This window comes from Lactuca sativa, chromosome 3 (genome assembly GCF_002870075.4).
Source record: "Lactuca sativa cultivar Salinas chromosome 3, Lsat_Salinas_v11, whole genome shotgun sequence".
NCBI classification, from domain to species: Eukaryota; Viridiplantae; Streptophyta; class Magnoliopsida; order Asterales; family Asteraceae; genus Lactuca; species Lactuca sativa.
Window position 1 is genome coordinate 264,385,664 of NC_056625.2, and position 72,089 is coordinate 264,457,752.

At 37.9% G+C, this 72,089-nt stretch overlaps 2 protein-coding genes across 11 annotated transcripts; one reads left to right on the plus strand and one right to left on the minus strand.

The window, feature by feature from the left end:
* The first annotated feature begins 19,686 nt into the window (after positions 1-19,686).
* LOC111888098 (1-aminocyclopropane-1-carboxylate oxidase homolog 1) lies at positions 19,687-33,820 on the plus strand. Its single transcript, XM_023884208.1, has 2 exons — positions 19,687-20,213; positions 33,247-33,820. Exons 1-2 carry the CDS (start codon positions 19,687-19,689, stop codon positions 33,818-33,820), a joined length of 1,101 nt encoding a protein of 366 aa, XP_023739976.1.
* LOC111888097 (uncharacterized) lies at positions 30,362-32,656 on the minus strand. 10 transcript variants are annotated; one of them, XR_006189630.2, is made up of 7 exons: positions 31,979-32,653; positions 31,852-31,908; positions 31,484-31,733; positions 31,254-31,347; positions 31,102-31,167; positions 30,922-30,999; positions 30,362-30,653 (listed from the first exon to the last, which is right to left on the minus strand). XR_006189630.2 is itself a non-coding variant. In XM_023884205.3 (4 exons), the coding sequence occupies exons 1-3, from the start codon at positions 32,441-32,443 to the stop codon at positions 31,676-31,678; spliced, it is 558 nt and encodes a 185-aa protein (XP_023739973.1). In that variant the 5' UTR covers positions 32,444-32,646; the 3' UTR covers positions 30,362-30,653; positions 31,254-31,675. The 10 variants fall into 10 exon arrangements, 1 of the variants encoding a protein (XP_023739973.1); XR_006189631.2 differs by having other exon boundaries at positions 31,484-31,886; positions 31,979-32,654; XR_006189629.2 differs by having other exon boundaries at positions 31,852-32,653.
* Positions 33,821-72,089: the final 38,269 nt, after the last annotated feature.

Sequence of the window (72,089 nt, forward strand, 5' to 3'; positions counted from 1 at the left end):
ATTCTGGATAAAGCTGTCTATGGCCTTAAACAAGCTCCGAGAGCCTGGTATGAAACGCTGACTAAATTCTTAAAGATGTCTAAATTCAAACAAGGTTCGGTTGATCCAACCTTCTTTCGCAAAAAGGAAGGTAACCACCTTATGATAGTTCAAATTTATGTCGATGACATCATCTTTGGCTCTACGAATCCCAGCTTAACAGCTGAATTCAGAAAGTTGATGGAGACTAAATTTGAAATGAGCTCAATGGGTCCTATTAACTTTTTCCTTGGTTTAAATATTAGACAGGGACCTGAAGGCATCTTTATCAATCAGGAAGCTTACACGAAGACTCTCCTAGCAAAGTTTGGTATGATGGGAGACTCCAAAGTCAAAGTCCCAATGGCATTCGGCACCAAGCTAACTCCATCCCTAGACAAACCTGCTGTTGATATCACGCTCTATCGTCAAATGATTGGCTCACTAATGTATCTTACTGCTAGCAGGCCTGACATCATGTTTTCTGTCTGTTATTCTGCTCGATTTCAGGCAAACCCACGCGAACCTCACATGCTTGCAGTGAAGAACATTTTACGCTATCTCAAGCGAACCACCTCCTTAGGTCTATGGTATCCATCCAACTCAGGCTTCTTCGTTCAAGCCTATTCTGATGCTGACCTTGGAGGATGTGGACTCGACCGAAAAAGCACTACTGGTGGCTGTCAATTCCTTGACGGGAAGTTGGTCAGCTGGCAATCCAAGAAACAAACGTGTGTGTCGTTGTCTACTGCCGAAGCGGAATACATAGCCGCTGCTTCCTGCACCTCACAAGTGATTTGGATCCAGAGTCAACTTCGAGACTATGGACTCAATATGAAGAAGATCCCACTATATTGTGACTCTGAAAGTGCAATTAGGATCTGTCATAACCCAGTGCAACACTCTAAAACCAAACACATAGCACTGAGGTATCACTTCATCAAAGATCACGTGGAAGATGGAAACGTCGAAGTTCACTTCGTAAGAACCACTGATCAACTGGCTGACGTCTTTACCAAAGCTCTTCCTGAAGCATCATTCAATAGAATATTGCAAGGGCTAGGTATGATGGAATCAGAGTCAGTACCTCACACTACCTCTCAACCTCAAACATAAGAAGCGAAACCAACCGAACGTTCGGGTTCGGTTAAACCATCTGACTCGCTCATCACTTCAAAGGTAGTTTTCCTTGGTTGTATATTACTTGTACAAAATTGTTTCTCTTAGTGTTGAAAATATTTTCCAATTGCATGTCTAAAATCCTTGGTTTCTTAAAATTTTCCAAAACCGAAACCTACCGAAGGTTCGGGTTCGGTTTCTTAAAATTTTCCAAAACCAAACCCTACCGAAGGTTCGGGTTCGGTTTCTTAAAATTTTCCAAAACCGAAACCTACCGAAGGTTCGGGTTCGGTTTTTCAAAATTTTGTTGAACCGAAACCAACCGAACGCTCGGGTTCGGTTTTTCAAAATTTTGTTGAACCGACACCAACCGAACGCTCGGGTTCGGTTTTTCAAAATTTTCTTGAACCGACACCAACCGAACGCTCGGGTTCGGTTTTTCAAAATTTTCTGGAACCGAAACCAACCGAACGCTCGGGTTCGGTTTTTCCAAATTTTCTGGAACCGAAACCAACCGAACGCTCGGGTTCGGTTATTCAAAACTTTTTCCAACCGAAACCAACCGAACGTTCGGGTTCGGTTTTTAAATTTTATTAAATTTTTTTTCTTTTCTTCTTTTATTTCTTTATTATTTCTTTAATAAATCTCAAAAACTCCAAAAATATTTTTTATTTTTCTTGATGTGTGTTCGTTCGTTTATGGGGGTATAATTGATGAATTACTTAAGTGTCCCTAGAAGCATGCTGATGTATGTGTCCTAAGCCTCATAAGATTTTGAATAACAGCCTTCATGACCTGGTATACACAAACCTTGTCTTCCCAATAAGGCTACCTCATTTATTCTAATCATGAGCTACCTCACTCTCTTCTCACATGAGTTAAGAGTTTTTCTGCTTGGTCCTTATTTTCGCAGCAGAGGTACTTTATTTTCTTACACCATCTCCATTACACTTCTCCATTACATTCGTTTCATCAACATAACTCTTGAGACTCTCAGAAATTACCACTGAGGTTTATGGTTACACAACATCTGTGTTTATGATCTTAGTTTCGTGTCACTACGAGCTGAGTGAAACCCAAAATTCAACACCAAATCTGAATTGACGGTGATCAATTACTTTGCTCAAGTTTTCACCAAAGAATTGACGGATAACCTTTCCTGAAATCTCAAATTTTATTTTGTGTGATTCCTATGAAATTGTTAAACGCCATAACATTTCTTCCCTTGGGATCCAGTTTTTAATTTTTTTTTTGAGATTTTATATTTTCCAAGCCAATTTCAAATAAATACCTACCTACTTGTTCAACAGACTACACCGGTCTCACAAGTACTTTGATCACTTTCTTTCTTATTTCAAGATTAGAATTGTTGCATCAAAGCGAAACCCACCATAAAGTAGCCTAATTAAAAGAAGCCTTTCAACATTTCTTAAAAAGTGTTTGATCGTAATTCAACGGGAATCCACATTAACACTTTAAGGTCTCTCTTGACCTTGAAGGAAGAGATTCGTGCCTGGGATCATCAGTTTCGTGTCATTATTGACATCACCGTTAATCCTAAAAAGAGTTGTTATATTTCTTTTCATTTTACACTCTTTGCACGAAAATCATTGATTTTCAAAAATTCTGTTACTAATTAATTTCAGGCTGATTTATTGAATTGGTGGTTAATAATTAAGACGTGGTCAACAATCCTCCACGTGGGCAGTTAATTCAAAAGATGCGATTCAATAAGATAAGACGAAGCGTTGCTGACTCAGGCGGGAAATAAAAGGATTGAATTTCAACCGGTGGTAAAAATTCAAAAGGGGCGCATGTGAATTTGAAACGGTCATACCTTTACTGACAAAGTGGACGCGTGTGCGACATCCAAGCGTCATCTCTCTAGCAATTAAAGGCGCGTGAGGAATTGAAACGGTTTTCTCCCTGAAACGGCGCTTGTTGGGCGGCGTGATCCTAGGAATCTGACACTCTCTCTCCTACGTGATCATCGCACGCCTCAACTGTCATCCATCTGTCACTCAGCAAACCTTTTCGTATTTCCATAGCAGATTTGAAACGATTTTTCTCTCTCCTATCATCCACTATAAAAGGCAGTCTTCACCACCATTTACCTCTTTACTGCCTCCGAAATTTCAAGAGAACAAATACTCCCAAAAAGCTTTCCTGTTCATCATCTTCTTCATACCTTCAACAATGGCAGAATCTTCTTCCGTCCATGCTACCTCACAAATCCTTCCCATTCGTCCACAACAATGTCTGGTGATTGATCTCAACCCTCTGGCGTACGCCTCCTACATGTCGCCGATCATTGAGTGCTTGAAGTACTCTCAAATAGCTCCAGCTCTCTCAAGGATTGAGTCTGTGCCAATGGTGGCTCTCTCACAGGTGTATGCGACTGCGTATTACGACAAAGCAGTTGAGCGGGTGTTCTTTGAGGTTGCTGATCACAAGACCTCGATTTCAAGGCAGCGATTCGGCACTCTGCTAGGGTTTGCTGCTGACTCTTCAAGAATCCATCCGGAATCGATTCCGGTGGGCCATCTTTACAATATGTTTTATAACATGGGGTACACGTAGGCGCTCGTCTCCATTGCGAAGTTCAAGAAGTCATGCTTGCCGCCGCAGTGGAATGGCATGTTCACAGTCCTCTTCAAGGGCTTGTCGGAACGGAGTTCAGGATCCGATGGTGCCAGTCGACTTTTCTTGTCGATCATGTATGCCGTCTACAACGGGATCAACTTGGACTTTGGGTTGGTCCTCTGGCAACAGCTCATCCAGAGCCTTTCTTCTTCATCAAGGCATTCGGAGGTGTCGCTTGCACGATTCTGGATCCTTATCACCAAGTGGGCGATGGATAAACTGGATATCCCTACTTCTGCTGGTGCGGTGATGTCTTCGGTCGGTACTTTTCATACCACCAAGATTATCGTATCTGATGCGTCCAAATTTTCCTTCATTGGCTATATTCCGGAGACAATGTACGGCGATGTTCCTTCTGACAGCAGGATCATCAGGACGATCAAGGAGTTCAAACAGTCAGGTCCAAGGGAACTCACACTGGAAATGCTCAAGTCCATCCACGATGCTGACAAACCGGTGCCAAGGGGCAAAAAGGCGGACAAAGGGAAGCAAGCGACCAAAGCTACTAAGGGTCCTTCTCCCAAGAAGAGGAAACAGACAAAGGCTGCCCAGTCCCCACAGCCGAAGAGGAGGAAGACTCAACCGAAGCGCAAGCTTGTCATCCCTTCCTCTTCAAGTGAATCGGAAGGTGAGAGTTCGGGTTTGGACGGCTCTCAAGGAGGCGAAACCCCTCAAAGAGGCAACACCCCACCCCGATCTCCTACTCCAGACATGGACATCCACAACTCACCCATCCCTTCACCCACACAAACTATCCCTACTTCCATTCCGACCATAAACCCCACTACCACTATTCCCCCAACCTCTTTCCCTATACCACCACCCATTTTCACTAATACAACAACAACCACAACAAAGGTAACAACCAACGTATCTGATACGGGGGTTCATACCAGTGCAACCGAAACCCCACCCGTAACCGAACCACCACAAACCGAAACCCATACAACTGAACATACCCACACTCAACCACCACCCGAAACTACCCCACCCCATACTCAACCTGAATCCTCAAAACCCACAACACCCCCAGCTTCACCACCCCCTCCATCTCCAGAAAATGCCTCTGATGGAGAAAACCCTTTTCTTGGCGGTGATCACATGACCTTTGATTCGGTCTATTTCAGTCCGTTTCAGGTTCAGAGTGATGAAGAGGATGATGCTCCAGTGACAAAGAAGCATCTTAAGGAGCTCAACGAGAAGGTTGACTTACTTCTCGCCTCCTCTTCCAACCCACAGTCCTCCTTATCTGAAGCTGCTCTTCAGAAGATTGTTGATGCCTTCTCCAGGGCTCAGCATGATTCGGTAGCCTCCGCAACTGCCGCCATCGACGCCTCTACCAAAGCCTGTGAGGCTGCGACCGCAAAAGTCGATAAACTATTCTCAGACGCCTCTTCTCTACTAAAGTCATTGCAGGAGAGTGCGGATTCTACCAAGACAACTTTGGAACCGATTGTTCAGCAATTGGCAAAGTTCGTCTCAACGGAGTTGACTTCGTTCGCTGCCCTTCGCCAAACCATAAGCGACGACAACTCGGCCCTTCGTGCCTCCATCGATCAGCGTCTTGCTAAGCTACAATAGGATCTTGCGGCTGAAAACTCTTTGATGGACGTTCTCGCAAGCAAAACCACCGCCCTAAAGGTCAAGAGCACTCAGCTATCCAACTCTCAACAACAGCTGGAAGCTCTTCGATCCGAAAGGGAGGTCATCAAGACATGTGTTTCGGATGTACACGCTGCCTTATCCAACATCCTAGAAGCACATGATCCGATTCTAAACCATTCGGTAAGGCGAACCCTTGCTGAAAAGCTCTCTCCGGCCATGGACCTTCTCAGCAATATAGAAGGCTTACCTAGTTTCGTGTCCATTCCGAAACAAGGGGGAGAAGAGAAGAAGACCGGATCGAAACCACCTCCTTCCTCCAAAGCTACTCACACAACCGAACCACCTCCGACTGGTCAAGCATCGGGTTCGGGTGTGAAGGACAAAGGGAAAAATATAGCTGAGGAAGAAGATGAAGATGAAGACAAGGAGACCATTGCGGACATGTTGAAACAAAAGAACAGTCGCAATGTGGATGAAGACGTAAATCGTGTGGCGCGAGAGGCTGAAGAAGCCGAACGCAAGCAGAAGGAAGCCCACGATCTCCTCGAGAGCAGGAAGACTCTCTTCCCTGCATGGACTCGGGAGAGAATGATCAAAGAGGCCATAGACACTCCCAGCATACTATGGCTCGAGCCGGTGATTTCGTTCGACTGCGATAATTCTGTCGATTCGCAGTTTGACATTCCGTTGACTCGAAAGGCATTCATCTTCCATGCCTTCTCAAATATCTTTGAAGTCCCTCATCCGAACGCTGAGCTTGATAGGGAGCTCATCGACTTCTATCTGAAGGCTGCTCGTCCTCAATATCTAACTTGGAGCGCCCAGAAGATAGTAAGCGTTCGGGTACTGAAGCCTTACACCGAAGGTAGATTCATAAACGTTCGGTTCAAGGTGATTCAGGGATCTGCAAGAACTGCACATCATATCTCCCTGGCGGATCTACCGAACTTAAATCCTCATGATTGGATTGTTCTGCACAACATCCTCTTGATAAATGAAGTTGAATATGGTCCGATTATAGACCATATCAAGAGGATGATTGTCTATTATATCATGGAGGTTGCCCTGATGGATCAGGAGGTTGCTATTGTCTTCAAGAAGAAACCGAAGATAACTCCTGTGGGATCGGCCAGTGATCTCAATCATATGAAGATGGGCAAGATCGACCCAAGACGCAATTCGGTCATGTTCACTAGAGCAAAAGGACAGAAATGTCTCTTTGCTTTAGTTGACAAACATCTCTACACCACTGCTTGTCTAGAGCATGTACTATCGATCATTCGAAGGTGTAAAGAGAATACAGCGGATGATGTTAAGTAATTCAATGACATGATCCAGTGGTACATCAGGTTTAGGCAGACGATTCTGGCACTGATCTCTCGTCTGTTTAACACTGTGAAGAAGAAGGTACCTGGCTCCGCTGCTGGCCCAAGTAACAAATGAAGGTCTCGCTCCAATTGACGCAAAGGGGGAGATTGTTGGGTTGAAGATTTGCTCAAGTGTTGCGTCTTTGGGCTCGAATGTTTATTTATTTTATTTGTATTCCGGTTTGGGCCTATCCAACCGAGAGCCCGTTATGTTTAATATATAAGTATATGCTTGCATGCATATTAGGTTAACGATTATTCTAGAGCGTAACGATAGAATTACAGATTTCTTTGATCGTTCTTATAACCTACCAATCCTCTACAGTTGATGTTCTTAATCGAGCTCTTCTGAGGATTTTGTTTAATCATTCGACACGTTTGATTCACTCTTGTCTCCTTCTTATTTTCGTGTTCTTATAGTTTTATATTTACTTACCTGTTTGAGATCTAATCGATCTTCATAGATTAAAGGTTATAAATCTCATCAACAATCTTAAGTTTGAGACTTGTTTTTGGAACGAAGTATGAATGACTTCTTGATTTAACCATTTCTTCAATTTTTGATTCCTCTTCTCAGACATACAATTGCACTAAGACTCACTTAGAGGATCAATTGAGATATGGTTCTTAATCATTAAGACTTATCATAAAACATAATAAAAAGTACTCTCCTTTCTTCTTAAAATAGAGAAACTTTTATCTTTCTGCCTACTTGATTCTTCTTATTCGTTCTGCTATTGATTTAAACTCTTTCAACCAACTCGGAATTACACTTAATCTTATAAGTATAATCATATTTACTAAACCTTTAGTAAATCATGACGAATATCTTTGTCACTCTTGTGGTGGACTTGATCAACACACAACCTTGTGTACTTGATCTCCTAGTCCTTGACTTGACACTTTGTCAACGAATTAGTCTAATTTCCAAATATGGAATTTCTCATTCATTATGCAACCAAGTTGTATGATTCCAAGTTTCTGTCTAATTGAAACTTGGGCGATGAGAAACTTTCCCTATTTGGTAAATTCTTGACCTTTCCACAAATAACATAATTAAGAATCAAATCCATTATTGCTAATAATAGAAACTTACAAACATCAATTTTTCATGCACGCCATTGCAAGGATAAATAAATAATATAAAATCAAAATTTATTTTATTGCGGAAAAATTTGTCCTTACAATGCAATTGAAAAACTATGTTGTTACATATTCTTAAGCAATCTATTCTAACTCCAAGTAGTAGCTTAAGAATCTAATCTTCAAGCAATGCGGTCGAAATCCATTTCTTCACGATTAGGTTCAGCTCACTTCTTCCCTTAAGCTTCCTTTCTTTTCTTCGATCCTATAAAACAACAAAATGTAATCTTATCACATCATGTATCAAGAATCTAGAATAGGAACTTAAACGAGTTAGTTAATGGATTTTACCTAAAGTAGAGCCATACGTTTTGACTCTCCCATCTCTTAGATCTCTTAGGTAAATAGGGCAGTTTCGTCTCCAATGCCCATTCTCTTGGCAATAAAAGCAAATGGACTCTTTTGGAATGGCACAAGGAACTATCTCAAAATCTACCTTTTCTGGATCTCCAATGTCACCATTTCAATATCCATTGAAGTTTGGGAGTTTGATTTACCAGACAAAGTTGCTCAACCAGCTCGCCAAATCATTGCTGATTCAGCATCTATAAGCAAACATGTCAAATCAATGACGTTCACGTCATGATCCATCGTATAGTACTCTCTAACGAACTCACTATATGATTCAGGAAGCGACTGAAAAAACCACTCAATAGCCAACTTACCTGAAATCTCGACACCCAACATCCTTAACCTATCAATGTGTGACTTCATCTCTAAGACGTGTACACACACAGGTTTCTCATGTTTACTTGCCAGAAGGGCTTGAGTGAGCTTGAACTTTTCAACCCTTCGAACTTGTGGGTTAGGGAGAATAATTGGAGGAGGTGGAGGAAGTGAAGCATGATCTCTTGTTCCTCGATCGAATCGTGGAATATCATCTTCACGTGGAAAGTTTGTTCCACGGGATTTGGGAAGACCATAGTTGTCGTACTTTGACATCTACAAAACGGGAGAAAATTCAAGTCAAGTTGATTAGAATCCTCGATGTGACACCCAAATGAAACATCGAGGCTAGGATCCAACAAAATACTCTACAACCTAGAAAAGGGATGTCGTAATCTAGCTGCAGAATATTTGAAGGTAGGTAAATGACGATTTACCAATTTCCACCATGAAAAACGAAAAAAAAAAATTAAGTTTTAAATCTATTGAAAATTCCTAGATCTTTTGAGATTCATTAAACTTTTCAATGGCATGTTTAAATCTCGATATGCCCCTCGATTTGTGACTGGGATGCCGAGGATCACAAAACAGGGTGTGAATAACCATGCAAATTCACATGGTGCCCCCCAATGTTACAGTCACCTATTCGATGTGCCAGTTAACCACACACGCTCCACCGAACTATGACAAACAATGAGTCACCCTTTGCTACCTTTGCTTAGAACCATTTAGTGTGTCGGTTAACCACACACGCTCCACTAACGTCTTCGCAAGGGCACAAAGTGTAATTTCATGGAATTGCATCAATTCACTTTTGCCTAAAGTAACTAAGATTGGGATTTTATGAAAGCATTTAGTTACTTTTGTACTTCATTATACTTATAATGGAAGGTTTCTGTCCTATCCTACCCGTTCGGCTAACGACCCTCCACTAGTCAAGAGTGCAGTGGGTAAGAGTGGATACCCATTCAATTGCCATTTTATAGACAATACCTTAAACACCCCTTATAGACCAGCTTCGTGAATGAGGCCTACTAACGGTAAGACTGATTGTTTACTCATACATATATAATACTAGACTTTCAATGTTATATATAGTATAGGGTGTATTTTACACTTTTAAAATACTAGGTGGTCTAATTTAATAAATTATACTTTTAATTTAATTAAATGTAAACCATAACTTTATGGGTATATTAAATCTCTTTTAATTATACACTTCAATTAATTAATAAAATCATAAGGGTGTGATTTGAACTTTTCAAAACAATACTAGGGTTTTAGAATATAACATTTCTAAATTAAACTTTTAATCAAGTTTTAAATTCCAAAACTTGAGGGCAAGTTTTGAAACATTTCAAAACATTATGGTTTAACTTATTTAAATTTCAAAAACAAAACTTTTAAGTTCAAATTTAAACTATAAAACCTAAAGGGATTAATTTGAAACTTTTCCAAACTTTGTCAAGAATATTCTAGATCACAAAATTCAAATAAGGCAATTAACAATTAATTGGTGGTTATCTAATTTGACCTAGTCCAAATTCTTGCAGGATAATTCACCAAATAATTCGAATAATTAAATCTAATCATATAAGGAAACAAATATTTGATTAATTGATAATTATCTTCTATTTTGGTAAGGATATTCACCCAAAATCAATAAAAATCGGATTTTATTCATCAAAACGTTTTTGGTAATAATCCTAAGCCAAAATAGAACAAAATCCCGATTTTCCCTCTTTCTGACCAGCTGACTCGTCGAGTCAGGCACGAACTCGGCGAGTTCAGCCCCCAGAAACCCTAAATTTCGAATTTTAAGCAAGTATAATTCATAATAGCATCAAATACATCAAACAAACAGCCATGGCTCTGATACCACTGATGGGTTTTGAGCAAAACATCATTCCTATGGTGTACATGCAAATCCTAATTGCTTTTGGATCTAGCTTGTCTAATGATCATGCAATTGAATATCCAAAGCTATAAACCCTAGATCTAGCATATGATAATCAATATTAATATATGAATTAGGGTTTAGATCATACCTTGATTGTTATATAGCAATAACAATCTCAAATCCTCCTTGTAATGGCTTTAGAAAGCTTAGAGTCACAAGTGTCACTCCTCTAATGGTTCACAAACACCAAGAACAAGAGGATGAAGAATGATAAGAGAATAGGCACCCAAAAACGTGTGCAAACCCTAAGGAAACTCTTAGCCACGTTTTTGGTGCTCTAGGGATCCTTAAATAGTGAGACTATTAGGGTTATCTAACAAGGAAACCCTAATTTGACTGCTTAGGCCCTAAGCAACCCATGTTAGAGGCCTAGGAAGATATCTAATGGGTTTCCCCATAGAATTCGCCCACCCCTCTAATATGGAGTCCATTAGCCCAATATTCAACTATCATACAATTGACAGTACTAGTCCCCTTTATTTAATTAATCTCTTTTAGCCACAAAATTAATTCTTATTAATTATTGACTAATATTAATTAAACAATATGATTTCTCCTTTAATATATTATTCTCATAATATATTAATAAATCATAATTAATCCTCTCTCTCTCTATAATTCATCCTATCAAGTTGCTTTGGTGAAGGTAACCCAAAAGGACCATGCATCATCAGGTCAAGTACATACCAAAGTAGTTATGGACTTAGACACTAATCCAACAATCCTTTCCATCGTACGTCATACTCTATCCAGTTGGGTGTTCCTCTTTTTCGACCCACTCTGTCGGCTAAGATTTCTTCTACCTCCTTATCATATGAAACAACATCGGCGACTGGGGCACGGTGCGATTCACTTCTAGATGGGTCCTCCTTGTCTCAATTGTATTGTTTGAGGAGACTTACTTGGAATATGCGGTGGATCTTCAAATTGGATGGTAGCTGAAGTTTGTAAGACCATGTCCCTACCTTTTCAACAATCTTGTAAGGCCCCTCGTATCTTCGAGTCAAGCCTTTATGTACTTTTCGATTAGACTTGAACATTTTTTGGGGAAGCTTTACCATTACTTTGTCCCCCGCAATGAACTCTCTTGGCTGCCTTTTCTCACCCGAGCATTTCTTCATTCGTTTGGCTACCTTATTCAAGTAAGACTTTTCTGTGTTGATTTCTTCATTCAACCCTTTTGCGAACTTGTATGCGGGAGGGCTTGATCCTTTATTGCTTTTAGTTAGTTCGTTTGGTGTCAACAGTTGTTGACCCCGTAGCGATTTCAAAGGGACTCCTTCCTGTAGTCTCGCTTAGATGTAAGTTATAAGAAAGTTAGGCCACATCTATCAACTTGGCCCAATCTAGCTGGTTCACACTCACAAAGTGCATTTGGTAAATCTCGAGAAAGTGATTCACCCTCTTAGTTTGGCCATCGGTCTGAGGGTAAATCTCGACAAAGTGCCTAAGGTAAACCCCATGAGTTTAAATAACTCTCTCCAAAACTTTCCCTTAAATCGAGGATCTCTGTCACTGATAATGTTCCGTGGGAGTCCCCAATACTTCACGACATTCTTAAAGAATAGTCGTCCGACTTCTGCGGTCGTGCAATCTCGTGGGGCTGGAATAAATATTCCATATTTCGAAAACCAATCTACAACTACCATTATGGATCCGTATCCTTCAGACATAGGTAGTTCTGAGATGAAGTCCATCGATATGCTCTCCCATGGTCGTTCGACAATTGGTAGCGGTTCTAATAGACTTGTCGGATTTGCTTGTTCTACCTTGTCTTGTTGGCATATAAGACAAGTCTTCACATATGCATCCACATCGCTTCACATACTTGGCCAGTAATATTATTGTTCTATAAGTACCCTTGTACGATGGGTGCCCGGATGTCCAGCCCACTTAGAGTCGTGACATTCCTTCAGGACTTCACGCCTTAAATTGTCCCATTTCGAAACATACATGTGGTTTCCAACTGTGAGTAGGAGTCCTTCTTCAACCCAAAATTTTCTTATCTTTCCCTCTCTTTCCATCTCCATCAAGTTCTTGGCTAGTGGGTCGTGGCTCAACCCTTATTTCATTCGATCGTAAAGGTTACATGTCACCAAGGTAAGAGCTGCTAGTTCTGCCTTGCGACTTAAAGTGTTGGCAACAACATTGGCTTTTCTGGGTTTGTACTCCATGATATAATCGAAATCGGCTAGAAAATATTGCCAACGTGCTTGTTTGGGATTGGGTTTCATCTGATTTTGAAAGTAACTGGCAACCACATTATCAGTTTGAATTATGAACCGACTTCCAAGCAAATAATGCCTCCATACCTGAAGACAATGGATGATTTCTGTCACTTCCTTATCATGTACAGGATACCTTTGTTCTGTCTCAATTAATTTTCGACTTTTGTAGGACACCGAATATTCTTCTTGAATCAAGAATTCTCTTATCGTGAAGTCTGATGCGTCCATTTGTACTAAGAAGGGTTTGGAGTAATATGGAAGCTTCAAGATAGGTTCTTTCGTAACTGCATTCTTTAAGTCATCAAATGCACTTTGACATTTCTCGGTCCATTCCCATATCACTTTCTTTTTTAGAAGGTCGGTTAGTGGTGTAGCTCTAGCCGAGTACCTTGAGACAAATCAACAATAGTAGTTTATTAGGCCCAAGAATGATCATAACTCGGATACATTATTAGGAGGCTCCCACTCAACAATGGCTCATACTTTGCTTTCATCCACATGGATCTCTCCGTCAAAAATTCTAAGCCCTAGAAATGATATTTTAGGTTGGGCAAAGGAGCACTTCTCCATTTTAACATATAGTTGGTTTTCCTTGAGTGCTTGGAAGACTGAGCGTAAATGATCAATGTGCTCTTCCAAAGACTTAGAGTACACCACAATGTCGTCCAAATACACCACAATGAATTTATCCAAGAAGGGATGGAAGATCTTATTCATTAAGGTGCAAAATATGGCAGGTGCGTGGTTAATCCAAAGGGCATGACTAAGAGCTCGAACGATCCGTACCTGGTTATGCATGTCGTATTTGGTTCATCGTTGGCTGTAATACGTACTTGCCAATATCCGGATCTCAAGTCTAGCTTCGAGAACCATCGTACTTTTACTAGTCAGTCGAAAAGATCTGCTACTATAGGAATGGGGTATTTGTTTTTCACTATTACTTTGTTTAATGCTCGGTAGTCGATGCACATTCTCAAGCTACCGTCATGCTTCTTTCGGAACAACACCGGTGCTACGAACGGGGCCTTTGAAGGCCCTTATGAATCTGGCGTCTACTATTTCTTTCAATTGTTCCCTAATTTCTTCCAACTCAGGGGGAGCCATTCGATAATGCCCCATGGCTGGTGGTCTTGCTCTTGGTTCCAATTCTATCTCATGATCTACCTCTCGCCTAGGATGTAGCTTCTTTGACAACTCTGGCGGCATCACATCTTTGAATTCTTCAAGCACATTCTTTATCTCTGTGGGTACTTCTGTTTGGGACGTGTGGTCGTTCTCTTTGAGTGTCGCCAAGAATGTCATTTCACCTTTTTGGAGTCCCTTATTAAGTAGCATGGCTGATAGGGTTCGAGACTCTATCTTGTTCCTTTCTACGGGTATAATACGTATTTTGGAACCCTTAGTTATACACATGGTTAGTTCTTCAAACGAGAAAGGGCGTACCTCGTCTAGGAATTCCATTCCTAGCACTAGTCGATAATCATCCATGGGCACTATTGTTAAATCGATTGTGCCTTTCCATCCTCCAATGTCGATCGGAATTCCATGAGCAACTCCAAGGATAGGTTCGGACGGAGAGTTTACAGCTTTCAACCAACCTATCTCTTTCGTATATTGAATATTGATCTTCTTGGCCTCGTTTTCGGATAGGAAGTTATGAGACACACATGTGTCAATCAGGGTTTTAACATGTTCTTCGGTCAGCTTGGAATTGATGAACATTAGACCACGTCCCTTTTTTCTGTTTTCCTTTTCCGTCCCGGTTTCTTCTTTAGCCACAGAGTTAAGGATCCGCATTGAGCTTAACTAGGCTTCTTCACTTTCATCTTCAAATACCATGGCGTTGAAGCTTTTCTTCTTTGGCCAGTCCCTGATTAGATGGGGTCTGTCACATAAATAATACTTCACCTCCTTTCGGAGTCCTGTTTCAACCCCCTTTCCTTTGAAACTTGAGGATTTGGCAACATACCTATCATCCCTTTGTGGTGTTCATGGTGTGGGTTTATCTCCCCCACTTGTTCTTCTGGCTGGAGCATCTCTTCGAAAGTCCATAAGGACTTCCGCTACGGCGGTAGCTTCATCAACTTCTTGGACATTCCTTCGCTTGAGCTCTTTATAAGCCTAATATTGTAGTCCATCTTGGAAATAAAATAGCTTGTCTTTTTCTTGTAGATCAGGAAACTCGAACATTAAAGCAGTAAATTCTACCACATAATCTTTAATCGACCCAACGTGTTTCAATCCACAGAGATTCTTCATCGCTACATCCTCGGCGATATGGGGACAAAATTGCTTCTTGACTTGCCTTTTGAATTCATCCCAAGTCTCTATGGTGTATAGCCCTTTTTCTATGTTGATATGCTTCCGCCTTCACCAGAGGGTGACGTTCTCATATAGGTATAGGACGGTCGTGTCTATCTTGGACTTATCGTCCTTTACCCCGATTGCATTGAAATAACATTCTATGGACTAGAAAAATTCTTCAAGAAGTTTAGGGTAACGCTTACCTCCGTACTTCAAGGGTTTAGGTGCATCGGTGTGTGGCGTCATCTTTGTGACAGCTCCACCAGCAATTGCGGCTTTACACAGATTTACTTCAGCTTCTAAGGCACCTATCTTTTCATGAAACTCGTTTTGTACGGTGTTGATCAATACGAGGACTTCTTCTTTGATGACACTGATAGACTCTTTCATTACATCACTTGTGTCGTTAATGTCACGCACGAACTGCTCGAAGGTATCCTTCCATTCAATGATCTCACGACATTAATCTCTACCCTTGTAAGCTTGTTTTCTAAGCTTGCTAAGGCATCTATCGATTGGTCCTTCTTCTTGGACTTTCTTCCTTTCTCTTCGACGACAGGGGGTACGTTAGCTACTTCGCTACTTCCTCCTTCCATAGCTACAATCTCTTTCTTGCACGAACTCTAGGCACTGATACCACGTGTCACGGGACTACTCGATCACCGTGTGCCACTTAGTTTTTCTTCTACTAAGTCAGACTTACTATGCTTCCTCTGCGATGTACTAACAACTTGGAAAGGAAGAGACAAGGCTTGAGAATTACTACAAATGAAATAGAGTTTTTATTATACGAGTTCAAGAGAATACAAGGCAACTTTCGATGATCTTGGAACAAATGGCTACACCCCTATTTATAGGGTCATTAAACCTCATCATCGGAATATTCTAGATGTTACTACCTATTTCTTTATACAAGACTATTCTAGAATACTCTATCTAGATAGTTACATGTTTACATAGTTATATAAAGATCAAGATAAATCTTCGATGTCTTAGAGAATTTAAGGACGCTCTAGGATATTCCGGCTCAAACTAGCATACTCCACCAGCTTCTCGAGTACTCCGAAAAATTCTAGATACAGTTCATGACACCACCAATATTAAATGTTGCCTCCATAGTAGGAATTCTTGTGCGACGTGCTCCACTGTCGGACGCCCTTCCAGAACAATCGTTTCCCGTGTGTTCTGCTTGACCACATGTAGAACACTCTTTTCTAATTGGACCCTCACATTGGGATGGAATGTGTTATGTGTTTCTTGGTCTGCCTGACTAGCGTTTATCCATTATAGGTAGCCTAACAATTATCAAATCACCGGGGATCTCCCATTTGGATGGCTTTGTTAAAGGGTTTACTAATTCCTCATATGTTCTTCTCAATATTTCGGTATGGTAAGCTTTTAATGCATACATCGATCCGTCTTGGTAATTCTTTAATGTGAGCGCTCTTATCACATTACCACAAGGTATGTCGTCAAGTTGTCAGTGCTTACATGTACATGTCATTTGTTGGAAATCAACAATGACGTTTTTCTCCCCTTTTTGACCTCACATTTATTACTTGAGATCATGTGAACATCACAATTAGTAAAATTATTTTTATTTTGTTTAACAATATCATCGGCCCAAGGGGTGAGTGTTGTTGTTGCTTCCGCTAAAAAAATATAGAAAATTACACAGTTGAGATCAATAACATTTAACACAAACATTAATATTACAACTTACTACCTGCAAAGTTACGTCTTTGAAACCACCTTTGTTGCATTGTTGCACGAAAAACGTCGATCAACATCAGTATCGTTACCTTACGCGCATGTCTACATAATGCATTTATAGACTCCGCACTGATTTATACTTCGTAAGTATTCCATACTAGTTCTTTTGTCTTTTCATAAACCATCAATTGTATAGGCTTTACAAGCCTCGTAAAAAATTCATTTAATTGTCTTTACTCTTCCTGTATCTAGCTACTATGTTGAAATACAAATAGGCACCACATATTCTGTGATGAGCGTGAGGAAAAATGTTGGCTACAGATGTCGCTATAGATGGAGACCTATCATATATAATTGTAAGATCATCCATATTGCCTATGTAACCACGTAGTTTTTAAAAAAACTATGTCCAAGAATCTGTACACTCATTTTTTGCATTTACCATATGCAACCGGTAATATTTGGTTTTGTCCGTCCTTAGTAACAACAAGTAACATGGTACCTTTGAACTCACCCTTTAGGTGGGCTCCATCTACTACAAGGGTCGGCTTACAACAATTGACAAAAGCGCGTACCTAGAATACATTGTATATTTATTCAAATACACAGATTATAGTTAGGTACACCAAAATAAAAAAATAATAATAATAAAATATAGTTATATGAACCGAGCAACCAAGTGCGACATACAAGAACTCAAACCGATCATCACCATCTATTTGAATATGTGTCACCTTGTTGGGATTATGTTTGACCAAATTGTGGAAATAAGTTGGAAGTTTGGTAAAAGAATGCTCTTTCGTACCTCTTAACAACAACAAAGCACATTTCTTCGCACGCTAAGCCTGATGGTATGAGATATTGATTTTCAATTGAGAATTCATATCATTAATAATATATTGTCCCCTATATACTCTACTATAATCTTCAGCCAAAACATCAGCAAGATATTCACTCAAAACACGTTTATTTTCTTGTCGATGATTGGGTTGCAACATTGTTGAAGAGCATGTGTTTACATCAACAAATTTATTCATTTGGAAAAGTCCGCCAGAATTTGTAATTCCTTTTGCTCTTAGTAACCAAGAACATTTTTTCCCAACACACACAACCTTATACCTTGATTTGGTCGATCTACTTGTCTTCGTCTGAAAACCTTATTGAAGACATTTTTTTTTTCCAATCACCCGTTTTAGAAGGTCTTTGTTCTTAAATATACCGAAATATTCAATCTTTTGACGATTGATGTCTACCATTTGTGATGGGATATCTTCAACAAACATTAACTGGAATGTTGGTACATGGGGCATACCGTAAAAAAAGTTATTGAGAAACTTAACTTTACATTTATCACCCAACTCATGTTCATCAGAATTGCTTTCTAAGTCGGTTATATCTGAAGTTACATCAACAAATCCACGTAAACCATGTACATTTTCATCTCTCTGAATCATATTTTTTTTTTCTTTTACTATTATCTACTACAACTCTATTCATAACTTTAACTTTTTGTTGGGGAAGACAACAACCACCCACGTCATTAAGATATGTACTAACATCATCATCACCAATGTGTTTGTAATTTTCAGGATCCACATAGTGAATATGTGAATACCTCACATTAACATTTTCAGTAACATTATGAAATCGAGGTACACTAGGAGTCATGAAAGTACCTATTGCTCCCTTTATTGCTGCAAAAGTTAGCAACCGTCTCGTTTCTACTCTCACCACCCTCCGTAACCGCATCACCTTCATCAGTCACTACAAAGACTTTCACATCGCTTCCTCTAATCGATTTGATTAGTTGATCAACATTCTAACATCCATAACTTCAATTATGACTATATAACGATTCAATTCCATATGAGAGAAACGAAGACTAATTTTATATTTGTCTAACAAACATGTTTTCATTCTCACCAAAGATACAAAATCACTATACCTAATATACTAAGAAAATATTAAAGCGAATTCATAAATATCTTCCTGTGGACATACGTATTCAAGATTTGTTTCCACAATTTTCCACCTCCCACCGGTTACAATGTAAACCAAATATTTATTTATTTTATTAGAAAAGTTTTAAGGAAATTTTCCAAAAAATAACAATTAAATTGATAATTTTTTGCAAAACTTTATATATAATAAGCTTGTTTCGTAGTCAAATCATATCAATTTTGTAGTAAAAAAACGCAAAATCTCAGGTGGAATGGAGAGGAAATTGCAGAGGAACTTAGTTCATTTGTGATTTTAATCAGAGATTGCAGGTATTTATACGGAAAAAATCAAAAAAACTAAAAAAAAAACATCTGTAAACGTATAAGTCGCAAAAGCATAGATGTTCTTTAGCGACTTGTACGTTCGCAAATGGAATGCTAAATTCGCAAATGGGCTTACTACATCTGCCATGACTATATTTGTAATTTTGGTTTTTTTTTTACTATTTTTCACAAAATAATTAAGAGATTAACCTATATTTGTAATTTTCTCTAATAACATAATAATAATAAACGATATACGTCATATACCAAAGAATGGATTAGAGAAACATAAACGTAATCTCGAACTCCATTTTATGAACTCATATCCAAAAATTGCAATATTTTCTTTTTCGGCTTGTAATTGGTTTAACATGAAAACTTCTAGTATTAATGTTTACAATTTTTATTAAGTATAGTTTTAGTAAAGAAAGGTGCTTCAACGATTAACATACTAATTTCATTAGATTAAATAGAAAACTAATTTTTGTAATTCTTTTTTAAGATAAATATAATAACTTCATAACTTACCATTTGAATATATGAAAACAAAATCTCGACTACAAATCAGAATAAAACATAAAGATAAACGCAATCTCGAACTCTATTTTATGAACTCATATCATACATGCATTTCATACTTTCATACTCAAATCAGAATGAAACAAACAGCGCTTCAGAATTATGATCGGAAATCCGAGCTCACAGCGTTCGATGAAACCAAATCCGGCGTCAAAGGGCTTGTAGACGCCGGAATCACCACCCTTCCTCGTATATTCATCGTACCTTCATGTGAAAACCCAAACTCCGGCGAGCCACCGTGCCCAGAGCTAAATCTTCCGATTATCGATCTGTACGGAATCAACGAAGATCCAATCCGGCGAAAGGAGGTGATCGAGCAAGTGAAGAATGCGTTGGGGAGTTGGGGGTTTTTCCAGATGGTGAATCATGGAATCCCTGATAGCATGTTGGAGGAGATGAAAAAAGGTGTTTTAGGGTTTTTTGAGCAGGATAATGAGGTGAAGAAGAAGTGGTACAGAAGAAGGGATGGCAGTGGGAAGCCTAAATTCCTGTACAACAGCAATTTCGACTTGTACTCTGCACCGGTGGCTAATTGGAGAGACACTATTTATTGCCCCATGGCTCCGAATCCTCCTCAACCACATGAAATACCTTCTGCTTGCAGGTTTGCTTCCATCGTCATCTCTCTAAATGAGTAAAAAGTGTTGTTTGTTTTTATTTTCGAGTAATAAAGTGTTTTTCAAAGAATTATATATACCTGAAAAGATTACGTAAGGTTATGAAAACATTGCATGAGATGAGTCTTATTTTAATTCTTCAAGAGTAAATTACATGAATGGTCCCTATTGTTTAGGACACTTTACATGTCTCGGTCCTAACTCTTCTTTTAACTTCAGTTGTCCTCAACTTATAATTATGTTACGCGTTTGTTCCATATGTTAGCATTATGTCTGTTTTCACCGTTTAAACCTCTCGCGCGCGTGCCTTGAACCACAGGCGTAGTTTTGTCCTTTCCAACTAAACTCTCCGACTACGAAACCCTATTATCAAGTATTTCAACATCTTTTTCTTCGATACCTTCAGCTAACTTTTCTGTTAGATGGCTCTCTGACCCACTCAACATTCTTGTTAATGTTCAAGTGTAAGTCTTTCATGTTTGTGACTTTACATCAACTTTATCTAAGAGATTTTCTTCATCGTTATTGCTACTATCATCTCCATGAAGTTCATTGTCAACGTTGTTTTGTATTTCAAGTGGGGTTTATTGAGAAAAAAAAAAAAAAAAAAAAAAAAAAAAAAAAAGCCTTACCTTTATGTCATTTCATCTAATCAAGTTATAATCATTAGTTTTTTTCTTTATTTTAATAGAAATTAGATTATATTTGTTATTGTTTGTTATTGATTTTATTTCATTTATTAGTTTTTATATATTTGTTATTTATAAATTTTCTTTTATGATAATTTTATGTAAATATATTATATAATATTCTTTTTGTTTATTTGACATTTTGTTCGAATACATTTTTTTAATGTTTTTTGACGTTTGTTAAGATTTTATCACCGCTGTAATTGTTACATGCAATCTAATTCAAATATTTAACAATATAACACACATAAATAATTGGTAGTTCATCAATCATCTAATATAACTTGATCATGGTTACAATCACTACTAAAATGGCTCATCTACCTACTCATTGTCTTTCGTATGGTGTAGTCCATTCAGATGCATGATCATACTTTAAATAATTCAACATAGTGGTAATCGGAGGCATCGGGTACCCTTCCTTTAATGTAAGTTTTACCCGATGGCCACCATTGACAAATCCGATTGCATGCAATATGCGTGTGTTGATTCCAGGGTGACGGATATGACCGAAGCGGTAAGGACGAAAAAACTTTTGAAATTGATCAATGTATGGAAGTGATTTATTCTCGAAATAGGTACTATGTCGTGTTGGTTCTTTGTAGCCAAAAACCTGTGGATCGACAAATTTGGTTGTATTTGAACAACTTCGCCTAAGCGGTTGCTGGGGAGGCGGATCAACGATGGTTTTATCGAACCACTTATCCTTCAGAGGGGCGCCCACGATTGGACTTGTAAATAGCAGGTTCAAAATTTGGGGTTGTTGATGGTGAAAAAAACTCCTTAAACTTTTTATAAAGAGTGTGTTTTCTAGATTTTGATTGCTTTTGATATGTTTGATTAACCTTTTCGAGTTCGTCTGTAAAATCAATATCTCCATCTTTGATAGGAAAACATGGCAAGATCTCAAGTTTTCTCCAAAATATATCAATTGAACTTAGTGGAATAAGTTGACCATCACTAAAATATTGTGATTGCTCATGTGCACATAGTAACCCATAACAATTACGCACGTAGCAACCACAATTTCTAAAGAACATGTAAATAAATTTAGATACAAAAATAAATAAATAAATAAGACTGTGGTCACCCCCAAGATTCTTAAAAGAAAAAACCCTTTCATATCACACTTGACGTCATGTTCATATCATAAAAAAATTGTTTGTTTAATAGTTAAACTGTAAATCCGTATCTGATGCAAAAAACTGATAAAAACTTGTTCGGATTTAATCGAACTCTACCTAAAACCGATTTTATACTTACGATAAATAAGGCTAAAATGGTTATCAAATAAACTCTTTTTTTTTGTTAAGACTAAAAAATATAAAGATTTTATATTTAAATCGAATTAGAATAAATAGTAAATAAGGTTAGAAAAAAATACTAAATGAATTATAAAAAAAACCGTCTTACATTTTCCATTAAAAACAATATAGAATAAATAGCAATGAAAAATAATATATATATATATATATATATATATATATATATATATATATATATATATATAGAGAGAGAGAGAGAGAGAGAGAGTTATGTTCAAATGTTTTTACTATCTATTGTGTGTTTGTAGGATTGATTCTGGACCAATCATTTTAGTTATTTTAAGAAAGTAATTAATGCATATTAAATGATAAAGTTCTAATTAATGTTCATTATATCTTTAACATCTAATATGCATTAATTATTTTCTTAAAATAACTAAAATGATTGGTCCAGAATCAATCGTACATGCACACAATAGATAGTTAGCACAATATAACCTAACCTTTTATATATATATATATATATATATATATATATATATATATATATATATATATATATATATATATATATATATATAAGAGAGAGACAGAGGAAAATGTGGAGAAAGAAAAACATTTTTTATTTGCGGAAAACTATGTATTAGAAAACCCCATTGGGTTTTTTCTAGCATGACCCTTCAAGAATCGGTGTAGTACTATCGGCTATCCGGAGTGGACGTCCTTAAAAACGTGCGATGCTGAGGTGGCGTGACCAAATACACATCAACAGCGCCCCAAGGGCAGTTCTGGGTGTGACATAAATTGGAAGATGGAAGAAGACAGAGCTTACTATTGGCTCGCTTTTTTTTGACCGTTTGGATTCCATGGAAGCAATTAAAAAAATAGCCCTTTCTTGATGCGAAAATAGCAACCCTTCAAGTGAAGAAGATGAAATACGTCTGCAGAACAAGTGAAGAAGACAACACATCTTTCAACAAATGTTATGACTTATTACGTTTGGGTTAAAAGCAGAGCAAACCCACGTCCCTAATTTCTTTCTCAAATAGGTTTTAAAAATTTACAACTTCCACCCTAGACTTTATTATTATTATTATTATTATTATTATTATTATTATTATTATTATTATTATTATTATTATCTATGTTTTTTTTAAGTAATTTAGGTTTAAATTTTTATGGTTTTTTTTAATTAATTTAGGTTTAAAATTTAAGTTATTTAAGTAATATAAAATATTATATTATTTTTAAATTATGTTTTTAGTTAATTTAATCATAAAAAAATAAAAAATAAAAAAAAGAATATTGTGTAGTGGTAAGCATTTCAATGTCTAGTGGGTTGGTGGTGAAGCTAATGTGACGTAGAGGTGACAACACTTTTTCGGTGGGTTGGTAGTGACCACTCTCCGATAGCCTCATGCTCAACTACTTGTGGGTCTTTATCCACGTCAATAATATGTATATATTAATGCCTGACTATTTATGGGTCTTCATCCAATAGTGAGTGTAACACCGTCATGCCTATTCAAATTTATTTTTTTTGCACATGTTGGAGGCTATTCAATTTCAATTACTGTACACTAGATTGGGTGCGAGACATTAAGGATGTGTTCAGCACATAGCGTTTGAGAGCTTCTAGCTTTTAGCGTTTGACAAAACGCTCCATTTTGAACAGAAAGTCTCGTTTGGCACTATAAGCTTCTAGCGTTTAGTTTAAACAAAACGCTCCAAATCCAAATGCTACTTAACGTAGCGTTTAACAAAACGCTACCAGCTAGAAGCTACAAGCCACCCGCTACCAGCTATTTTTACCGAACACGCCCTAAGTACGTATGCAAGTCGGTTTTCCCATGCTCGGTATATACCGATATTAGTTTATGTTTAGAAATAAATGTACCCAATACCCAAATGTCGAACATCTAGGTAACAACCCGAGCAAACATCACAAAATCCAAATCGTTAAATGGGGGCCGGAATTAAAAGTTCAAAATAAAACCATATAAAAAAATGTTCAGCATCAAAGTTTGGAAGAAAAAAAAATCTAATAACGAAAATTATTAAATCGCATTTCAAAGTGGAATTTGTTAATTATGTTTGCATGATTGCGTTATACTTCATAACGAATTTAACTAACAATTAATAAATAATAAAATAAATAACAACAAAAAAAAAATTCTCATAAACAAGTAACCTCTTATATAAAGTAATATTACACGGTATTATGTCGAACCTAAATGAATAACATATTATAGTTTTAATTACTTTTATTATAAATATTTTTTTAGTGTTTTATTGTTTCTATGTATCACTAAGGCTAAGTGGAGTGATAACACTTTTAACACCTTGCTATATTATATATAGATGTTTTGACAAGGCAAATATTATTGATTTGTCTTGATATATGAATCCTTAATAAACATAATAAAAATATAATAATGCTAATTTTACTTCAACTTTTTAAATTTTAGTAGTAAGTTATGAAATTTAATTAAAAAATTAATATAATAACATGTGTTTGTAATATAACAGTAGTAACACAGATGATGTTAAGCTGTATTTTTATTTTTGTACTCCCAACAACTTATTTTATAATTTAAATCAACTGATTTAGTAGCTAAAATTTCTTCTTAGGAATTGATAGATCCTCTTCTCCAACTACATCTCCATCCTAATTTGGTAATTGTGGAACCAAGTACAATAGTTGAAAAGAGATGCAACAATAGTTAAAAAGAGAAATTAAATTGATTCCTATTTTTTATACCTACAAATGTTCCTACCCAATCAAATTATGACAAGTGTCATCTTTTCAAAAAAAAATTAACTAACTCATTAAAACTATATTAGGAATATATCAAATAAAATTAAATTGAATGGTAATTTGTCATAGTTTTAATGAGTAGGAATAATTGTATGCATAAAAGGTAGGAGGTAATTTAATTTCTCTAGTTAAAAAGGTTCAGTAAAAAAACAAATAATCATTTCATGAAACAGTTAATATACAAACTTAGAAGGGAAGACCTTAGAAAAACCCAACGTAGTTTCACCAAATGCTTAAAAAAACCACTATATTATTTTTTTAGTACACTAAAACCCTTATATTTTCTAAAATTCTTATTTAAGGTTTTCTGAGTTTAGAAAAACTTACTCTATTTTCATGAAAGGATTAAAAAAACCATTATATATTTTTTTAATGCATTTAAACCCTCATATTTTTTAAAATAGTTTTAATCTAATGAATTGTAACAATAGAAACGTCAAGAATCGAATACCTAACATTTTTGGTTATCTAGAATTTACCGAGCTCAATGCCTTAAATGATACATTTTAAAAAATATAAGGGTTTTAACGTACAAAAAAATAATATAGTGGTTTTTTTAAAACTTTGAAGAAAATATATTGGGTTTTTATAAGATTATCCCAACTTAGAAACTAAATATTTGGTAAATAGCAAAATGTTACCTCTATAGTCTTTAATACTTAAAGTGGCAAAAAAATCATGGTTTTGAAAATGTAAAAAAACAATTAGAACTTAGGTGGATACTATTTAAACTCATAACCAACATCTACACCTTCAAAGGAAGACCTACACACTCACACACAGTAAAATAACAAAATCTATTCCTTTTTACAAAACATGTCATGTTTAAAAATAGAAACGAAAATGAAAATAATTAAAAAAAAATATTTATATATATTTACAGTAGTGGTTTATTTATTTATTTTATTTTTTGGATTTTGGGTGTAGGGTTAGAATGGTCATTTTGGATTGAAATGATTTTAAGTTGTTCCCAACTCTCATGATTACAGTACACTAAGAAAAGATATTAAATTGTTCCTAATTCCCCTGTTTTTCCTATATTGCATTCCATTAGTTGTCAAAATATAATATTTACCCAACTTAAAACATAAAAATCATATTTACCCTTCTTAATCCTTTAAATTTCATATTTGCCCAAATATATTTTTTTGGTATTTTTTTATAATATTTTATAATTAGTTTTTCTGTTTTGGAATCATTAAAATTAAAAGTATAAGTAAATGGACCATTTTGCCCTTACCTTCTAAAGTGCAGGAACTAAATTAACCTTATGCCCTTACCTACTGCGATGAACTCTTCTTAACCTCAATTTGTTTTATAGCCTTCTCGACATTTTCTTGTTCCAATCAGTTGGTATTTCTTTGTTTATTAAACATTATTTGTGAACTATAAAGCTTCTTTTATTAGGGGAAGGATATCTTGTAGATGGTGTTAGACAATTTCACGAGGGATGAATCCTTCACCTGGTAATGTAGGTTTGTCTTGGTGATAAGATTTTGCCATCTATAATCACTACACAAACATGATCTTGTTGACTGATCCTTCAAATCCCATTGTTATCATTCTTTTCATCTCTAAAGAAACATCACTCAATTCACAATTATGTTTGAGCTAAGAACATATAATCAAAACAGAAAAAAAAAAAAATTCTAATGTAATTTAAATGTATTGATATTTGTGTTGCTCTTTGAGGAAGTGTGTCATACTGTTAGTGATAATAAAACTCAACATCACTTCATATATGATGCCACCCAAGGTTCTTTACAAACCTAGAAGTAAATAAATTATTAACTTAGCATTTAGGCATAACAATTTAGTTCCTGTAGTTGAGAGGATAAGGGCAATATGGTCAATTAAAATTTTCAAATATAATTTTAATGATTTCAAAACATAAAAACTGATTATAAATATTAAAAGATACTAAAAAAATATATTTAGGCAAATATGACATTTTAAATGTTCCAACATCATTTTAATACTAAATATTGAACAAAACACATAATTGCAAGTTTTTTTTTTTTTTGACATTTTTCAATGAAAACAACACAAAAGGTACATTTCTTACTTGTAATTTCTATATCTCTTGTTAAATTTAAACCCATAAATGTATAGAAAACATTATATTTGAGAGATAACCATCATCACATAGGGGAAAAATGGTCCAAATAAAGGAAAAGATGACATTTGGCAAAAAAAATCTTAATTTATTAAGATACAATATAGCTCACATGCGATGCCCCGTTCTGACCTTGTATAAGCTACTACTAATAACAAATTCGACATCCCCTTCATTCTATACTCTGCAATCTCCATAGACACCACTACCTTTCATCAGAATTTGAAGTATAAGTACAAAATACTCCTTAAGTCAAAATTAATCATCTTGAACTTCATGTTGTAGTTTCAATGCTACATTTTTCTTGAATATAAACATGAGTACTTTATCTGATTTTAGCAATTTATGGAACAAAAGATTATCTGATTTCTTGAATATTCCATTGGCTTCAATGAATAGTATAATTCCATGTCCGTCGGAAGACTTCCATAGCCAAAGAATATAAAAAAATGCAGTATAAAGAACAAATCAAAACTATTTGGGCTAAAGATACCAACATAAAAAGGCACAAAAACTACATACCAATTGCGAGATAATGAAGCCAAAACCAGTGTCCAGGGTTTTCTGGTTTTGGAGTGAAGCAAGAAGATACGGTGTACGAGACAGAGAAGCTTCCATAGATAAGAGACGAAGAAGCTTCCATAGATAAGCGACATATGAAAATCATAGGAAGATTTCATGAAAATAGTGGGTATATTTTTAGGGTTTTCAAACTTTGAATCAACAATCAAGTGAAGAAGTTGACTCATATACGCTTATCTCTAGTAATTTGGCATGATTTTAGTGATTAGGTTCATCTTGATTACTAATTTTATGGGATTGATAGGAAATACAAAATAAGAAGCCGATTCTAAACATATGTTTGAGCGGGAAAACACAAAAGCGAGGGTGTAGAAAAGTTACACGTGGCAAAGACAATACTTAAAAGAGGACATGTGTCCGTTTAAAATACTCTTTTATTAAGAATATATATATATATATATATATATATATATATATATATATATATATATATATATATATATATATATGATGTTAAATGGAAGCCCTTTTCATAAATTTGGATTTTATTGTGATAATCTCATTGTGACCCTGTCATGATTTTTCCATTACAATACAGTCAAAAAAAGTGGTTTGGTCCAATGAAAACCCTCCATTCATTTCTTTTTCCTCTCGCCATACAATTGACAACTCCATATTAGCGAGCCCCCTGGCGAGAGCTAAGGGGCGGTGTTTTGTGTACATAGCGAGCATAACGAGTGATGTTAACGACCTCCACTCCGCCCAGCCTAATAAGGCTATGGGAAGTGATAGCATGTCTAACACATGCTAAGCACATTGTCACATCATAATTTTATATTTAATATAAGTTTTTATCTTAAATATATATACACTTGAATTTTAAGGAGGGAAACTAAAAAAGAAGCAATTCAAAGACTTGATTTAAAAAAAAAAACAAAAAAGGACCAATCATTGCTCTTATTCTCTTCTCCTTTTTCTATTTCCTGTCGTCAAGCTACTAGCGAGCATGGAAGAAGTAAGGGGCTTGGCGCCTAGAAAAGGAGTGATGGCGAGGTCACGACGAGGGAGCTGGGTGAGCCACTCCCTACAACCTAACTGTGTAAAAACAAGAAGTAACAAATTAAAGCTAAAATGTTATGAATTAATATGTAAGACTTGTTAGTCTTTTAGAGTCTGTCTGGTATATCATATTGTGAAAGAAAGAGAAAGTAAGAGAGAGAGAGAGAGAGAGAGAGAGAGAGAGAGAGAGAGAGAGAAAAGTTACCAGTAGTAGATATTGCTCTTGTGGAAAGGAGATCAGAGTGGGAGAGGTGGATGTAGTTGACAGAGAAAAGTATCTGGAGACAGAGAAACGAGAGGCGGCGATGGAAAAGCAAGAGTCCGGTGAATGAGAAGCGACAGTCTGTCGATTAGCGATAGAAACCGATGGAAAAGATGCAATTGGGTGTCAGTGTTATTTTCGGTGAAATGTGGACGTTTTCACCTTTCTGGCAAAAACAATTTCTTGGTCTTATTGGTTTTTAAACCCAAATCTTTAGTTAAGAATACATTTAATTAGGTCCTTAATATCATGTAGTTTCTTTTGATTTTATCAATACTATAAGTTTTTTTTTTTAACAAGAAATTTTTGAATGTCTATTTCATATTATTGATTTAACTCCATTTTTAAGCTATATTACATGTAAAGGCAAGCTCAAAAGAAAAGGGGTGTTGGGGTGGGCTAATTAAGAAATTGACTAAACATTAGACTTATTATATATAAAAACTATATATATATATATATATATATATATATATATATATATATATATATATATATATATATATATATATATATATATATATATATATATATATATATACTAGTTGGTTACCCGCGTAATGCGGCGGGCGACAAATACTTTGTTTCGACCATTAGTTTTTTTTGGGACCAAAACCATATGAACCATAAATGTAACAAAAAAAATTTACGAAAACCAAGAATCTAATAATCCACCGAGACCACAAAACCGTAATTCGTATCGTGCTTCACAAGATATCATTATTTATTTATTTAATCTATGCATAGTGCTTTTAATAAAAAGTTACATACAAATTTATAAAACATAAGTATGCAAAGTATCTTTATCCACATATGTTACGATTAATCTATATATATATATATATATATATATATATATATATATATATATATATATATATATATATATATATATATATATATATATATATATATATATATATTCCTTAAAAACCATGTTTGTTAACACTTGATCTAAAATTCAAAACATTTATTACATGCTTTCAAAAACTTGTTTCTTTTCTTCGTTTGCTTTCATCCCAAAGTATTATTTTCTAACCAATAACAATATAGGTAAAATGATATTGAAATTTAATACCATGATAGAACCCATAAACAGAAAAGCATAGATCTAAAATGAGTTTTAAAAATGCATTACTTTAATAAGAAAAAGTAAACTTAGAGTTGTATATGATATTGTGTGATTGTCAATAACTTTTGGAAAAATTATTATCTACCTAAAACTTTAACTTTCAAAGTTATGTGAATCACTATGAAAACACTTATGTTCCTCACTTCAGGTAACATTATTGTATGACCAAAAATCTCATTTTCATACATTAATAGCATTTTACTTTAACTTTTTTTTTTTTTTTTGTCATTGATTGATTGGTTTGATGAATAATGAAGCAAGTGAAGCAGATCTGGGAAAGGAGCTACCAATATTTTCTTCACAATTGCCTTATACTCTTTACTAAAAATCCAACATTCCCAAGGTCACAGTCCTACTAAGCCAATAAGTTGATGTAGATTATTTCCATACTTTGCAACCCAAAACACTGTTGTTTTGTCCCAAAAGAGAATGTAAAGAGAAAAGTTGTTAGTTGGAGCTGCATGATAAACATGTCAACCATCATCATCTATCTAGTCTGATCTCCATATCCGTAATAGTGTCCATCAATTTCGAAAATGAACCACCCACCTTATCATGATTATTCTGAAAGAACATAGAATTGTATTAATAATAAAAAAAATCAAAAAATTAAAAGTTCAAGTAGGTTAACAGTAATATACCAAATTTATCACATTGTATTTTCATTTTTCTAACATATGTCAAAATAAACAATCAATTAAAAAAAAATGCCCAAATGCATTACCCGTTACTGTTAAAAAGGCCTAGCATAAATAATGTATAAATTATGGTTATAAAAAAATTACTACATGTCAACCAAACATGATTCTACAACTTTTTTTTGAAATCTTACATCTCTCAGTATTTCCACAAGCTCTTCAGGAGATTTTGTGGAATGACATTAGTTACTACTTTTTCTCAATGTTGTCCCCTGAATCATCAAAGGTTGTATATAAAAACACTTGACTATGTGAGTATCGACATTTATTAACATTTAAAAACTTAAAAAAAGAAAATAGCATGATATTTATACCATGATGTTTCCTTTTACAATGCCTAAATTTATATGGTTTTGTATCAGATAGAACACAACTTGCACCTGCCAATTATTACAACAATGTATGAAAAATTAAAATTAAATAAAAAGGAACATTTATAAGCAAGAAGGGTGTAACATACAACAACCTGATGAAAGTTATTTTTCCTGCATTATGAGCACCCATTATTCTAAGAGCAAAAAAGTACAATTGCAACGTGTGTCAAACACCATTAATAGTAACTGCAACATATATAGAACACCATTAATACCAACAATAAGTCTAAGAATAAACCGTTCCAGAATAAAAAAATTGTGCATGTAGCTCAAGAAAATGTAACTATAAAACAAATTTTGGAAGTGTAGATTCACATCGAACCATTAGACTGGATACTTTAGTTACATTTGTTCGTTTTGTGTTATTGAAAAGATGACCTCCAATCTCATTTCTCTGTTTATCTCTCATAAGCCTTGCTATCCCAAAACCAAAAATTGTGAACCATCAGAAAAATCATGTAGAAATAACTATAATAAAAGATGATAAAGAAGTCTATTTTCTCCACTGAAACATTCATTGGAGATCAATAACTCCACACAATGATTGGATGCTACTTGGGTTTGCTGGTAACCTATAACAAACAGTAAACACAAACAAACACCAGGATGGTCGATTAAATAAGAGAGAGAGAGAGAGAGAGAGAGAGAGAGAGAGAGAGAGAGAGAGAGAGAGAGAGTAAACTCTCTTACTGGATTGAAGGGAACATCAGGTCATACAGTAAATTCTACAGCAATAACAAAAGCCAACTAATTCACAAGATTATGTCAAGCACAAAAAAAAATTAATTGAAAAAAAGGAGATGAAAGAAAGCCTTACCTGATAGAAATCATCATAAGAGACGATGTAGTATTGTTCCTTAATAGGCTCAAGTACTCTACAACCATGCCATATGCGAAGACGTTGGTGCAAGAGAGGAATATGAGCGATCGATATGGTGGTGGTGACGTTAATGATGAAGGGTAGAGAAGGCTTTTTCAAGTGATTGAAGGCGACAGTAAGAGGGAAGAAACCATGATGGTGTTGTTGATGCGGTGTTGTAGAGATAGTGGTGAATGATCGACGAAAGTCTAGGTTGGAGAGAGGTAATAGGGTAGCGACAGGGTCGACGATAAATTGTGGCTTATGGTTTGAGATACAGAGCATCGTGGTGAAACCAGGCACCCGCCCTGCCTTCAACAAAGCATTAAAAGAAAAGGATAGAACCAGAGATGCAGTTGCCAGCAGAGGCGATGTGAAGAGGGGGCAAATATTTAAATTAGGGCAAGCCAAGTTATTTAACATAAATTCGAGAATGAGGAGAGTGTTGGTGGTGGTTGCATCGACTGATGAGGGGGATGACAGGGTCGACAACTTTCGTTTTCGAGAGAATAAAATGAGAGAGTTTGTGAAGGAGATGGGAGCCGAAATAGTTGGGATTCAAGATGGGCCAGAATCGATTGATTTTAGCCTATATATCTGGATTCTAAAAGGATTAGGTACGACTTCATCAGGGATTAAGGGGTCAGGTCGAGTGAAATAAGAAACCTATGCATTGAGTGATTGTATTTTTTCTTAAACATTTGGATGACTTAAATTATAATATTATAATATTATAGATTTGTTGTACTGTAAGTTTAAACACTTGTACGTCTTAAAAAAATATTATTATTATATTCAATCTATTTATAGAAATAGTGAGATTTCTTTTATAAGATAGTATATATATATATATATATATATATATATATATATATATATATATATATATATATATATATATATATATATAAGGTGTTAGAAACTTGAAAACCAGGGAGGCCATGATCTCCTTCTAGCCCCTCTTAGGATCCGCCATTATACATACCCAATCCGCCATTATAATTCATGTTAGATAGTGTTTCTAAAAAAAATTAATGATGTTATAATTATAGAGATATTTTGATGGAATACTCAAAACAAGTAATGGATTCATGTTAGATGGTTTTTCTAAAATGATTTTTCAGGTAAAATATTGAAAATATAAGAGCCTTTCAAAAAATCTCAAAATGACATCAAATATGATTTATGTTAGATGTTTTTTCTAAAAAAAGTTTTTGTTTTTGTAGAGATATTTTGATGGAGTACTCAAAACAAGTAATGGAACTCGGAATTCATTTATTCAAATTAATATCTGAAGCTCTTCAGCTCAACGCAGAGCACCTCATCAAATTGGGTTGCGCTACAGGTCTCGCAATTCTCGGACATTTCTACCCTCCATGCCCGCAGCCTAAGTTAGCAATTGGCACCAGCACGCATACCGACAATACCTTCATCACAATTCTTCTACAAGACCAAATTGGAGGACTTCAAGTCCTACATCAAAATCATTGGATCGATATTCCACCTAACCCTAAAGCTCTTGTAGTAAACGTTGGAGATCTTTTACAGTTAATTTCAAACGATAAGTTTTTTAGTGCACAACATAGAGTTTTGGCAAATAAAATTGGCCCAAGAGTGTCAGTAGCATCGTTCTTTACGACTGGAAACCTTCAAACATCGATGGTGTGTGAGCCGATTAAAGAGTTGATTTCTGAAGAAAATCCTGTGAAATATAGAAGCACAACGGTGAAGGAATATCATGAGCATTTTAACTCGAAGGGACTTGATGGCACTTCGGCTCTTTTGCGTTTCAAAATCTAGATATGTTGACAGGAACCCAATATATTGATCGAGGTAGTATTTTATATTTTATATTTTTTATTTTATATGTTTGGAGAAAAAAACCCACGTAGTTATTTTTATTCGATTATATTTTAATGTCAAGTAATGTTTTATTCTATAAATATGACATATGATTAAAAAATGATAAATTATATGATAGGATTTTATAAAATATTTAAAATATACAAACGATAAATTAATTTTAAGAAAAACTTGTAAAATATTATCCATGAGAAGGAGATGCTCTAATTTTAATCTATACTATTCATAAAAATAAAGTGGCTATAACTAAAGATAATCACAAAAAAATGTGATCATATTCAACGTTGTCAAGATCGATATCTTACCTAGAATCGTTTTTGGGTTTGCAAGATCGGGATTGAGATTCTAAGATCCCACAAAATAAAACATAATTTTAATTCATAATTTTAAAACATAAAAAATATTTTAAACATTCCATTTTTTGTTCAAACGATATAAAACTTCAAAATATTAGTCATAAGTCACAACACAAAATGATAAATGGTAAACTGAAAAAGGGTAAAGACATAAAATGGTGAAAAAAGTCTCATTTGCAAAAATCAATGGAAGGTAGGATCGGATCGGATTTAGATCCTACGATCCTACGGTTCTACCTACGATCTTACGATTCTACTCGCGATCCTATCCCAAATACGATCCGACTCGTTTTTCATACCTAAGATCGTAGGGTCGTAAGATCCTACGATCAGGATCGCAATTTTGAAAACCATGATCATATGTATAAACAAATGACCTAACTTTTGAATTTTTTAATTCTTAAAGGGTGAACCATATTCTCAAGTATTTGGAGAGAGAGAGAGAGAGAGAGAGAGAGAGAGAGAGAGAGAGAGAGAGAGAGAGAGAGAGAGAGAGAGAGAGAGAGAGAGAGAGAGAGAAGTCTGGTCTTTTTCTTATTTGCATTAAACATTTTAAAAAAGTTCTCTTTTCGTCTTCTTACACACTGCTTCTGAATTCACTAAAAAAAAAAATAAAATGAGATTATGTAAGTCTTGTGTTTCTAAACATTGAAACTAAAACGAAATTTCTTATAAAATTAATGTCGAGTTTTTCTAGCCATAAGTCTTGTTTGTTTTTATTTTCGTGCGATAAAGTCAATTATAAATTTTATATATATTTAAAAAAAGATTATGTAAGGTTATGAAAACAATTCGGAGTTGTTATTGTTTATTACACGTAAATTGTTGATTAACATAATTATTATTATTTTTTTGTTAAATTTGTAAAATATAAAAAAAGTTATACATATAGATAATTTGTTTGTAGGACAAACAAAATAAGTAAATAAAATAAAATATGTTGTAGTAGTAATATTAGAATTAATTTATTTTTTTTACTTTTAATTTGTTTATAATAAATCTATTTGTTAATTATTATTTTGCTCTTAGTTAATTTTGAAGTTTATGTTCCACCCCTTGGAACTAGTGAGTGTGTTATGTTCCACTCATGTTCTTCGTCTTTTATGTCTTAAAGACATGAACCAATGCAATATAGTTTTCTTCATGTTGTAGGACCAACTCGAGTATATGCAACGAAGACGTTCGTGGTCTAGCTGACTATAGATCACAAATATGAACAACATCTCGTGTAGGGGTGAGTACTTTGGACTTGTGGATAGGACAAGACCGGACCTTGACCCTTTTTTGGACACCGGGTCGGTTCGCGATTCTAGGAATTGATCAAAATTGGTCTGTTTTTTTATTGGTTCGGTCCAGCCGATTCTAGGTGAAAATTGGTTTTGGACTGGATTATTAAAAAAAAAAAAAAAAACTTTTCAAATCCTTTTGAGTTGATGATTAAAGATGGAATCATAGTGTATATTCATAAACGTCATTAATATTAAGTTTACCAGAGTTATTTTAGCAAAATATCGTTTGAGTTGATGAATTTTCATAATAAATATTAAAACTTAGATAAATATATAGCTCACCCCATAAACCATTTTATATATCATTAATTAAATACTTCTATTCACGTAAAAAAAATTCAATTTATTCGGGTTTTCAAAAATATTTTGTAACAGATTGAATTTCACGTGTCAAATTGACAAATTCAAAAAAAAAAAAAAAAAAAAAAAAAAAAAAAATCAGAAACGAATAAAATATTTAAAATACACTTATATCAAAGCGTATCTCAATGAAAACTTTATTTTTTATATACATTTGATTTATTTCTCTAATATAGAAAAATATATATTTTCCAACTAATTACCAAGAAACCAACAAAAGGCAACTCTCAGCTCAAATATATGATGCAGATTCTTATTATTATAATAAATTTATACTTACAGATGTTTATAATATAGCAAGTAGGGGGATGTTTTTGAAAAATAAAAAGATAGAGTATGGTAAATTACATTAATCGTCATTTGCGTATGTGTCTGTAACATTCTGATGATGATGTATTTCTAATTTAAACCCTAATATTAAGATTTATTGTATTTTAGCCATTGTGTATAAGAAATGTTGCAAAATATCCCATAGTGGTATTTTTGTAATTTTTGGCCCGACGTCCCATACGATAAGCGTACCTAGCGTATGCGGGGCGTACATGCATGATCCTCAAACCCTAATTTTTAGGGTTTGGACCCTATTTAAACAGCTTTAAGTCCCCAACCTACCTTATTTCATTAACCTCAAACCTACATTCATCCACAAACAAACTCTAATGCAATTTTGAGCACTCATGAGCTTTGTGTGGGTGTTTTGGTTACTTTGAAGGAGAGAGTGTCACACCCCGACTGATGGCGGAATCATCGGGGTTGTGACGTGAAACGTTGGTTCATAGTTAACAACATACATTGAATATTACAGGATTCAAATAACATAACATTCTTCCAATGTAAGAAAAAAGAAGAAATACATTGTTTAGTAAATCCCAAATAACGACTAATACATAATTCAACTTCTATAAAGCATAATCAAGAGGACCGGTTACTCGGTCAATAGTTTATTTAAGGAAAAATATCCTCCTTACCCTGTAGGCATTCTTCCAGCTTTTAAGATCCTGAAGATACATACGCTTTAAAAATACGTGAAAAAAAAATGTTGGTGAGCTTTATAGGTTTAGAATCCAATAGTTTATAATCGAAAATACATTTGTGACCCTTTTAAGATTACAAATAGATATTTAGTCCGCACTTGTAATCCCATACAAGTAAAATAGTTTGGTTCACTGTTTATAACCAAGAAATCATGATTAGTGAGTGTCATGTTGAAATTATTATAAATACGAATTTTATATAGTAATGTTTTCAACACTTATCCGTTTTGTTCAAAAGTTCTTTTTTAACAATAAAACTTCTAGATTAAAATTTATGGGTTCTAATATGAGCCTATAACGGAACTATGGACGCGCAAGCCTCTATAAAGCAGTACGGTGAGCAGATGTACTGTGACCATCACGACGCTTCATCGATGTCGTGAAATATATAAGTGACTGAACGATTACGCCTGTTTTGACTCGTCAAATGATGGTTGTAGCTAGCAACCGAAGAGGGGCTGTCAACACGTATAGATCTATACCAATGTTCCACGTTCCTTTTGGATTAACGGTTATAGCACATAGAGCTTTGTACTAAAATTTTGAGTTCTTAGCGATGAAGTGTTTCTCATACAGAATATCCTTAAATTGTTAAGTCTAGGATTTTCGTCATCATTTGTATTCCGAGCCTTAACAATATTTGCATTTCTTTGTCGTCACATTCCAATATATGTAGTTGTACATACACTATTATACATATACTTTTAAGAGAACGTAAATATGTATGTATATATCATTGAGGGCATAACAATATTACTTCCATTATGTGTTTTCTTAAAGCGTTAATAGTCTTTTTATAAGTTTTCTTTTTATATAAAATATCTTATTTTATATAAACAATCATATTCTATAAAACTACTCATTTTTATAAAATACTACAAGATCTCCTTATAAACTCCATTTTTATATATAATATTATTTTTATATAAAATTTATCATATTTTATAAAAACTACTTATTTTTATAAAATGTTACAAGGCCTTCTTATAAACTCCATTTTTATATAAATAACAATTTTACATAAAACTAATTATATTTTATAAAAACTACTTATTTTATAAGATGTTACAAGGTCTTTTTATAAACTCGATTTTTATATAAAATAACAATTTTATATTAAAATAATCATATTTTATAAAAACTACTTATTTTATAAGATGTTAAAAGGTGTTTTTATAAACTCCATTTTTATATAAAATAACAATTTTATATAAAAATAATCATATTTTATAAAAACTACTTATTTTATAAGATGCTACGAGATCTTTTTATAAACTCTATTTTTATATAAAATAGCAATTTTATATACAAATAACCATGTTTTATAAAAACTACTTATTTTTATAAAATGTTACAAGACCTTTTTATAAACTCCATTTTATATAAAATATAAAATTTATCATATACAACTCATTATTTTCATATATACATAACATTAATCTAGTTAAATTCTTATGTATATGTAAATGTAGTTACGTCTTATTATATTTACATTTTTGACCTTGATTGTAATTATATTAATAAATTAGGTTCTAATTCCATATTTTTCTTGTATTATCCTACTAGAGACCATTCTAAGACTAATGTTTAATTTTAAATATATCATGTATAGACTTATGGCACAAGGATAATACCCAAATAATATATATTTATATCTATGTATAATAACTTTATACCATTGTTTTATTATGTCATAATATATTATGAAAATTTGTTTATAATGCATGTAACCATTTCATAGATTCATTTGCATGTTAGTTCAATATAACTAAAGTGTCGTGTGCTAACCCATTATAAATAATGTTAAATATGTATCATATAATGATAATAAAATTTCAAATTTAGCATGCAAGACATGTATGTATCTCCCCCCAAATGTTTATAAACTTCAAGAAAAAGGGGCCATAAAGACTCACTTTCGTTGCGTGTTTTGGATCGTTTTTGAGAAGTGTTTTGTAGTAGACCGCAAAGGATGATCTGGGGTTGTTTTGGTGACCTTTTAATGTGAGAATTCTTCATGTTTTTCAGCTTGGTGGAAGGAGGAAGAAAGGCATAACGTTGCTGCCCCCTTTTTTTGTTAAATATTGAAAGTTCTACACTTTCAAGTAAAGTTTTCTTGGGTAAATTAGAGTGGCAATGATTTAGTGAAGGAAGTGTTTACGTGAGTTTGTGGCTGCCACAATTGAGCAAAACCCTTGGCTATTTATTTACTTTTGGAGTGTATTGATTTGTTTCCCTCATGTGGTGTAAGCGAGTGTGCATGGGGGTAATGAGTGTACTATGTAAGGAAGGTGATGTTGGACACTATTCTTCCTTAATAGGTGTCATATTTGAGGACAAAACCCATTTTTATATCTTCTGATTATTAGAATAGTGTTGTCATAATTTAACTATGCTTCCATGTATGATTGTGACTATAGAGAGAAATGGAAACGTGTATAATGAATAGAGGGCTGTGGACAATTCAATATTCTCATAATTTCCTTTCCTATCATTTGTATCATTTCCTTCAATTGTGGAAAGTTTTTGTTCGAGTCTTTTTATGGAGAATAGTTATATATGGGGTTAATATTATATGTATGTGTAACAACCCAAAAATCATGACTAAGAATATCGTTTGAATAACATTACTTAAACCATGATTGTCAAACCATAACATAATTCTTAACATAAAATCAAAGTATTAATTCAAAACATAATCTTATTATCAGAGTGAAACATCCCAGGCTGACTAAATATGGTGCGTGCCATGCGATCATCTCGAGCTCTTCCCTCCGCTACCGGAAGTACCTGAAACCAAAACTGAAAACTGTAAGCACGAAGCTTAGTGAGCTCCCCCAAACTACCGCATACATACAACAACAAATAAACACATATTGGGCCTTGCCCACTGCATCAGACCGAAGTCCAGAAACTAACTGAACATAGCATAGTATAATCATAACTACTAGCATAAACACATATACTACATACTGCATCGGACCAAATTTCGGAACACATAACACAAAAACATGCTTGAATCACAAAGACCTCAAGCACACTGAACTACTGCATCGGACCGAAGTCCGGAAACTACTGCTAACTAGACGGGTCGACATTGTGGCCGTAGACCTGTTCCTACTGGAAGGAAACTCACTTGAACTGCTGAACTCGACCGATAACCCTCTAGCTGCTAACCGAAAACTCTCCAAAATGCTGCTCCTCTAGCTCCCTGAGCAACCAATACCAATAACAACACTTACACTAAACTGTCCTCCCGAGGTCAACTAAGTCAACTCTGGTCAAAGTCCTGGTCAAAGTCAACCTTCCGATTGGATCTACTCGCAGAGTCACCCCATGACTCGTCGAGTTCAACACTCTCTGAGTCCTATCCCGCCCAACTTACTGAATCACTACTCAACTCACTGCTCTGAGTCTTAACCAGAAGAGGTTGGGGTTCTGCGACCTGACTCGCCGAGTCCAAGAACAGACTCGCCGAGTCCAAGGCAATCTTCATCAGACTCGCCGAGTTGTTCTTCCAACTCGTCGAGTCCATGCCCATCTTCATATGACTCGCCGAGTCCACCCAAGGAACTCGCCGAGTCTCTACAGTCCTTCATCCATACAGAGGCTTTTTGAGCCATGCAGGGGCGCCAAACTGTAGATCCACTCTTCTAGGGCATGACCCCCACGTAAAGTTGCAAACTTTACGTGAAACCAAGGAGTTAAAGGTCCAAATCACTCTAGGGCTAGGGATTAAGACAAAGGGGCTTTACCAACAACTCTATGACTGATGCTTTATGACATTCTAGACCAACACAAGCCTAAATCTGGAGTAGCAACCTCAGATCTAACTCCAAACCCAAAATAGATCTCAAACATACCAAAATGGCCCCCAAATCTCATTCATGAATAGATCTAGATGCAAAAGAGGGAAGGTGTGACATCCCCTAATTTCTCGGCCAAAAAAGACCGATTTAATTTATGCTTTTTAAAATAAAATCAAAGAAAACTTTTTAAAAGATGTTGCGGAATTGGTCCCCAAACAACAGATGATGAAAGTTTATCAAAATCCTTCATTAAGAAGGTATATATTTTCCATATATATCAAAACCTCGGGATGTCATGTTCCGATACAGATCAAAAACATAAACAAGACATTATAAGCCTTTCAACAATTATTTACAACTACTGGCCTATTATCCAAAAATCTCTCGTCGTCCTCCGACTATGCTCGGGGTCCACTACCTGTAACATAAAAAGCTGAGTGGGCCAGGTTTGGGAGCCTGGTGAGCATATAGGGTTTTCAACCCACAGTAATAATAAACTTATTAAGTTCACCAATCAACAATAACCCTGATTACCCGTTCCCGTTATCCTCACTTTACGTCCCTAAACACTTTTCACAAGGGACCTATCCTAAAGAATATCATCGGGATGGACACTATTGCTAAGGGGTTTCCTCAGCCATACATGTCCTGAAGGCAACCATGAGGGGGATGGAGTACAGTGAATGAACACTCTTAGTTTATTAACACCTACAGGTTGCGGACCTACTAATGTTTCCCATTGGACTGTCTAGAAAGTCCGTGGTCGTCATCCAAACTCCGCTAGATGACTGGATCTCAAAACACATCGAGGCCTCTCATCGCTTTTATTTTATCACACATCACTATCTACCCATGTTTTACCCAACATATTTGTAGATAAAAATGCATATACAATTTAAAACTTGTATAAAACATCAAGTCAACAGTCACCTCAGTTAAAGAATTAATATAATTACACGTAGCACGTATTTCATGTAAAATACTTCATATCTAGGTGTAAGATGAAGGTGACTATACACTCACATGATTTGATGATAATCGGGCAACAATTCGTTTCCTAAAACGATCGTTTCTAATAAAACTGAGAGTTTTATTGAGAAACCGGGGTCTGCAAAAGTCGGGCTTCGAAACCGAAAAGATAATTTTTTCAGGCTTCTCGGGCACTTCGTGGAGTATTCCGGGGCTTTGGGGGATGTTAATATGAAGAAAATATGGGAAAATGGGTTAAAAGTGGCAAATTTCCAAAGTTACCCGGGAGGTCTCGCACCCTTCTATTTATAGGGCGAGGGTTCTGATCCGACGGCTAGAAAGAAGCCACGCGTCGCGAATCTGAAGCTCGCAGGGGGATGGCTCGCAAGTGGGCTGCGCGTGCGAAGGCTTGCTTTTATCTCCTGATTGGACCGAAGTCTACTGGTCCGAAGTCGGCTTGGTGGTGGGGTCCGCAGGTGAAGGTGCGCAGGTGGCAGCACGTGCGAAGGCCTCGGTGGCAGTTGTTGATTGGACCACGGAGAAGTGACCCATGTGCGAGGCTCGGACACGAGGAATAGAACACGCGTCGGATCCTCACTGGACCACTTCGGATAAGGCCACGTGCTTGGATGACTCAGTAGCTCGGATGACTCAGCTGCTCGGATGACTCAGCAGGACACATGGCGCGTTTTGAGCGAGGGTGACATGGCAGCTCGTGACTAAGCGAATTCTCTCGATTTTCGCGCCAAAACTTCTAAAATCCATAACTTTCGCATACGAGCTCCGTTTTTGACGTTCTTTATATGCACGCGTAGCTAAAATTAAGCTCTACAACTTCCATTTAGACTTCGTCGGCTAATTTTGAATTAATTTTTTATATTATTATTTTTAACAAACCCGGACAGGAAATCCGTTAAAAATTCATAACTTCTTCATCCGACGTCCGTTTTCGTCAGACTTTTTAGCGTTGTGCTACTAATGACGAGACCTTCAATTATCATTTAGGTTGTGTCGGCTAAGAATCGCTCGATCTAAAATTCGAGTTTTTAGCTGTCTACTGCTAAGCTGAAACTTCGAAAAATTATAACTTCCTCATACGAAGTCAGATTTGGGCGTTCTTTTTATCGAACTTCTCGGTTTAACAAATACTACGAATTTTGTTTAGATTACTAAGGCTAAAAAGTAGTTTATCAAAATCTCACTTTTTACGACATTCAGCGTCGTGCCGGTTTTGTTGCGAAGCTTCGACAGGTCATAACTTCTTCGTTATAAATCGTATTTTGGTATTCTTTATATCCCCGGAATCCTTGTTTTGACCACTACAACTTTATGTAAAGATATCGAGATTATCTCACACTTTAATTTTGACGTTTATTTTTATTCTTAATTAATTAAGCCCTAATAATTAAGCATAAAACATATAATTCACATAAGATTCACATAATTCCTTTTCATTTCTTCAAAATGAGTTACAAAGGTTAACCTAGACTATCACCTTAATATAAATGCCTAGACTAGAAATACGAGTGTTACAATTCTCTCCCCCTTAGGATGATTCCGTCCCCGGAATCATATATCACCAAACAAATGCGGGTAGCGACTCATCATGTTACTCTCCGTTTCCCAAGTGAGATTTGGTCCGTTCGTATGTTTCCAGCGCACAAGCACTAAATCAACCATCTTGCGTCACAACTTCTTAGTCTTACGGTCAACGATTGCCTCAGGTTCTTCGATCAACCTCTTGTTTTCATTAAACATTAACTCAGAAATTGGAATTATGTCGGGCACATCTCCCATGAACTTTCTCAAATAACACACATGAAAGGTGTTATGAATACCCTCCAGTTCTTCCAGTAACTCTAGCTTGTAAGCTTGATTCCCGATCTTCTGAAGAACTTTGAACGATCCAATAAATCTTGGACTCAACTTTCTTCGTTTCCCAAATCATATAAGTCCCTTCCACGGCAAGACTTTAAGTAAAACCGAATCTCCAACTTCAAAGGTTATCGGTTGTCTTTTCTTGTCAGCATAACTCATTTGTCGATCTTGAGCAGCTAACATCCTTTCCCTTATCACTTTCAATTTTTCAGCAGTCTGATGGACTATTTCAGGTCCCATAAACTGCTTTTCCCTAGCTTCCAGCCAACATGATGGCATTCGACACTTTTCCCCATACAAAGCGTGATAAGGTTCCATCTTAATGCTTGAGTGGAAACTATTATTATAGGAGAATTCTATTAGAGGTAAGTGTTCATCCCAGTTACCTTGGAATTCTAGGGTACAAGCTCTCAGCATGTCCTCCAATGTTTGAATCGTTCGTTCGCTCTGACCATCGGTTTGCGGATGGTAAGCTGTACTTAAATACAACTTGGTACCCAATTCCTCTTGTAGACTCCTCCAAAACCTTGAGGTAAAACGGCTGTCACACTCGGATACAATCGTTAGCGGAACACCGTGGAGCCTCACAATTTCCTTCACGTAAGAATTTGCAAGTTTATCCATAGACCATTTCTCGTTGGCAGCTATGAAATGCGCACTCTTAGTGAAACAATCAATGGCCACCCAAATCATGTCGTGACCGTTCCTTGTTTTGGGCAGTTTAGTCACAAAATCCATGGTGATGTCTTCCCATTTACCCATGGGTATGGGTAAAGGTTCTAAACTCCCATACGGTTTATGATGTTGTGCCTTAATCCTAGCACAAGTTACACACTCGACCACATACTTAGCAACATCGAGCTTCATCGTCGGCCACCAATAATAGGGCTTTAGATCCCTATACATTTTTGTACTGCCGGGATGAATCGAGTACATGGTCTTGTGAGCTTCTTCCATCAGAAGATCTCTTACTCCGCCTGTCTTAGGTACCCAAATCCTATCTTGGAATACCTTCAACCCTTGGTTGTTTGTACCGAATACTAATGTTTTGCCCAAACGTTCTTCCTTTCGGTCATTTTTCTCTACAGCCTCCTCTTAAGCTTTCTTTATACTTTCCACAATTGTCGAGACAACTTCAATTCTCAACGCTCTTGGCCTATTCTTTTCAAGGTTTACCTTCCGACTCAGAGCATCAGCAACAACATTTGCTTTACCAGGGTGGTAAAGTATCTCACAACCATAGTCCTTGAGTAACTCTAGCCAGCGTTGTTGCCTCATGTTCAATTCCTTCTAATTAAAGAGATATTGGAGACTCTTATGATCAGTGAAAACTTTACACTTTGTGCCATAAAGATAATGCCTCCATATCTTTAGGGCGAATACTACCGTTGCCAACTCCAAATCGTGAGGGGGTAGTTCTTTTCATGTTCCTTCAATTGCCTCGATGCATACGCTATCACTTTATCCCTTTGGGTCAGAACACAACCTAACCCAACTCCAGATGCATCGCTATAAACTGCGAAGTCATCAGCTCCTTCAAGCAACGAAAGAATCAGTGCTTTACACAATCTCTTCTTCAACTTCTCAAAGGCTTCCTTATGCTTCTCATTCCAAGCATAAGTAGCTCCTTTATGGGTCAAAGCTGTTAATGGAGTAGCAATCAAAGAAAAGCCTTGGATAAACCTTTGGTAATATCCAGCTAATCCTAAAAAGCTTCGAATCTCCGTAGGGCTTTTTGGTTGTTCCCACTTCATCACAGCTTCAATCTTTGCTGGGTCAACCATTATTCCTTCTTGGTTAACCACATGATCTAAAAATTGGACTTCTTGAATCCAAAATTCACATTTGGAGAACTTTGCATACAACTTCTCCTTTTTCAGGACTTCTAGCACTTCACGCAGATGCTTTTCATGCTCCTGCTTGCTTTTCGAATAAATCAAGATGTCGTCTATGAATACTATCACGGATTTATCTAGGAATGGTTTACAAACCCTATTCATCAAATCCATGAAAGCTGTTGGGGCATTGGTTAATCCGAACGACATAACCAAAAATTCATAGTGTCCATATCTTGTTCTACACGCAGTCTTTTCGATATCCTGCTCTCTCACCTTTATTTGATGGTATCCCGACCTAATATCGATCTTCGAGAAATAGATCGAACCTTGCAACTGGTCGAACAGGTCATCGATCCTTGGCAACGGGTACTTGTTCTTTATCGTCACTTTGTTCATCTTTTTGTAATCGATGCACATTCTCATGCTCCCATCTTTCTTCTTTACAAATAACAAAGGGGCTCCCCAGGGAGATGAACTAGGTCGAATGAAACCTTTGTCCAGTAACTCCTGAAGTTATGTCATAAGTTCTTTCATCTCTATTGGTGCTAATCGATATGGTGCTTTTGCTATCGGCGTCGTTCCTGGTAACAAGTCGATACGAAATTCTACTTGTCGACCGGGGGGCAATCCGGGAAGATCTTCGGGAAGACTTCCGGATAATCACACACCACTGGAATATTCTGCACCTCCTTCTTTTCCATCTTAGCATCGATCACGAACGCTAAATGTGATGTACATCCCTTGGCCAAACACTTTCTGGCTTTCATTAGGGAAACGATTCCAGAATTTACTCTGCGTTTGTCTCCATACACCATAAACGACTCTTTCCCAGGCGGGTTTACTTTTACTATCTTCTTTCTACATAATATTTCTGCATCGTTGGCGCTAAGCCAATCCATTCCTAAAACTATGTCGAATCCATTTAACTCGATAGGCAATAATTCCTCGTGGAACTTATTCCCATCCAAGTCAATGAGGATGTTTTTCATACGATGGCTAACAGGTACAAACTTGCCACTAGCAATCTCGACTAATAAAGCATTAACTAGCTTATCTACAGGCAAAGCTAGCTTTTTACCAAATTCATGCGATATAGTAATTGGCTCCAGAATCAAACAAAATTTGGGCAGGCAATTCGTTTACAAGAAAGGTACCTGAAGCGACATCGACTTCTTCTTTTGCAGCTTCAAGTGTCATCTGAAAGGCTCTCGCCTTCGGCTTTGGTGGTAGATTGGGCTTTGCTGCATCATTCCTCTTTGGACAGTCTTTAAGAACATGCCCTACTTCGTGGCACTCAAAACATACCCTCTTGTCGGACGGACACACGTTAGCATAATGCCCAGTCTTTCCACATTTGAAGCAACTCACCTCCTCACTACATTTCCCATAGTGCTTTTTCCTGCACTTCTCACACCATTTCGCTTCACCTCCTCCTCCTCCAAACTTCTTGGACTTAGAAAATTTGCTTTTCTTGTTGGAACCTGAAGTTCCTTCAAATTTTATCTTTTCACCAACTTCTGCCCTCTCCAGACCCTTCTCTCTGATCTGAACCTCAACATTCTTAGCAACCCATATGGCGGCTTTCAAAGTGGTTGCTTTCTTAACCACCAGACCAAAGTCCGCTGGTAATCCGAGGGTAAACTTGTTGCCCTTAGAGTGTTCAGTTGGAACTAGATGAGGAACAAGCTTCATCTTTTCCATAAAACTAGCAGCGTATTCAGTAACGCTTATCTTTCCTTTCTTTAAATTCAGGAACTCATTGTTGATTTCCAGAAGATCCTGCTCAGAGCAGTCCTACAATTTCAGTTGTACCACAAAATCTTCCCAAGACGTCTTACTAGCTTTACCCTTGGGCATCAAATCAGCTAGTAACTTCCACCAGCTCAACACACTAGACTTTAACAGAGGAATTCCAAGTGCGGTCTTTTGTTTGTTGCTGCACTCACAACTTTCAAACATTGTCTCCATTTCGGAGATCCAATTCATGACTTCCACCGGTGTCGGACTTCCAGATAGACACGACGATTTAGATGCCATGAAATCTTTGTATTTGCATCCGCTTCCATCAACTCCTTCATCCTGGTTGTTTTGTCTAACTATCGGTGGGTTGGCTTGACCAAGAGTCCCACTGTAGTTCCCTCCTACTGATTACCCTTCATTCAATACGGGATGTTCAATAGGCATCGTAGTCTCTTCCCTATGTTGTTGTAGTAATCGCCTTGTCTCCTCCATCTGGCGATCTAACATCATTTGCATCATTGCTTGTACCCCAGCCATCGTCATAGGCTCAGGTGCAGCTCTTACAACAGGTACTTGCTCAACTACTTGAGGTTGAGGCTGTTGATCCCTGTTTCCGTTTGCATTTGCAGCTTCACTACGAGTTCTTTCCATTACAATCTATATAACGAATAAGGCGAATTTAGGTCTTTATCCTTGTTAGACATGTCAATTCTCTTATCACTCTGAAACATTTACATGTTAGTTCTAATCTCGTAATCATACGCTTAGAATCCTACACACATAAGGTTTCCAGATCCGGTCGGCAACAGACCATAGATCCGAACAAATAATGGCACACATGGCAAACACATAGCATTTAGCACATAAGGGCATTTTAGGCATCTTCCCTAAAATAAACTAGTGCTCGTGTCTAAAATATGGTAGACACTCATCTCACAATCATCACTTAGCCTTCTAAGTTTAAGTTTAGAAATCCTACAATTTCTTAGTTTGCTTAAACTAATGCTCTGATACCAACTGTGACATCCCCTAATTTCTCGGCCAGAAAAGACCGATTTAATTCATGTTTTTTAAAATAAAATCAGAGAAATCTTTTTAAAAGATGTTGCAGAATTGGTCCCCAAACAACATATGATAAAAGTTTATCAAACCCCTTCATTAAGAAGGCATATATTTTCCATATATATATATATATATATATATATATATATATATATATATATATATATATATATATATATATATCAAAACCTCGGGATGTCATGTTCCGATACAGATCAAAAGCATAAACAAGACATTATAAGCCTTTCAACAGTTATTTACAACTACTGGCCTATAATCCAAAAATTTCTCGGCGTCCTCCGACTATGCTCGGGGTCCATTACCTGTAACATAAAAAGTTGAGTGGGTCAGACTTGGGAGCCTGGTGAACATATAAGATTTTCAACCCACAGTAATAATAAACTTATTAAGTTCATCAATCAACAATAACCCTGATTACCCGTTCCCGTTATCCTCACTTTACGTCCCTAAACACTTTTCACAAGAGACCTATCCTAAAGAATATCATCGGGATGGACACTACTGTTAAGGGATTTCCTCAGCCATACATGTCCTGAAGGCAACCATGAGGGGGATGGAGTACAACGAATGAACACTCTTAGTTCATTAACACCTACAGGTTGCGGACCTGCTAATGTTTCCCATTGGACTGTCTAGAAAGTCATTGGTCGTCATCCAAACTCCGGTAGATGACTGGATCTCAAAACACATCGAGGCCTCTCATCACTTTTATTTTATCACACATCACTATCTACCCATGTTTTACCCAACATATCTGTAGATAAAAATACATATACAATTTAAAACTTGTATAAAACATCAATTCAATAGTCACCTCAGTTAAGCAATTAATATAATTACACGTAGCACGTATTTCATGTAAAATACTTTATATCTAGGTGTAAGATGAAGGTGACTATACACTCACATGATTGTATGATAATCGGGCAACAATTCGTTTCCTAAAACGATCATTTCTAATAAACCGGGAGTTTTATTGAGAAACCGGGCTCTGCAAAAGTCGGGCTTCGAAACCGAAAAGATAAATTTTTCGGGCTTCTCGGGCACTTCGTGGAGTATTCGAGGGCTTATAATCGATACCGGGGCTTTGGGGGATGTTAATATGTGGAAAATATGGGAAAAGGTGTTAAAAGTGGAAAATTTCCAAAGTTACCCGGGAGGTCTCGCACCCTTCAATTTATAGGGCGAGGCTTCTGATCTGACGGCTAGAAAGAAGCCACGCGTCGCAGATCCGAAGCTCGCAGGGGGATGGCTCGCAAGTGGGCTGTGTGTGCGAAGGCTTGTTGTCCTCTCCTGATTGGACCGAAGTATAGTGGTCCGAAGTCGGCTTGGTGGTGGGGTCCGCAGGCGAGGGTGCACAGGTGGCAGCACGTGCGAAGGCCTCGGTGGCAGTTGCTGATTGGACCGCGGAGAAGTGACCCATGTGCGAGGCTGGGACACGAGGAATGTAACACGCGTCGGATCCTCACTGGACCACTTCAGATAAGGCCACGTGCTCGGATGACTCAGCAGCTCGGATGACTCAGCTGCTCGGATGACTCAGCAAGACACATGGCGCGTTTTGAATGAGGGTGACGTGGCAGCTCGTGACTATGCAAATTTTCTCGATTTTTGCGCCAAAACTTCTAAAATCCATAACTTTCGCATATGAGCTTCGTTTTTTATGTTCTTTATATGCACGCGTAGCTAAAATTACGCTCTACAACTTCTGTTTAGACTTCGTCGGCTAATTTTGAATTTAATTTTTATATTATTATTTTTAACAGACCGGGACAGGAAATCCGTTAAAAATTCATAACTTCTTCATCCGACGTCCGTTTTCGTCAGACTTTTTAGCGTTGTGCTACTAATGACGAGACCTTCAATTATCATTTAGGTTGTGTCGGCTAAGAATCGCTCGATCTAAAATTCGAGTTTTTAGCTGTCTACTGCTAAGCTGAAACTTCAAAAAATCATAACTTCCTCATACAAAGTCAGATTTGGGCGTTCTTTTTATCGAACTTCTCGGTTTAACGAATACTACGACTTTCGTTTAGATCACTACGGCTAAAAAGTAGTTTATCAAAAACTCACTTTTTACGACATTCAGTGCGGTGCCAGTTTGGTCGCGAAACTTCGACATGTCATAACTTCTTCGTTATAACTCGGATTTTGGTATTCTTTATATCCCTGAAATCCTTGTTTCGACCACTACAACTTTATGTAAAGATATCGGTATTATCTCACACTTTAATTTTTACTCTTATTTTTATTTTTAATTAATTAAGCCCTAATAATTAAGCATAAAACACATAATTCACATAATATTCACATAATTCCTTTTCATTTATTCAAAATGAGTTACAAAGGTTAGCCTAAACTATCACCTCAATATAAATGCCTAGGCTAGAAACACGAGTGTTACAGAATGTAACAACTTATTACCTCCACGATGTGCTCAAACTGAAGTAGATTCTGGATCTACACCACTCTCTTGATGCAAACCCTCTTGATCTTCAAGTTTATTCCACTATAAACAACTTCCAAAGCTTCAATCTCCATCCAAAAGCCTCACACACACACGAGCTTAGGGTTTTCTGTTTCTCAAGGGCAATAAGGAGGCTGATAGAAGGTCATAAAGTCCTTTAAATAGGGTGCAAACCTCGAGATTAGCGTTTTTGTCATTCCCGCACCAACTCGTCGAGTCCACCTTCCGACTCGGCGAGTTGGTCACTTAATTCGCTACCCAAGACCCGCTCCGACTCGGCGAGTAAGTATACCTACTTGTCGAGTCCTTTCTTCAATTTACACTTTAATCCGTTAACTCAAACTTCTGAAATTTGGGATGTTACAGTATAGTAACATGTATGTTAATGAAGATAAATCATTCTAAACAAATGAAGGTGATTTAATTAATCAAGTGGTTAGTGGCGTCACATTAGTGCTGTTTAACCCACTCAAAATTAATCCTCACTTCACGTGTCATGTTACTATATTTGTTAGTTTTCTTATTGTTAGACAATATTTTTAGTAAGTTAGGATATTTGGAAAGTAATTATGAATTTTAGCGTCATATATATACTTTTCCATTCCACCATATTATTCCTTAGTTCATAATATAACAATTTATTGTGGTGGTTTGGTCTACCTTTTACGGCCTAAAATTACCAATTGTTTCGGAGAGGAAGAAGATAAGATTATCTAGGAGGAGTGGGACTCTTTGGATCCATAATAGCAGCACCATTTGGCATCATTTGGAGGTAAAATGCTTTGAACTTGATGAAGCTATGCTTAGATCTAAGTTAGACATGAAGTTTGTGTCCTTTTTGTCCTATTAGTTTGGTATTTTGAGTATGAGCTACTCCAACCATTTAAGTTTCCCTTTTAGACGTTTTGAGGTTTTTAGAAGCATAAAAATGTGGTCTTGGTCATTATTTCCCTTCCATGCATGAGTTACTTGGTCTTAATGGGTTAAGTAGTTAAGGTTTTTAGTGTTAAGTACTTAGTGGCCACGCAAGGCCATAAAGTTGGAAACATTATGGTCAAAGACAACATTTGGGGCTTAGATCTATAATTCGGACATAAGGGCTTAAGTATTAAGCACTTAATGATTTGGGAAGGAATCCAACTGCATACACTGGACGTACCAGGTGGTACGCCATGCTTATGCGGCCAAATCCCCGTATTTTGGTCAACGATCGAGTACACCCAGCGTTTAGATGGGAACGCCCCGCGTACGAGGCTGGGTTGAATCGATTGGTTTATTGAGTTTGACCAATTTTAACGAAAGTGTATTTTGGGTAATTTGATATTAATTTAAGTTGGGAAATATTTTGAATAATAGGTGTCGGGTAGAGCTGGTTTTCGGAGCAGAGATTTATTTAGATTTTGTTCGGACTAAGAGGTGAGTTTTCCTCACTATACTCGTGGGTCAAAGGAAGCAATGCCGACCCACTAGATTATGTATCCTGGTTATAGGATAGTGTTATGTTAGTATATGAATGATTGGTAGATTTGTATGATTATCTGTATTTGCTGGTTCTATGTTTATGTTTTACCTGTTCATATCTCAACATATTGTGGTTAGGTTGAGGTAGTCCTGCTTTGTGCTGAAGCACAAGATACCCGGGGCACTTCGGATAGGTTGTATGCACTGTGAGGCGGTATAGTCATGCCGAAGGACTAGAGAGCGGTCCATATTGGATGTAGGCCCTATGAGGCGGTACAGTCATACCAAAGGCTCGTAGAGCGGTCCAGATAGGTTGTAGGCCCTGCGAGGCGGTCCAGTCAGGATGAAGGCTCATATTTGCATGCTTTGTTTGTTATGTTATGTGATGTTACTTTGGGGAAACTTACTAAGATTTGGCTCACACTTTAGTTTATTGTTTCAGGTACTTTTGAGGATCATGGGAAAGTGAAGGCCTAATCGTGCACATCTTCCCATTTTCGTGATAATAATTTTTGGGACACTCTGATATGACTTTACTTTTGAAACAATGGTTCTTTTTGTAAACAATGATGGATTATGGCTGTTTTTAAAAGTTTAAAATATTTTATGATTTTTGGGATGTTACAAGTTGGTATCAGAGCCTTGGTTTGAGAGAATTGGATAAACATTCATGTGAATCCAAACTCAAACTAGGTAACTATAAAAGTGTTTAAAATGGTTTTCAAAAGTAACCAAGGAAGGATGCGATGTGTACGATTAATCGGAGCAAGAAAGTATACTCTAAGTTACCCACATTGTTATTTGATATGTTATTTATCATAGAACAACATGCTAGTGATAGGCTAGGGATCTTCAGGAATTGCATAATAGGATTGGCTAATAGCCTAGGTTACTTCTTGTATGGAATCGACATCATTACTATAGTTTCTTAGTGTATGCATCATAGTTATACACAACTAAGATTTTATAGCCTGAGAATGTTTGGTTTAGCCTTACTTCTTGTTCTTGTGTAACGTCCGAAAAATCCGTACCAAAAATTTTTCTTTAAATCATTACCAAAGCCATATTCATAAAAACATATCAGAGGTCATAACATAAATTCAGAGTATCATTTCCAAAATATATTTTCATTATCAGAGTAAAACATCCCAGGCTGACTAATCAATGGTGTGTGTCATGCGATCACCCCAAGCTCTTCCCTCCGTTACCGGAAGTACCTGAAACCGAAACTGAAAACTGTAAGCATGAAGCTTAGTGATTTCCCCCAACCTACCACATACCATGCATAAACACATACTGGGCCACACCCACTATTCCAAACATCGCCCGCTACAACGGCCCCGCCTGGCTTCGAGCCTCGCTCGAATACAGATTTGTTTCTTTTAGGCCCCGCCTGTCTATGGGCCTCACCCGCTAACCACATAATTCAAAATAGCATATAACACATAACTGAACATACCCTACTGTAATCCAGTCCTAATGCCTCGCTTGTCTTGGGCCTCGCCCCTATCCTGTTACTAACGAGTCATGGAACCCAGTCCAAGCGCCTACTGTAAGTGAGATGTAGGCCCTCGCCCACAATCACTCCATACCTATCTCGGGCTTTGCCCATGCTCTGCTACTAATGAGATATGGAACACCTTCCATACTCTGCTATTGGTGAGATACGGGACCTCGCCCACACTCACCTCCCTACCAGGCACATACATACACTCTGTCATGCAAACCATTCCTTGGGCACCCGCCCGACATTGGACCTTTGTCCTGAATATCATACAAGCAAACAGTGCCTAGGGCTAACCCCCAGGTCTTCATACTCATAACTACATGGGCTGGCATTTTGGCCGTAGACCCATTCACACAAAGGGAAACTCACCGGCACTACTGAACTTTTACTGATAACCCTCTGACTGCTGACTGACAATTCTTTGAACTGTTGCTCCACTAGCTCCCCGAGCTACCAATATCAATATACATAACACTTATATCCAAACAGAACTCTATAAGTCCACTCTTGACAAAGTCAAAGTCCTGGTCCAAGTCAAACTTCTTGACTGATTCCACTCGCTGAGTCAACCCATTGACTCGCCAAGTCCTTATGCTCTGAAATTCTCATAATACACCTCAACTCGTCGAGTTCAACGATCTCTGAGTCCCATCCTGTCCAACTCACTGAGTCACCACTCAACTCACCGATCTAAGTCTTAACCAGAAAAGGTTGAGGTTCTGCGATCCAACTCGTCGACTCCAAGAACAGACTTTCCGAGTCCATGGCAATATTCAACAAACTCGCCGAGTTGGTCTTCCAACTCGTCAAGTTCCTGCCTATCTTCAACCAACTCGCAGAGTCTACCCATGTGACTCGTCGAGTAGCTTCAGTTCTTAATCCATACAGTGGCTTTTCTAGCCATGCAGGGGCTCCATCTTGTGTTGGGTTTTGAGCATTATAAGACTTCCTAAGTGTACATGCAACCCTAATAAACCTTGGATCTATGTTTGTCTATAATACATGCAAAATTTGTTTTCCTAGGTTTATAACTTACTAGCATGGCATGGGGAACTTTTAAACATAAAAGAACTAGATGAATTACATACCTTTTGATGAGTGGAGTTTGAAAGCCAAGCACCAATAATATGAATGCCTAAAATGGAAATCACAAATCACCACAAACTTGGAAAAACTTATGAAAGTGTATACTTTGCACTAGAAATCAGCCACCACTTCTCTCACACACTAGGGTGTCAATTCATGCACCATAGGCTTGTTTATATAGTGTAGATGATTAGGGTAAACCCTAATAACCCAAGTCTTTTCCTCTTCCAAGGATACATGGGTTAAAAGCTCCATGGACTTCCATATAAGCTAAGCCCATTCCCAAATGGTAAATATAATAGTCCATGATTTAATTAGTCTTCCTTTTAATCACTAAATCAATTCATAATTAATTTAAAGGTTAAAACTTAATTAAATAACATGACTTTATATTAATATATTATAACTTATAATATATTAATAAAACATAAGTATACAATTCTCATAATATTATCCATAAATCGTTTGGGTGAAGTGCAACCCAAATGGACCATGCCGGGTCGGGTCAAGTATTCACTTCGGGGTTCAAGCTTATCATGAGTCTCATGCCTCATGAAAGCTTTGCAATCCCAAATCTTGATGTGGTCCAAATTGGGAACCTTCCCAGTCCACATCTCATGAGGTGTTTTGGCAACCTTCTTTGTAGGGACTAGATTAAGGATATGGGCGGCAGTCTCTAAGGTATACCCCCAAAAAGAGATTGGTAGCGAAGCTCGAATCATCATAGAGCAAACCATGTCTAACAAGGTTCGATCATGCCTCTCAGCTACGCCATTTAGATGTGGTGTCCTGGGAGGAGTCAATTGTGAGACAATCCTACACTCCTTAAGATAGTCAAGGAACTCGGTACTAAGATACTCACCACCTCGATCGGATCGAAGCTTCTTAATGTTCCTGCCCAATTGATTTTCTACTTCCTTTTTAAATTCCTTAAACCTTTCAAAGATTTCTAACTTATGTTTGATTAAGTAGACATAACCATATCTACTAAAATCATCAATAAAAGTCACATAATACAGATTAGCATCCCTTGTGGCGGTTTTGCATGGTCCACGTACATCAGTATGTATTAGGTCCAACAAACCCTCACCCCGTTCACAAGTACCAGTGAAGGTTGATTTTGTCATCTTTCCATGTAGACAAGATTCACAACTATCATCCGATTTAAGGTCAAGTGATTCCAAGACTCCATCCTTTTGGAGTTGGCCTATGCGTTTCTTGTTTACATGTCCAAGACGACAATGCCACGATGATGCTTTATCTAGGCTAGTAGAAGAATCAATATACAATACATTATTTCCTAAGTTGTCTACAACCAACACAGTTTCATACACACCATCACAAGGTAATGCTTTAAAATAAAACACATTATTAAAGAAAGCATTAATACCACCACATTCATTATCAAATGAAAAGGTAAAACCTTGTTTGTATAAACCATGAAAAGAAATAATATTTATCTCCATTTCAGACGAGTACGCACATTTATTCAAATCTAATTTTAACTCATTATTTAGCAACAAAGTATAAACTCCAATCTTGGAAACAGGTGAAGCCTTCCTATTCCCCATGATCAAGTTTATCTTCCCGTGCTCCACATCCTCACTTCTTCTTAGCCCTGCAAATTTGAACATATGTGAATACCACATCCTGTATCAAGCACCCAAGAGTTAGAATATTGTGAGTTATTAGACAATATTGTGTAAATACCTGCGTGGGTGGGTTTCACTTTCCCATCCTTTGGATCCGGCAAGTACTTAGGGCAGTTTCGCTTCCAGTGCCTCTTGTTCTGGCAGTAGTAGCAATCAACATCCTTGGGAATGGCAGAAGGAGTGACAGAACCGCTCTTGGTCCTTGATGAGGAGCCTTCAAGAGACTTTCCCTTGGTACCCTTCGAAGGGGACTTCCTCTTTTTCCCTTTGCCTTTCCCGATAGCCAAAACAGGGGTAGATGTTGGAGTAGGAGTAGTAGAGATAACAACCGACTTACCCTTAAGACCGGTTTCAGCGGTCTTCAAGAGTCCTTGAAGTTTGCAAAGAGTCACTTCTCCTTGTTCATATGATATGTCATACGAAATTGGTCATAACTAGAAGGTAAGGAGTGCAAAATGATGTCAATTACCAACTCCACAGGGAAGTTCACGTTTAGCTTAAGCAAATGATCCACATACCTTTGCATCTTTTGCATGTGGCCCGTGACGGATTCACCATCCTTCATGCGGGTTGTTGTCATGGAGGAGATTATTCATACCACTCCTGATGAGAACTCTAATGGTACCTTTCGATCAGGTCTTGGTGCATCTCAAAAGGGTAAAAGTCCTCATAGGACTTTTGGAGCTCGACTGTCATTGTGACCATCATGATGCATGCTACCTTAGTAGCATCTCTCTCATGCGTCCTGAATTCAGTGACCTCCTCAGGAGTAGCAGTGGACTCATCAAGCTCCTTTAACTCCTTATCGAGGACGTATTCATTGTCCTCATAACGAGCAACCATCTTGATGTTCCTAATCCAGTCCATAAAGTTGGAACCATCAAAGATGACTCTCCCACAAAGATTTATGTGAGAGAAAGAGCCAGTTGGGTTAGAGCCCGAAGCATTGTTGTTGGAAGACATCTGAAAGAAGAAAGCAAGTTTAGATTAGATATATAGAGTCCTTAATAAGACACCCAAATGTAATATTAAGGCTAGGATCTAATCACAATATATTATACTTAGAAGAGGGATGCCGTAATCTAAGTAATAACATATTTGAAAGGTAGGTGAATGGCGATTCACTAATTTCCACCATGAAAAACGAAATGAATTATTAGGTTTTAATTGGATTTGAAATTCCTAGATTCTTTTGAGAATCATTGAACTTTTCAATGGCATGTTTCAATCTCGATTGTGCCCTTCAAGTTTTGTGACTGGGATGCCGAGGATCACAAAACAAGGTGTGAATAACCATGCTAATTCACTTGGTACCCTTAATATTATCACCTAATCAATGTGCCGGTTAACCACAGACACTCCATTGATCTATGACAAACATTAAGTCACCCTTCGTGATCCTTACTAGTCCAAGTTAGTGTGCCGGTTAACCACACACGCTCCACCAACGACTTGGTAAGGTACAATTTGTGAATTCCATGGACTAGCACCATGTTCACATTTTCCCTAAAGTAACTAAGATTGGGAATTAAAATATTTAGTTACTTTATAATAATCATTATACTTTTAATGAGAATTTAAAGTCATTGTCCTACCCGTTCGGCTAACGACCCTCCACCGATCAAGGAAGCGGTGGGTGAGAGTGGACACCCATTAGGCTGCCATTTTATAGGCGACAACCTTATACCCCTTATAGACCGGCTTCGTGAATGAGGCCTACTAACGGTAAAACGACTTATTCTTATACATATATATAATAATTAACCATTAATGTTATAAATATTATAAGTGTTGAATTTTAACTATTAAAACTCTAAGGGTTCGAATTAAAGTTTATTAAAGTGTGTTTAACTTCACAAATTCCAAAACTTGAGGGCAATTTTTGTAACTATTCAAAACTTTTCATTTCATAACTTATGAATTGAAGGTTCATAAAAATAAAGACTTTTCATTTTTATGTAACTTATGTGTTTTAAATGTGTGTTTAAAAGAAGTGACATTAGGATATCCATAACTTGACGACAAATTATGGAATCCATTAAAATACATAAATGATCAAGAATTAATCCTAAACAATTAAGCAAATAATTCGTATCATCTTCTAAATTCATAAGAACATGAACATGATCATCAAAGTTTCAAGGATTATATGAACACATACAAAGCATGAAATTTTGATATAAGCTATTGTAAATGGATTAGAACAACCATTACACTAACTAAAACAAGTTTTAAAACACCAAAACAGTTTAGGGTAATGTTTCTAGTCCATTTACAGTAGCAAAAGTCGAAAATCTGCATTCTGAGGTTTCTACTCGTCGAGTGCACGAACCTACTCGATGAGTAGGATGAATTTCGTCATGGACTCGGCGAGTCCCCCCATGGAACCGGTGAGTTCATCATGCAGACAGCAAGAAAATCCACTCTGTTCACTATTTTGCATCACGTATCAAACAAACAAGCCTAGGCTCTGATACCACTGTTGGGTTTAGAGCATTCTAACACTTCCTAAGTGTACATGCAACCTTAATAAACCTTGGATCTATGTTTGTCTATAATACATGCAAAATTTGTTTTCCAAGGTTAATAACTTATCTAGCATGGCATGGGGAACTTTTAAACATAAAAGAACTAGATAAATTACATACCTTTTGATGAGTGTTGATTCCTTGGAGTTTGAGAGCCAAGCACCAATAATGTGAATGCCTCAAATGGAAATCACAAATCACCACCAACTTGGAAAAACTTATGAAAGCGTATACTTTTCACTAGAAATCGGCCACCACTTCTCACACACACTAGGGTGTCAATTCATGCACCATAGGCTTGTTTATATAGTATGGTAAACCCTAATAACCCATGTATTTTCCTCTTCCAAGGATCCATGCGTTAAAAGCTCCATGAATCATCCATGGACTTCCATATAAGCTAAGCCCATTCCCAAATGAGTGTTAGCCCACACCATATATATATATATATATATAATAGCCCATGATTTAATTAGTCTTCCTTTTAATCACTAAATCAATTCATAATTAATTTAAAGATTAAAACTTAATTAAATAACATGACTTTATATTAATATATTATATCTTATAATATATTAATAAAACATAAGTATACAATTCTCATAATATTATCCATAAATCGTTTGGGTGAAGTGCAACCCAAGTGTTCCATGCCGGGTCGGGTCAAGTATACACCAAATAAGTTATGGACTTAGACACCTTATCCAACAAAGATCCACTCTTCCAAAGTCTATTCCTCACGTAAAGTTGCAAACTTTACGTGAAACCAAGGAGCTATACGCTTAAAACACTCTAGGCTAGGGTTTGGGGCAAACATGCTTTACCAACACACAAAATGTAACACCCCAAATTCTGGTATGTTATTTAAATAATTATTTTTCAAGTTTTCATGTCACACCCCCTAACCAGACGGCAGAAACGTCCTAGGGCTATTGTGACTCAATTGAATACCATCACAATGATTATACATGAATCATAACATCATTCATCACCATGCATTGAAATATTACAACTGATATTGTTTACATTCAGTACATTGTTTTAAACAATACATTTCCATAACTTAAACCGTTCGATACTAATTTAAACAAAACACCATGACATCACTGGATACATATTCTTCGATTTACCTGTTACCTGAGAATACAAGTATTTTGGAAAAACGTCAACATATGAAATGTTGGTGAGTTCATAAGTCATGTTTGAAAAATAATGATTTTTGTGTGGTTTGAAAACCCAGAAAATCCGATATTTTCCGAAACGAGTATTGTATATAAGAAAAAGTGTGGAGATTGGTAGTATGCTTGTCGATTTTTGTAAACGTGTATAATTGTTAAACCTTGTATACATCACATAGGTAAAAGTGTTGAACTTCCCGGGAAAACCCGATGTTTTCCTCATACATAAAATTTCGTGTCTTATTTATTGTTATACCGATACGACAATTGTTTCCGATAATTCCATGTGACATTGGATTATTTATGGGTTGTGAGTCGTTATAATCACGCATGAATGAAAATGACTAGTTTATAACTACCAAATACAAACGATCCCTTAGGCTTCGTCTGTACTACTCACTTAATCCAATCACCCTGACTTCTCATAGCCCCACAACCGAGGAGAAAGGAGGGTACGAAGCCCCCATTATTTCCATAAGTCGTTCAAGGCTATCGGGAATGCGAAAGGCACTTGGCCCGACTCGCAATTGACTTCTCGACTTTGCTAGCAGTACCAATGGGTCCTTGGGGCCTAACAGCACAATAAAGCTATTGAAAGTCCTTTTACATGGAATTAGGTCATAGAAGGCCCAATAACATGTAAGCGCGTTCCCTTCGGGCCTAAAGATCATGTTATTGGGCTAGCTAGGCCCAACAAGCACGATTTAAAAATTTCAAGCCCAAAGATTGAATATTGACTTCTCGTAAATTTCGCGTGTTTATTGAAGTACTATTGTTTATTGATTTTTTATTCGTTATTGATTCGAGACCGAATCAATTCGTTTGGTAACGATATTGGTGTTGAAAGTGTATTTGTTATTACGTTTCGCCGGTAGTCGTGGTGATCGTATTTTATCTTAAGGGATTTATTTGTTTAAAAATAAGAGTTTACCTTTTTATGACCCTTCTTGGATAAAATTTACACTCTTAATCCTTTATATAAAAGAATTTCCATTTTAGTCCTTAAACCATTTTTCTTGACACTTTAGTATCAAAACTTATTGAAAAGACATTTTCAGCCCAGATTTACTTGATAAACAGCTTAAGTCCTTCAAAAATGAAGTTTACACGGTTGGAAGCCCATTTTCGCAAACTTCACAGTTTTGGCCCAAAATGGAAATTTTTTGCATTTTTGATCCCTTTTGACTTTGAAAAACATTTTTGACCCTTGAAAAACTTTTAATATACTTGTAATCCCCTGTTTTATAGAAACTTGCATTTTCAGCCCCTCAATTTCAAAAATCTCGCAATTTGGGGCTTATTGGGCCGAAAAGCCCAATTTAGCCCATTATGTTCAAAGTTTACATTTTAAGCCCCTCAAAAGTGTTGATATTCAGAAAATTTATATTAGAAACTGTTTGGACTCTTTTCAACCTCCAGAAATTATCATTTGTCATTTTGGGCCCTTTGTATTTTTGACAATTTGAGCCCAAAAATGGGTTTTAAGTCCAAAAATGTTCATTCTAACCAAATAAACTATTTTTCTAGACTTGACTAGTGTAAAATGGTATAAGTTATGTTTATTTCATTCCTCATGTTGTAAATCTCAGTTTTTAGGTTCTTTTTGGCTAACATATTCATCACAAAACACATAAAATCATACATACAAGCATAAAAATCACACAAGGCATACATTTACTCATAGATCTACACATTTGCTTGTATTCTCCCCGAAAAAAACTCATAAAAACCGAAAAAGAGGGGGTATGAAGCTCACCTTGGGTGTGGTTTCGGTTTTGGAAGGAAAAGATGAGAAGAATTCGATCCTAGCAACCTTCCTTGAAAGATCTCGAACTTGGATGCTTTTAAGGTGCTAGATCATAATTTGAATGAATTTAGAGATGATTTTTGAATGAAATGAATAGCTAGCTTATGGATCCAAGCAATATCTTACCTTAGATGATGATTTTTATGGAAAAAGTCCCTTGAAAGGCTCTTGATTCTCGAGAATTTGATGAAGAAAGGTGAGGGTGTTCTTTGAGAGAGTTTGCTTAATAAAAATTGGATGAAGTGTGTGTGTTTGGGAGCTCTCGGCCGAGAATCAAGAAGAAAGGAGAGAAGAGAGAGGATTGATAAGATGGTTGCATGGAAGTATGAGAGTTACATGGAAGACCTTGATGTAAAAGTGAGGGGGTACATACACAAAGTCAACTCTCTTATCCTTTGGGATTGGGCCGAGAATGGAGAGAAAAGAGAGAGTTTTTGGGCCTTAAAGGCTTAAGCCCAATTTCATAGTTATGTTGAGTGATTTTTGGTCCTAATAATTATAAATGTGAGTCTTATGACCTATTAGGGCTAAATTAGGTTAATTATGGCCCAAAATGGTTCATATCATTAATTTATTTCATTCTAGGCCCAATATGGCCCAAATTATTGAAATAAATGGAAGTGGGTCCAATTAGAGCCCATTTAAGAGTTCTAAGCCCAAGATAGTCAAATTGGAGGCTTATTGATCCATTGGGCCCAATAAGGAAGTCCTAGTCCAAAATGGATTTAAACAAGAACTTCTAGGGTTTCCAATTGCTTATTGACTACTTGAAATGCTTGCAGGGGGTGTTTGATTGAAATTTTGTTGTCATAGAGTATGCATCACACATGCTCTTATGTCTTTGATTCATAATTTGGCTTAAGTGTTGTAGTTACAAGGCACAAAAATTTCTAGTTGTGACATTTCAAGAGGAACTCGATGAGTCAGTAGCCAAACTCATCGAGTAGAGTCGGGATATTGAGCACGTTTAAGTTGGCGACTTGACGAGTCCATATTTTGAACTTGGCGAGTCGGTCAGTCTGGATGAAACCCTAATTTCAAGGGTTTGCATCCTATTTAATCATCTTTTTGGGACCTCAAGTCAGCCCCCATCACCCCCAGAGCATCCTTCTCGAAACCCTAGAACCCTCTTAGCATTTTGTGTGTTTTGGTGTGATTCTTTGAAGATCTCGAGAGAAGACGGAAGGTAGATCAAGAGGAGAAGAAGGAGATCCAGGATCTTTGTGGCATTTCAGAGTATAGTAAGGTATAACTCGACCCTTTCCTGTTTCTATGCTTATATCCCCTTTGGAACACCATTAAAGCTATTCTTGAACCATTTCTTGGCTTGGTAGTAGCATAGAGGACACATTGAGATGAATAGCCTTCAGATCTAGCTATGTTTGAGTTCCAGAAGCCTAGATCAAATACATTTATGGAGCCATATTGCATGAAAGCCCTAGATCTACTCTTATAGTGTGCTTTGAGCCTTAAAACCTTCATTTGGTGTTTATTCACACGTAAAGTTGGAAACTTTACGTGTTAAACAAGCCCTAAGAACCCAGATCTACGAATGGAATGAACTGGATTCAAGCAGAATCGAGTATATAGTGATTGCATGTATACGACTCGGTGAGTCGTTCTTCAGACTCGACGAGTCGAGTCGCGAGTCCCCTGTTTTCCCCTTTTCGAGTTATGCTGAGTGGAACCAATGAGTGAGAGATGGACTTAATGAGCTGGAGGTTAGACTCATTCATGGAAGGACTCGGCGAGTGAATGCCCTGACTCGACGAGTCCAAGGCAATCTTCATGCCTCAAGAACAGACTCAACGAGTTGTTCACACAACTCCGCGAGTCACAGTCAGAGTGTTCATGTGTTGAAGGAGGACTCGACGAGTTGTTCATACAACTTGGCGAGTCGGATGTAGATTGACTGAGTGTTAGTATCGAAGAGGAACTCATTGAGTCTATGCCAAACTCGACAAGTAGTAGCGAGCAGAAGCAAGAAAGTGAGAGTAAGGACTCGACGAGTTGGTGACCCAACTCGACGAGTCAGGTCAACTGAATGTTGACTTTGACCAATAGGTTGACTTTGACCAGGGGTAAGATAGTCATTTTACCCTCAGTATTATTATTAGTATTTGATTGAGGGTACTTATGGAAATTGTAGTCGGGGTGAAACCGGAGCCGAAGCAGACAGATTCTGGAGCAGTTCTTTCAGCAGCTAGGCTACGAGGTGAGTTTCCTTCCTGTAGGAACGGGTATACGGCCACTACGCCGGCCTGTTTAGTTAGTAGTAGTTCCAGACTTCGTTCTGATGTAGTAGTTCAGTGTGCTTGATGTCTTTGTGATTCAAGCATATATTTGTGATTTTGTGTTCCGGACCTCGGTCTGATGCAGTATGCAGTATATGTGTTTATGCCAGTATTGTGATTATGTTATGCTTTGTTCAGTCAGTTCCGGACTTCGGTCCGATGTAGAGGGCAAGGCCCTGATTAGTTCCAGACTTTGGTCCGATGCAGTCTCTGGACTTCGGTCCGATGTAGTTTTCGGGCTTCGGTCCGATGCAGTAGGCAAGGCCCAGTAGTTGCTTATATGTTATTGTATGGTATGTGATAGTTTGGGGGAGCTCACTAAGCTTCGTGCTTATAGTTTCAGTTTTGGTTTCTGGTACTTCCGCAAGTAAAGGGAAGAGCTCGGGATGATGGCATCGCTCACACCACAACTTCAGTCTTATTCCTTGGAGTTTGTTTTGATTCATAGTTTGATTTGGCACAAATGTATCATGACATTTTATTATGAGTTGAGATATTTAACGTATGGTTTCATGATATGACGATGAGTATTTGATTTGTATTATTATTAAAACAAAAATTTTTGGGTCGTATTTCAGGATGTTACAAGTTGGTATCAGAGCCTTGGTTTGAGAGATTCAGGCACACTCTCGGGTGTGACTGGACTCAAACTGAGGAAATGGTAGAAGGATTTTCAAAAGTGTTTTCAAAAAGATTTTTGAAAAAGAAAACTTGAAAAGAGAAAGAGTTTTGAGAAAAGGAAAAAGGTGTGGTGCATGCAATCAGCCGAGCTCAAGTAAGTACTCCCAAATTACCCATACAAGTTTATGTTATGATTATCAGTTTTAGTTTTAGTAGAACAGCATGCAAGAATAGGACTAAGGATCTAGGAGGATGCCTTATGTGCCTGCTATATGTGTTTCAGCTTTATGATAATTGCATGCTAGTTTTGAGTAGACAACAGTAGGATAGCTTGTTTAGGTTATGCCTGATAGTATCAGCTTAGCATTGTATGCCATTACAGTTCATTGTTATGAGGATAGAATTGCTTGAGTAGTTTCCTGTGTTTGAATGCTGCTTGCTTTGTGCTTTGTGGGGCTCTGAGTGATGGGAGTTAGCCATTAGGTGAATACGTCACATCACATGTGAATAGGGTTGAATAATCTCAGAGTGCTAGATTTGGCCCTATTGCGTAGCTCTTGTATGAGTCTAACCGTTGTAGGGACGAGCCTTTTACTCAAAGGATTATCTGATCCTCGCCACATCTGATGGTATTCAGGTGATGGCTAATTGGCATTACAAGGGGGCCTTCAGCAACTGAGGACTGGATTGGGTAGAGTCAAAGATTTCCCTAGGTCAAGCCTAGGATGGGAGTAGCAGAGATTAGTAGTAGTAGTAGTGACTTGGTGGAGTCAAGGCAATACTTGAGGAAAGTACGGATAGATGTGGAAGGTAGTATGGGCCCGTACTACTGAAAGCAAAGGATCTGTACTCGAATCAAGGAAAGCTGAGATGAGACTAGGAAACTTGTAGGAGTAGTGATCCCTCGAGAGATATCTATGTTCCTAAAGTTTATTATTATGTGTTTTCAGAATGGTGGTATACGCCCTAGGCCAGCAGTCGGCAGTTCAGATGCCGGAGGGGGATTAGGATCAGGCCCGGAGGTCAGGCAGTTGGATGAGCAGACTAGGGAGTTTCTCTCTTTAGATATTACTTGCACCATACTTGAGCAGACTCCTGTGATCTTCAGTTTGATCAAGGAGGGTATCTTAGAGTTGATGGACGAGAGGTTGAGCACTTTCCGTGCTGAGGTAGCGGCCATGATGGGGGTCGCGCACGCTTTCTTTCAGGGAGTTCCGTGCATGTGGAGCTCCAGATTACCACGAGGCACAGGACCCCATAGCGAATACTAGACGGTTGGCGGATGTGGCCAACGCTTTCCGCACGAGCAGATGTCCCGAGGCGGACAAGGTCAGATTGGCGTCCTGTCTTCTGAAGGACAGGGCACGAGATTGGTGGGAGGAGGTCGGACATGCCATTCGAGATGAGGGCTGAGTTTGCACCGGTTATTGAGGTGCAGCAGCTGGCCAGAGAGTTTCAGGACCTCACCTAGATGACAAATATAGTGGCAGAGATCACCGCCAAGCTCGGTATCATGAGATGTTGCAGAGTGACATCCGCCAGTTTGTGAGCCGGTCCAGCTGTAAAACGCTGGAGGACATGATTGCTATGGCGAGAGAGAGAGAGAGAGAGAGAGAGAGAGAGAGAGAGAGATTGACCTTGAGATGGAGAGAAAGAGGAAGCCGGAGGCGGCTCCAGGTTCAGGGAGTTTGGGCAAAAAGCCCAAGGGTCCAGATTGCACGATGGGGAGATTGCACGAGCCACGGTCGGTGTGGCAAATGTGGGAGATTGCACGATGGGGCGTGCTAGGCAGGGAGTGCCGGCTGCTACAAGTGCAGCCGGACTAGGCATATGAGCAGAGATTGTACAGCCACTACTACCGCCGTTGCGGCATCAGATCTGATTTGCTTCCAGTGCAATCAGAGGGGACATAAAAAGTCCCAGTGTCCGAGTTTAGCTGCTGCGGGGAAGGTGTCAGCACCTGCTCCTGCTACTTTGAGGAATACAGATGGCCGTCTGTGCCGAGTTGAGACGCCGGTGGTGAAGAGTAGGGCTTTTCAGCTGACGGTAGAGAAGGCGCGAGCGACTCCTGATGTGGTGACGGGTATGTATTTCTCCCTTATCTCTGCATTTTTTATTTATTTGTTTCTTATGGTTATATGTTTTGTATAGGGTCGTTCTCAGTGAGCGGCATTTCAGCTACAATATTGTTTGATTCGGGGGCTACCCGATCATTCGTCTCTCTTGCGCTTAGTAAGAGGTTTAGCAGAGCTCTAGGGGAGCTAGATTGTCCACTTGAGGTTGAAATAGCAGCTGACAGGACCGTTAGGGTTGCAAGGGTACACATAGGATGTTCTTTACAGTTATTCGATGAGCAGTTCCCGGTGGACTTGGTCCCTATTCCCCTGCGAGGGAATAAGGTTATATTAGGCATGGATTGGTTGAGCCCCAATGGGGTGGTGATAGATTGTGAGCTACAGTTGGTGAGGGTTCGCACTCCCAGTGGGGGAGAGTTAGTGATTCACGGCGAGAAGGCACAGCACGGACAAGTTCTGTGTTCAGCAGCGAGAGCGAGGTGCTACTTCCAACAGGGTTGCGTTGGTTATATTGCCTATGTTGTAGATGCCCGGGAGAAGGGCAAGATGACAGTTGATGATGTTCCGGTAGTGCGAGACTACCCAGATGTATTTCCAGAGGAGTTTCCTGGAATACCTCCCGAGAGGCAGGTCGAGTTCAGGATTGACCTGATCCCTGGTGCGGCTCCGATAGCCAAGGCATCGTATCGGTTGGCTCCCCTAGAGATGCAGGAGTTGTCTACGCAGCTACAAGAGCTGCTAGACAAGGGTTTTATCAGGTCGAGCAGTTCGCCCTAGGGAGCACCGATTTTGTTTGTAAAGAAGAAGGACGGGTCGCACCGTATGTGTATAGATTACCGGGAGTTGAATAAGGTAACGGTGAAGAACTGTTACCCACTCCCGAGGATAGATGATTTGTTTGATCAGCTATAGAGAGTGTCTTGGTTTTCCAAGATCGATTTACGCTCCGGATATCATCAAATGCGAGTCAGAGATGAGGATGTGCAGAAGACTGCTTTCAGGACCCATTATGGTCATTATGAGTTTGTGGTGATGCCGTTCGGGCTCACCAACGCTCCAGCCGCGTTCATGGACCTCATGAACCGCGTGTGCAGACCGGTGCTAGATCGGTCTGTGATAGTGTTCATTGATGATATCTTGGTTTATTCCAAGACCCAGGAGCAGCACGAGGAGCACCTGAGGGAGGTTCTAGAGACTTTGAGGAGGGAGAGACTTTTTGCGAAGTTCTCCAAGTGCGAGTTCTGGTTGCGCGAGGTGCAATTCCTTGGTCACCTTGTCAACCAGAAGGGTATTCTAGTAGATCCGGCCAAGATAGAGGTCGTGATGCAGTGGGAGATCCCGAAGTATCCATTTGAGATTCGGAGCTTCCTAGGTTTGGCAGGATACTATAGGAGATTCATCCAGGATTTCTCCAAGATAGTTGTACCGCTCACCCGACTGACTAGGAAGTCAGTGGTGTTTCGCTGCGGGCCTGAGCAGCAGGCAGCATTCGAGACCCTTAGACAGAGATTGTGCGATGCACCGATTCTTGCCCTGCCAGAGGGAGCAGAGGATTTCGTAGTCTATTGTGATGCTTCGATCACAGGTATGGGAGCAGTTCTGATGCATCAAGGACGTGTGATAGCTTACGCCTCAAGACAGTTGAAGCCTTACAAGGCTAACTATCCTACACATGATTTAGAGTTGGGGGCAGTGGTGTTTGCCCTCAAGATTTGGAGACATTACCTTTATGGGGTTCGTTGTACCATTTACACGGATCACAAGTGTTTGAGGTACCTCATGGATCAGCTGAATCTGAACATGAGGCAGAGGCGATGGTTAGATGTATTGAAGGATTACGATTGTGAGATTCTTTATCACCCAGGGAAGGCCAATGTGTTGGCTGACGCCCTGAGCCGCAAGGCGGCAGCAGCTCCGATCAGGGATATATGTCTGAGAATGATAGTGATTACTCCATTATTGGAGCAGACCAGAGAGGCACAGGTCGAGGGCCTCAAGGAGGAGAGGCAGAAGTGTGAGAGGATCGTGGGCTGAGTAGCTTCCTTCGACTATGATAGTCGAGGATTGTTGACCCTTCATAGGTGAGTTTGGGTGACGTACTGGGGAGGGGTACGGCAGGTACTGATGGATGAGGCCCATAAGTCTCGATTTTCCATCCATCCAGGGGCAACGAAGATGTATAGAGATCTTCGACCCTATTATTGGTGGCCCTGCATGAAGCGGGATGTCGCTTGGTATGTGGAGAGGTGCCTGACCTACAGGAAGGTCAAGGCAGAACACCAGAGGCCTCATGGCAAGATGCAGCCGTTAGACATTCCATTGTGGAAGTGGGAAGACATCATCATGGATTTCATCACTAAGCTTCCTAGGACTGCACATGGAGTGGATTCGATTTGGGTCGTTGTGGATCAGTTGACGAAAAGTGCTCATTTTATACTGATCCAGGAGAGTATATCGGCGGAGAAGCTAGCCAATATTTATGTGTGAGAGGTGGTGGCACGGCATGGAGTGCCTGGAAGCGGTTTCACGATGAGATGGGGACTCATTTCCATTTCAGCACCTCTTTCCACCCTCAGACGAACGGGCAGAGCGAGAGGATGATCCAGACTCTCGAGGACATGCTCCGGTCATGTGTTCTAGATTTCGGTGGCAGTTGGGATACATATCTTCCGTTAGCGGAATTTTCATATAACAACAGCTACCATGTGAGTATTGACCGCCCTCCTTTCGAGATGCTATACCGGAGGAAGTTCAGGACCCCGATCTGTTGGGGCGAGGTCGGTCAGCATGTCATTGGGAGCACCGAAGTGGTGCTCAAGACGACAGAGTTGATCCAGCAGGTTCGTAGTAGACTGCAGACTGCACAGAGTCGGCAGAAGAGTTATGCCGACAGGAGGCGTTCTGACTTGGAGTTTCAGGTGGGTGACATGGTCCTCCTGAAGGTATCACCCTGGAAGGGTGTCATCAGACTCCGAAAGAAGGGCAAGCTGGGCCCCAGGTTCATTGGTCCTTTAGGGTTTTGGCCCGGGCGGGTCGGGTCGCCTACCGATTGGATCTTTTGGCAGAGCTTAGCCAGATCCACAACACTTTCCATGTTTCTCAGTTGAGGAAGTGTTTGGCGGACGAGTCAGCAATAGTACCTCTGGAGGATATTCAGTTTGATAGCAGCCTGAATTATGTCGAGAGACCAGTTGCGATCTTAGATCGGAAGGTGAAGACCTTGAGGAATAAGGTGATTCAGTTATTGAAGTTGCAGTGGTAGCACCGGAAGGGTTCAGAGTGGACGTTGGAGTTAGAGGAGGAGATGCGGGAGCATTACCCAGAGTTGTTTCCAGATTCAGCAGCAGCAGACTTTGAGAACGAAGTCTGAGACAAGGGGGGGAGAGATGTAACACCCTAAATTCTGGTATGTTATTTAAATAATTATTTTTCAAGTTTTCAAGAGGATCTCGACGAGTCAGTAGCCAGACTCGTCGAGTAGAGTCTGGATATTGAGCACATTTAAGTTGGCGACTCGACGAGTCCATATTCTGAACTTGGCGAGTCCGCCAGTCTAGATGAAACCCTAATTTCAAGGGTTTGCACCCTATTTAATCAACTTTTGGGACCTCAAGTCAGCCCCCATCACCTCCAGAGCATCCTTCTCGAAACCCTAGAACTCTCTTAGCATTTTGTGTGTTTTGGTGTGATTCTTTGAAGATCTCGAGAGAAGAAGGAAGGTAAATCAAGAGGAGAAGAAGGAGATCCACGATCTTTGTGGCATTTCAGAGTATAGTAAGGTACAACTCGACCCTTTTCTGTTTCTATGCTTTAATCCCCTTTGGAACACCATTAAAGCTATTCTTGAACCATTTCTTTGCTTGGTAGTAGCATAGAGGACACATTGAGATGAATAGCCTTCAGATTTAGCTATGTTTGAGTTCCAGAAGCCTAGATTTAAAACCTTTATGGAGCCATATTGCATGAAAGCCCTAGATCTACTCTTATAGTGTGCTTTGAGCCTTAAAACCTTCATTTGGTGTTTATTTACACGTAAAGTTGGAAACTTTACGTGTTAAACAAGCCCTAAGAACCCAGATCTACGAATGGAATGAACTGGATTCAAGCAGAATCGAGTATATAGTGATTGCATGTATACGACTCGGTGAGTCGTTCTTTAGACTCGACGAGTCGAGTCGCGAGTCCCCTGTTTTCCCCTTTTCGAGTTATGCCGACTGGAACCAGTGAGTGAGAGATGGACTTAGTGAGCTGGAGGTTAGACTCATTCATGGAAGGACTCGGCGAGTCAATTCCCTGACTCAGCGAGTCCAAGGCAATCTTCATGCCTCAAGAACAGACTCAACGAGTTGTTCATACAACTCGGCGAGGTATAGTCAGAGTGTTCATGTTTTGAAGGAGGACTCGACGAGTTGTTCATACAACTCGGTGAGTCGGATGTAGATTGTGTAACAGTCCGGAATTTCAGGTATCGTTATATTTATGATTTTGGGTGTTTTAAGAGGGGACTCGGCGAGTTGGAGCTCAGACTCGCCGAGTAGGATCGCGGATCTGGTCGCGGGTTCGCGACTGGACTCGACGAGTCAGGATATGGACTCGGCGAGTCCGTGCTGTTTAGCGAAACCCTAACCGTCCAGGTTTGGGACATATATAAGGGGCCTTATGGCCGTCATTGTTCACCCTAGTCCTGTGAGTGAAACCCTATTTCGATTGAGAGCATCTGGAGCAAGGTAGAAGGCCATTATTGATCTTGGAAGTGTTGTTTTGCAAAAAAAGAGGAGGCTTGGTTAAGGGAACAACAGGAGAAGCCATATTCTGAGAGTTGGGGACACAGAGCAACGTTATTCAGGTAATATTTCGAGTTGATCCCTTCTATGTTGATGTGTATATGGATTTAGGGTTTATTGAACCCTTTTGTGGCTAGATTGAGTGTCTCCTTAGTCCCCCAAGCGATTGGAACCTTTTATTGGGACCTTTGGAAGTCCAGAGTGTCCCATGCCTGAGCATTTCGGGAATCAATGGAGGTTTTGGATTGGAATCCTTATGCCTTAGGTCAAAACGTAAATTAGGAGTCATGGGGTGTATTATGAGCACCAAAATGAGGACTTTACGTGAGGAACCAGTCTAGGAAGGCCAGACCTATGAATTGTCGGAGCAGATCTGACCTTAGAAAGCAG

Bases quoted from the DNA above. Each gene is read 5' to 3' on its own strand.
- LOC111888097 (XM_023884205.3), bottom strand. From the start codon at position 32,443: ATGTTAAATAACTTGGCTTGCCCTAATTTAAATATTTGCCCCCTCTTC. The intron at 31,887-31,978 runs GTAAGGCTTTCT...TTATTGCTGTAG, and splicing joins CTTATGATGATTTCTATCAG to AATTTACTGTATGACCTGAT. The intron at 31,734-31,851 runs GTAAGAGAGTTT...TGTTTGTTATAG, and splicing joins CTGATGTTCCCTTCAATCCA to GTTACCAGCAAACCCAAGTA.
- LOC111888098 (XM_023884208.1), top strand. From the start codon at position 19,687: ATGAAACAAACAGCGCTTCAGAATTATGATCGGAAATCCGAGCTCACA. The intron at 20,214-33,246 runs GTTTGCTTCCAT...TTGTTTTTGTAG, and splicing joins GAAATACCTTCTGCTTGCAG to AGATATTTTGATGGAGTACT.